This window comes from Callionymus lyra, chromosome 8 (assembly GCF_982586985.1).
Source record: "Callionymus lyra chromosome 8, fCalLyr1.hap1.1, whole genome shotgun sequence".
In the NCBI taxonomy this organism is placed as follows: Eukaryota; Metazoa; Chordata; class Actinopteri; order Syngnathiformes; family Callionymidae; genus Callionymus; species Callionymus lyra.
This window is the reverse complement of record NC_141825.1, coordinates 26,374,948-26,435,895: the sequence shown is the minus strand read 5'-3', so window position 1 is coordinate 26,435,895 and position 60,948 is coordinate 26,374,948. Positions and strand designations below refer to the sequence as shown.

General features: G+C 38.7%; 7 protein-coding genes across 10 annotated transcripts in view; 3 read left to right on the top strand and 4 right to left on the bottom strand.

The window, feature by feature from the left end:
• Positions 1-488: 488 nt before the first annotated feature.
• Positions 489-18,270, top strand: ak7b (adenylate kinase 7b). Its single transcript, XM_087797957.1, has 18 exons — positions 489-1,184; positions 3,289-3,480; positions 3,543-3,651; positions 6,822-6,916; positions 7,256-7,366; positions 7,597-7,680; positions 9,938-10,026; positions 11,034-11,124; positions 11,190-11,267; positions 11,443-11,595; positions 11,660-11,788; positions 11,850-11,955; positions 13,285-13,413; positions 13,491-13,556; positions 13,621-13,818; positions 17,599-17,819; positions 17,891-18,049; positions 18,115-18,270. The coding sequence occupies exons 1-18, from the start codon at positions 1,083-1,085 to the stop codon at positions 18,151-18,153; spliced, it is 2,151 nt and encodes a 716-aa protein (XP_087654083.1). The 5' UTR covers positions 489-1,082; the 3' UTR covers positions 18,154-18,270.
• Positions 18,271-19,052: 782 nt separating this feature from the next.
• Positions 19,053-29,990, bottom strand: LOC148074418 (sorting and assembly machinery component 50 homolog A-like). The gene is made up of 15 exons (XM_087796956.1): positions 29,856-29,990; positions 27,446-27,556; positions 26,830-26,931; positions 26,652-26,739; positions 26,109-26,215; positions 25,861-25,991; positions 23,704-23,791; positions 23,530-23,640; positions 23,400-23,471; positions 23,248-23,334; positions 22,134-22,204; positions 21,465-21,532; positions 21,250-21,396; positions 20,020-20,149; positions 19,053-19,622 (listed from the first exon to the last, which is right to left on the bottom strand). The coding sequence occupies exons 1-15, from the start codon at positions 29,874-29,876 to the stop codon at positions 19,577-19,579; spliced, it is 1,380 nt and encodes a 459-aa protein (XP_087653082.1). The 5' UTR covers positions 29,877-29,990; the 3' UTR covers positions 19,053-19,576.
• A 1,867-nt stretch (positions 29,991-31,857) lies between these two features.
• c8h11orf96 (chromosome 8 C11orf96 homolog) lies at positions 31,858-32,435 on the bottom strand. Its single transcript, XM_087797860.1, has 2 exons — positions 32,319-32,435; positions 31,858-32,244 (listed from the first exon to the last, which is right to left on the bottom strand). The coding sequence occupies exon 2, from the start codon at positions 32,226-32,228 to the stop codon at positions 31,968-31,970; it is 261 nt and encodes an 86-aa protein (XP_087653986.1). The 5' UTR covers positions 32,229-32,244; positions 32,319-32,435; the 3' UTR covers positions 31,858-31,967.
• A 2,737-nt stretch (positions 32,436-35,172) lies between these two features.
• uqcc6 (ubiquinol-cytochrome c reductase complex assembly factor 6) lies at positions 35,173-37,469 on the top strand. The gene is made up of 3 exons (XM_087797826.1): positions 35,173-35,256; positions 35,324-35,450; positions 37,150-37,469. Exons 2-3 carry the CDS (start codon positions 35,343-35,345, stop codon positions 37,243-37,245), a joined length of 204 nt encoding a protein of 67 aa, XP_087653952.1. The 5' UTR covers positions 35,173-35,256; positions 35,324-35,342; the 3' UTR covers positions 37,246-37,469.
• Positions 37,470-37,750: 281 nt separating this feature from the next.
• On the top strand, positions 37,751-45,816 carry LOC148074415 (G/T mismatch-specific thymine DNA glycosylase-like). 4 transcript variants are annotated; one of them, XM_087796756.1, is made up of 10 exons: positions 37,751-37,862; positions 38,038-38,137; positions 39,164-39,504; positions 40,795-40,991; positions 41,057-41,126; positions 42,507-42,642; positions 42,721-42,803; positions 43,989-44,083; positions 44,166-44,337; positions 44,407-45,816. In XM_087796756.1, the coding sequence occupies exons 2-10, from the start codon at positions 38,055-38,057 to the stop codon at positions 44,478-44,480; spliced, it is 1,251 nt and encodes a 416-aa protein (XP_087652882.1). In that variant the 5' UTR covers positions 37,751-37,862; positions 38,038-38,054; the 3' UTR covers positions 44,481-45,816. The 4 variants fall into 4 exon arrangements, with proteins under 4 accessions (XP_087652882.1, XP_087652883.1, XP_087652884.1 ...); XM_087796757.1 differs by having other exon boundaries at positions 37,754-37,862; positions 38,077-38,137; XM_087796758.1 differs by lacking the exon at positions 38,038-38,137 and having other exon boundaries at positions 37,754-37,862.
• A 2,675-nt stretch (positions 45,817-48,491) lies between these two features.
• On the bottom strand, positions 48,492-58,131 carry hsd17b12a (hydroxysteroid (17-beta) dehydrogenase 12a). Its single transcript, XM_087796759.1, has 11 exons — positions 57,838-58,131; positions 53,058-53,104; positions 52,826-52,901; positions 52,638-52,745; positions 52,096-52,160; positions 51,967-52,011; positions 51,703-51,737; positions 50,877-50,958; positions 50,698-50,763; positions 50,452-50,601; positions 48,492-49,272 (listed from the first exon to the last, which is right to left on the bottom strand). The coding sequence occupies exons 1-11, from the start codon at positions 58,007-58,009 to the stop codon at positions 49,135-49,137; spliced, it is 984 nt and encodes a 327-aa protein (XP_087652885.1). The 5' UTR covers positions 58,010-58,131; the 3' UTR covers positions 48,492-49,134.
• A 2,512-nt stretch (positions 58,132-60,643) lies between these two features.
• Positions 60,644-60,948, bottom strand: part of api5 (apoptosis inhibitor 5) — an 8,523-nt gene continuing 8,218 nt past the window's right edge. Inside the window, exon 14 of the mRNA XM_087796754.1 lies at positions 60,644-60,948. This exon is cut by the window's right edge and continues 521 nt beyond it. The gene's annotated coding sequence lies outside the window, so the exon portion shown is untranslated.

The following is a 60,948-nucleotide window of genomic DNA, read 5'->3' as shown; positions in this document are numbered from 1 at the left end:
AAAATTATATCATTTTAGTTTTGTTAAAAGGGAATTATTTCGGAACTCCAACTAACAATTTATATTGCATTGTACTTTATTATTAGTAAAACAGTTTCAGCCAATCAGCGGCTTCGTAACATGTAGCGCGGGCACTTCCGTTTGGGTCGAAGTCACGTGTGTCGTCAGACCAGGAAATGAAAGAACGGAAAGGGATCAGGTTGACGAAGATCGTCTTTTTGTCAATATAAATGTTTTATATGTGGTAAAAAGTATCATACAAACTATCTATTGACGTTTCTTTGACTCATAAAAATATTTTAAAGAGACGTTCGCGTATGCAGCGTGTGACGTCATCACGTAGGAAGTGGGGGGGACAGAAAATGCACCTGAACGACTTTTGTCTCTGTGAGAGAACGTAGTGACGTCATCAAGTTTGCGACGTCACCGCACATGCGCAGCCGGGATACTGTATTCTGCCCCGATCCTGCACTGACAAGAACCTTCACCGTCATTTTTTTTGGACAACTTTGTCTCCAACAATGTCTTCTTCGTGTGCCGGACACCTGGCTGGAGTACTGACGCCTGTCAGCCAATCAGCGAGCATTTCCGCACCGCTTGTCCAATCAGCGACGAGAAGAAATAGCCGGCTTCCTCCAATTGGCTCCGACTTCTCTAGAAATCTACCTGTTTCTGATCTAAACTGATGTTGTACAGTTTATTGTTGTGTGTAGTTTAATGTACTTTAATGTACTTTAATGTAGTTGTGTTATTGCCCTTATGGGCCACCGTACAATCGACTCAAAACTGAAATATTTACTCACATGTCCTTAAAAAGATACGTTATTGTGATTTAATCTTCACACAAACACACTAAAGACAAACAGCAACATATGTTCATTACTGTTGAGGCGGAACGTCTTTGGAAATGTTTGTTTTTAGAAGATAAAAGTCAAACGAGAAGATGAAACATCAAAGCCATTTATTTTACGTCTTATATTTATATACATGAAGCAGAAATGACGCTGCGTTACAATGTAAACGCTACGTTGTTCCACAAATAATGTTTTATTTATAATAATATTTATTTATACTATTTCATAATGTCTTACTTCAACGACCCGCCAAAAGAAACCGTGAAAAAGACACTGAAGCGAGTTTTCATCAATGACGTGGACTTGTACTCTTCCAAATACATTTCTAAGGTAAGATAAACGGATTCATTTTGACGTGTTTATGATCCTACTTAGCATTGTTATTAAATACAAGAATATTGTTGTTATAAAATGACAAATATCCATTTGATAGATAATCCTTTACATGTTATCTTTACTGAAGTTTGATGGTTGAGAAAACAAGTATTTAGCTTCTAACTGTTTATCCTAATTTCACAAGACTTCACTTTTTTGGCGCATGTTTTGGGTCTCTAATAATATATTATTAGTTTATTATATTAATCTAAGTAAAAGGTGAATGGTACATTATTTTCTTTCGTTAGGTAAGTAGTTTTCTTGGTGCGTCTATTATAGTAACAAAATGTAAGTAAGTAATTTATATTTATACAGCGCTTTTCCAGACCAGGGTCACAAAGCGTGTAAACAATCAAAACAATACTCAATAAAATATTAGCTTAAAAAGTCAAGACACATAAGACAAACACAGGAGTCTCAGAGAATCAAGGAAAAGCTCAAATAAAAGTCTTGAAATGTTTCTTGAAGGAGTCAGTAGATCATCAAACACAGATGTTTCTTGAAGGAGTCAGTAGATCATCAAACACAGATGTTTCTTGAAGGAGTCAGTAGATCATCAAACACAGATGTTTCTTGAAGGAGTCAGTAGATCATCAAACACAGATGTTTCTTGAAGGAGTCAGTAGATCATCAAACATAGATGTTTCTTGAAGGAGTCAGTAGATCATCAAACACAGATGTTTCTTGAAGGAGTCAGTAGATCATCAAACACAGATGTTTCTTGAAGGAGTCAGTAGATCATCAAACACAGATGTTTCTTGAAGGAGTCAGTAGATCATCAAACACGGATGTTTCTTGAAGGAGTCAGTAGATCATCAAACACAGATGTGTCTTGAAGGAGTCAGTAGATCATCAAACACAGATGTTTCTTGAAGGAGTCAGTAGATCATCAAACACAGATGTTTCTTGAAGGAGTCAGTAGATCATCAAACACAGATGTTTCTTGAAGGAGTCAGTAGATCATCAAACACAGATGTTTCTTGAAGGAGTCAGTAGATCATCAAACACAGATGTTTCTTGAAGGAGTCAGTAGATCATCAAACACAGATGTTTCTTGAAGGAGTCAGTAGATCATCAAACACAGAGATGGTTCCAAAGCGTAGGAGCAACAGTCTGGAAGGATTTCTCTCCTCTGGTCCGGAAGTTCAGGAACCATCAGTAGATTCTGATCCACAGACCTCAGAGCCCGAGCTGGGGTGTAAGTCTGGATCAGATCACTGATGGAAGGTCTGACCATGAATAGATCTGAAAGTAAGAACCAGAATTTTAAAATGATCCTGAAAGAAACTGGCAGCCAGTGAAGAGTTTGAAGGAGAAATGTGAGTTCTTCTACTAGAGCGGCTCAGGATTCTGGCTGCAGAGTTTTGTATGAACTGCAGGCGAGACACATCCTTCTGGTTTAGACACAAAATAAACTGTTAAAATAGTGTAAACGACACAAACACATGGATTATAAGATCCAGATCATGTACTAGCTATTTACGATATCAATGATAGTTCAAATGATAATAGATGATATGTTACTTACACATTAGTTAGTTCGTGAAGGTCACAGTACAGGTGTGTTTGTTAGTTACAAATGAATCACAGACTGTAAAAATATTGGTTAGAATTTACACCATTTACATTGGTTTGTTATCCAGTTGTATATCAATATGCAGGTAATTTCAAGTAATTAAGTAAGTAATGTAAGTATTAGTTATTTGTAAAGATGGTTCTAGACCAGGGTCACAAACTGCTTTAACAATCAAAACAATACACAGTTAAAATATATACTTTAAATGGCATTTTGAGACTCCTGTGTTTGTCTTATGTCTCTTGATCTTTTAAAGTACTGTATATATTTTAACTGTGTATTATTTTGATTGTTAAAGTTCTTTGTGACCCTGGTCTAGAAATAAATTTATAATTAACCATTACTTACCAACTTACTTACCCCTTGTTAACTGTGAAATCACCTGCATATTGACGTAAAACTGGATAACAAAACAATGTAAATGGTGTAAATTCTAACCAATATTTGTTTGTATTTCCTTAAAAAAAAAAATGTCTGGTGTAGTTTCTGTCCGAACGTCTGATCGGAGGGAATCCAGAAATCTTGGAGGACGATGTGGAAAGAGAGCTAGAGGAGAAAAATGAAGAGGAGAAAGACAAAGGAGCCTCAGGTCCTAATGCAGCTCCGGCTTTCCACGTGGTCGGGACGGTCCAGGACGAGTCCGCCGAAGTCACGTGGCTTAAAGAACAGTATTTTGTAAGTGACGCTTCAAATGTAACAACTTTTTAAATTCAATCCCGTGTTTGTTTCTGTTCCAGCAACAAAGCAGGGAAGACATCCTGCTGAAGATGATGAAGTGTGACGTGATCGTCTATAACATCACACATCATCCAGACCAGGTGGAGGACGCCTCCTGGGCCCTCGCAGGTGAGTAACCACCTGGAAGAGCCCTTCTACAATATATATATATCAATGTATTACTTTGGGAAATAACAAGTATAAGATAAAATACTAGATCGTTGTCTTCATTCCGACAACTCAAGCACAAAGAAGACCAACACAAACAAAAAGTGATTATAGAAAATGCGACTTTCAAAAAGACACATGCTGTGTCTCAAATCGCATACTTGTGTACTCAAAGTTAGTATTTTTATTGCATAAGTGCGTCTCAATTCTTAGTATGTAAATGTAGTGCTCCATACACACTAACTTGACACTAAAACACACACACAACTGAGTATGGATCAATGGACACTTTATACACTAAACGTCTCCATCTTAGTGACGTTTTAAACGGAAGTTACGTCATATATATATATATATATATATATATACAGTGCCTTGCGAAAGTATTCGGCCCCCTTGAACCTTTCAACATTTCGCCACATTTCAGGCTTCAAACATAAAGATATAAAATTTTAATTTTTTGTCATGAATCAACAACAAGTTTGACACAATCGTGAAGTGGAACGAAATTTATTGGATAATTTAAACTTTTTTAACAAATAAAAAACTGAAAAGTGGGGCGTGCAATATTATTCGGCCCCTTTACTTTCAGTGCAGCAAACTCACTCCAGAAGTTCAGTGAGGATCTTTGAATGATCCAATGTTGTCCTAAATGACTGATGATGATAAATAGAATGCACCTGTGTGTAATCAAGTCTCCGTATAAATGCACCTGCTCTTTCATAGTCTCAGGGTTCTGTTTAAAGCGCAGAGAGAACCATGAAGACAAAGGAACACACCAGGCAGGTCCCAGATACTGTTGTGGAGAAGTTTAAAGCCGGATTTGGATACAAAAAGATTTCCCAAGCTTTAAACATCTCAAGGAGCACTGTGCAAGCAATTATATTGAAATGGAAGGAGTATCAGACCACTGCAAATCTACCAAGACCCGGCCGTCCCTCCAAACTTTCATCTCAAACAAGGAGAAGACTGATCAGAGATGCAGCCAAGAGGCCCATGATCACTCTGGATGAACTGCAGATAACTACAGCTGAGGTGGGAGAGTCTGTCCATAGGACAACAATCAGTCGTGCACTGCACAAATCTGGCCTTTATGGAAGAGTGGCAAGAAGAAAGCCATTTCTCAAAGATATCCATAAAAAGTCTTGTTTAAAGTTTGCCACAAGCCACCTGGGAGACACACCAAACATGTGGAAGAAGGTGCTCTGGTCAGATGAAACCAAAATCGAACTTTTTGGCCACAATGCAAAACGATATGTTTGGCGTAAAAGCAACACAGCTCATCACCCTGAACACACCATCCCCACTGTCAAACATGGTGGTGGCAGCATCATGGTTTGGGCCTGCTTTTCTTCAGCAGGGACAGGGAAGATGGCTAAAATTGATGGGAAGATGGATGGAGCCAAATACAGGACCATTCTGGAAGAAAACCTGTTGGAGTCTGCAAAAGACCTGAGACTGGGACGGAGATTTATCTTCCAACAGGACAATGATCCAAAACATAAAGCCAAATCTACAATGGAATGGTTCACAAATAGACGTATCCAGGTGTTAGAATGGCCAAGTCAAAGTCCAGACCTGAATCCAATCGAGAATCTGTGGAAAGAGCTGAAGACTGCTGTTCACAAACGCTCTCCATCCAACCTCACTGAGCTCGAGCTGTTTTGCAAGGAAGAATGGGCAAGAATTCCAGTCTCTCGATGTGCAAAACTGATAGAGACATACCCCAAGAGACTTGCAGCTGTAATTGCAGCAAAAGGTGGCGCTACAAAGTATTAGCGCAAGGGGGCCGAATAATATTGCACGCCCCACTTTTCAGTTTTTTATTTGTTAAAAAAGTTTAAATTATCCAATAAATTTCGTTCCACTTCACGATTGTGTCCCACTTGTTGTTGATTCATGACAAAAAATTAAAATTTTATATCTTTATGTTTGAAGCCTGAAATGTGGCGAAATGTTGAAAGGTTCAAGGGGGCCGAATACTTTCGCAAGGCACTGTATATATACATATATACATACATACATATACTTACAGGTGTATTTTCAGCAGCAGTAGGAGGACGACACGTCTTCGCTGCTGATACCAGCTTAAATATCTCGCGAATATTTCGTTTCTCATATTTTTTCTTTATTTCTTTTTCCGAACTTACAAAACGTGCTGCCAGCAGGTGGCGATAGTGTTCCTACAGCTGGTTGAAATCATCCTTAAATAGTAGTAGAAGAAGAAGCTGTTGTGTCATTTCCTGTTAGTGTGTAGCAGCAGAGTTTGATTTGAGACATACTATCTGTGGAGGATTAGTTACTAGTTAGTACGTACACTATCCTGATGATACTAACTTCTAGTATACTAAGAGAAGTATGTGATTTGAGACACAGCAAATGTTTATGTTAGTGTTTAAAATTGAGATGTATGCAAATAAAAAACAAAAGCCACCATTTTCATTTTGTGGAAGCAGTTTTGGGGATTAGTTTGTTGTTTTAATAGTACAGTCTCTAAAACTCAGGACACGATTACGAAAGGAGCCAAAAAAGTATTGGGCAGAAAGAAAAGATTGGCACCTGAATGTGTGGACACACCAGACAACACTAGAGGCAGGGTTTACTAAGAGCGCACACTACAGATCAAAACAAAATCCACGTGGAAGGGTCAAAATAATACGTTTCCAAATCGCAGTTCAACTAAAAGCGAGTGGAGAACAAATTGAGGGAGATTGAAACACACCTGCTCACTAACATGTCGAAAAGTAGGCAAGGAACTCGATGAAAAATGAACGAGATTTAAGAGAAACATAGTCCAATGTTGACAATCTGGCGCCTGTTGCTGGGGAAGATGTGGTTAAAAGGCAGCTGGTGAGTTTATCAGTTGCAGGCACAGCAACAGGCGTGGTGGTCCAGGACAAACTCAGGAAACAAAGTAAAAAAAACAACACAGAAGTTTCATAATGAAAAAAGGATATGATGGAATGTTTACCAAACTGCCTTTAACAGGAAGTATGAGTGTAGTTGCAATAATTTAGTTTTTTCTTGCTTTAAACCTGACATTGAGAATAAATCTCTCTTAAAACAAGGTCTTAGGTCACAATCTCTTACTGTAAATTTCATTTAACTGATTTGTCTTGATCTGGTCAAAGCTCTCCATCACAACATGGCCGACTTCACGAAAACCAAGACCTTCATCCTCATCTCCACAGTGATGACCTGGGCCATCAGCAAACCTGATCAACACGTATGTTCCCTCGCTGTTCATTTCGCAGACGGAATGGCTTTAGTACGACACTATCATGTCGATCTGAACATATTTTAAAATAAGTGTGTTTACTTAACTAAGAATCGTGGACATTTTTCAAAGAACAATCCAAAATCGATTTCGGGAATCTTGTCTATTGGAAAAACGTTGTCTTTTTTAAAATGGTGGCATCTTTTTACAACTAGTAAATGTTTCAGACAACCTCCAAACCACAACACAACCTTACAAATGTAGGGTGTTGTGATCCGGTGTTAATATGTCCTTGAAAGTGATCTAAACGTGTATGTGTGTGTTCATCTTTTTTCTTTTTCGGAACAGGACGACGAGGACCTTCCTTTCACCGACGCAAATTTCCGGACGAGAAGAGCACATCCCAACTTCCGAAAACACATTGACCTTGAGAAGAAGGTGGTGAAACTGGGCAAAACGGTAAGTTCTGGTTAAGCGTACTTGGTCTTCTAACTAACTTTTCTACAAGATCCATGTCATTGTTCTTCGGTTCCATGCATTTACCATCTGTTGGCAGCTAGACTGTAACCCTTGAACTCTTGCTCACTCATTCATAGAACCTGCAGTACCTCTGGATAACCTGAGGGCTCTTTTGTATTAGTTTCCATCTGTTATTGTTTCAGTCTCTGATCCACTTTCCACTCCTGCAGAACAAGACCATGTTTCCCACGTATGTGGTGGTGTCGGCCCTTCAGTACGGGATGGGAGAACAGATCTTCCATGTGTTCTTCAAGGTCAGAGGTCATTTATTTTAATCTAACGGCTACAATTCTGTTCGTAATTTAACAGCTTCACAAATATGACGACTATATTTTTAACAGGTCCTTGACATGTTTCTCATTATTAACTAGGCCTGCACGATATATCGGAAAAATATAGATATCGTGATATTGGCACGTGTGATACGCATATGGAAAACATGTGAAAATGTATCATTTGTTATTGTATAAATCAAGCATTTCTTAAATACACACTTCGACCAATCAGTGTCACGTTCTGTAAAGTTGTCATTTTGTACTTCTATGTCTCGTTGTTGTTTACGTCTCCGTCCGTCTGTGAACTGTGCGGCGCAGCTTGTTAGGCTCGGTTGCTATGGCGACGCATCTTGGCTCAGTATATACACGGAAGTAATACTAACTTCTGATCTAGTCAAACACTAGTGATCCAGTCACTCGTCTCTTTCAACCTCCTTTGTTAAAGCAACATATTGTAAGAACTTTTCATCTCGTCTCAGTTGTTTTCTTAGAAGATCGTGAACTTCCAAACAAACCTGTCTGTCTTCACCGTATGCTAACGAGCTAAGTTGTTAGCGTCATTTATAAAGTGTTATGTGTGCGTGTACAAGGATTTATTATTGATTTGGTGATATCGCGACACGCCGGCGGCTCCTCTCTGATGTCGCTCAGTTTTAGCGGGAAACCGATGCAAGTCCCGCGAGACTGAGTGTTATGTTGATATTTTTCTAGCGCGGTAATAAACAAAAGTGAAAACAATGCATTGTTTTCCTTCTATAAACCCCAGACCTTCACTTCAGTACTCGACTGCACGCGGCTACATTTTTAGGTGAGATAAAAATATATCGCTAAAACATCGATATCGCAATTCAAGACACCAATATGGAATATCGCACTTATTTCCAATATCGCGCAGCCCTATTATTAACCACACTATGAATATCCCCTTTGTTTTACTCTTTTTATCTTCGTGAACCATTAACCCCTGTCTTATTTCAGGGTCAGAGTGACCCGGAGGCCAGAAGAAAAAAAAAAGGTGTTCCTGGTATCCCTTGTGCTGTCTCTGGGTCACATATGCAGTGGTCGAGGTCGTTCATCTTGACACTGAGAAACACCGGGGATACCAGAAACACTTATCACGACGCGCCGGCGGCTCTTTTGATCCAACTGAGCCCCAAAGGCTGAACAGCTTAGTCAATTGTTTGCTAGAAATCAAACAATGAGTGAAAACACTTTACAGCTAAATGTGGACAAAACTTAAACACTGGTGATTGTTCCTGATGATAAGATTCCAGGGTTGAGTCAGTACTTGGGTGACTTAGGTCAGTCTGTCAAACTGAGCCTGAGAAACCTGGGTGTTGTATTTGATAAAGACATGTCTCTTGTTCAACACTGAAGAAAACTGACCAGAAACTGTTTCCTTCAACTGAGAAAAATCTCTAAACTTAGGAAAATGTTGTCACAACATGATCTGGATCTTATAATCCATGCGTTTGTTTCTTCTCGCCTAGACTATTGTAACTGTTTGTTTTCATGTCTTAACAAGAAGGATCTTCTCGCCTGCAGTTCATACAAAACTCTGCAGCCAGAATTCTGAGCCGCTCTAGTAGAAGAACTCACATTTCTCCGATCCTTCAAACTCTTCACTGGCTTCCAGTTTCTTTCAGGATCAACTTTAAAATTCTGGTTCTTACTTTCAGATCTATTCATGGTCAGACCTTCCTTACATCACTGATCTGATCCAGCCTTACACCCCAGCTCGGGCTCTGAGGTCTGTGGATCAGAATCTACTTATGGTTCCACGCACACGGTTCAGGACCAGAGGAGAGAAATCTTTTCAGGCTGTTGCTCCTAAGCTTTGGAACGATCTTCTCTCTCTTTGCTCTTGATGATCTACTGACTCCTTTAAGAAACATCTTAAGACGTTTCTATTTGTTCAGGCTTTTTCTTGAATTTCTCGAACTCCTGTGTTGTTCTCGGTGTTGTCTTGATCTTTGAAGTATGTACTGTTTTGAGTATTGTTTTGATTGTTTAAGCGCTTTGTGACCCTGGTCTCGAAAAGCGCTATATAAATAAATATTACTTACTTACTTACTTACTTACTTGTTTTCGGGCCTTCGGGTCACCGTGACCCTGAGATAACGTAAGGGTTATTAATAGGCTGGAATTGAGAGTCTGGTTAAAGAATTGTTTCGTGACATGTATTTGATACAAACTGTTGTCATTGTGGTAACAAATGTTTTCTAATTGAGTTCAGATGTCGTGGTTGGGCGAGGAAAAGGAAATTCCTATTTACGGAAGTGGCAACAACTTCATACCAACCATCCACGTCAACGCGCTGGCGAGGTGAGAGGTTTCTTCAAATGATTTCTTCGAAGTGGAAATGTATCATGTTTGGTTCAATCTGGCTCAAGTTTGTTCGGCTAGTTTTATAGTTTTAACCCTTGTTGTTATATCCGGGTCAAGTTGACCCGCAGGCCTGAAAAACAAACGTGTCTGTGTAACCCCTTGTGTTGCTTCTGGGTCAAGGTGACCCGGAGGCCTGAAAATAAATGTGTTTTTGTTACCCCTTGTGTTTCTTCTGGGTCAAACTGACCTGAAGGCCCAAAAACAAATGTGTTTGTGTAACCCCCTGTGTTGCTTCTGGGTCAAAGTGACCTGGAGGCCCGAAAACAAATGTGTTTGTGTAACCCCCTGTGTTGCTTCTGGGTCAAGGTGACCCGGAGGCCTGAAAATAAATGTGTTTTTGTTACCCCTTGTGTTTCTTCTGGGTCAAGGTGACCCGGAGGCCTGAAAACAAATGTGTTTGTGTTACCTCTTGTGTTTCTTCATGGTCAAGTTGACCCAGAGGCCCGAAAAACAAATGTGTTTGTGTTACCCCTTGTGTTTCTTCTGGGTCAAAGTGACCTGGAAGCCCGAAAAACAAATGTGTTTGTGTAACCCCTTGTGTTGCTTCTGGGTCAAACAGGCCTGGAGGCCCGAAAACAAATGTGTTTGTGTAACCCCTTGTGTTGCTTCTGGGTCAAAGTGACCTGGAGGCCCAAAAACAAGTTTGCTTGAGGTTCCCGTTGTGTTGTCTCTAGGCGACCGGGTCACCTTGACCCAGGGGCAACGCAAGGATTAAAAAGGAAACTGTGACCATTTTATAATTCTTCACTGAAGAATGTTTTGAGAAGTTGTACCTTGGAAATGTGTCACTTCCTGCATGATAGACAGAGTCGTAAATCAATCAATCTTGACAGGCAGGTGTTACGCCGTCAGCTCATGTTAGATGTTTGATTCTCATGATGGTTCTGTTCAGAGACTCATCCTCAGATGATACAAACGTTCATCACCTCACTCTGCGTTTCCAGCGTCATCCATAACGTCATCGATTTCCCGCCTCAGCCGTACTACCTTCTCGCCGTGGACGCCGCCAACAACAACATGGAGGAGATCGTGAAGGTCGCTCTCTTCGGATCCACACCCTCGACATCTACTGACGGGTCGACTTCGTTCTTTTTTCACAGTCCGTCTCGACTGTACTCGGACCCGGGAAAATCGTCCAGAGGCCCTTCGAGGACATTTACCTGGACCCGCACTTCAGCGTAAGTAGACCACGTGAATGTTCCTGTTGTCATGGTGACATGTGAAGATGTCGTTAAGATAAAATAAGGAAGAAGTGTTTGGTTTGGTTGGACTTTGTGAAGGATTTCGGCGCCTGTTGCGATTTGAGTCGAGGCTCAGACCCGACGTCTGAAACCTGACGTGTGATCTTGACAGTACATGGAGATCGACTCGCTGCACGTCAACCTTCAGATGGAGGCGGTCCATCTCCGGGAGTTGTTCGACAACATCAACTGGGTGTGCGAGTCCGGGCTGGTGGAGAACATGGAGATCGTGGTGGAGGAGTACCGTCAGACCCGAGGCCTGCTGGTAGGTTCTCGTCGACTCCTCCCAACGTATGGACGGCATCTGAGCGTCTCCTCGTCCTCACCAGCCCATCCGTCTGTGCGCCATCGGACCCCCCGCGGTGGGGAAGACCACCGTGTCCGAGCGCATCTGCGGACACTACCGACTGCATCACGTCACCGTGAAGGAAACCGTCGCCGAAGCTCTCGCGCAACTGGTAAATAAAACCTCCACTTGTGTGAGAGACAGACTCTGATGTTGGACGACGGACTCGGCAGGAGGACGTGGTGCAGAACGCCGACTCGGACGAAGAGAGCGAGGACGCCGCTCTGGAGGAGAAGAAACTTCTGGGTGACCTGAAGGAAGACATGGAGCAGAATGGAGGTGAAGCCATTGGAACACTTTCAACAGAGAGTTGACATGAGCCTTGGTTTCCTCTTGAACCCTTGTGTTACCTGAGGGTCCTCTGACCCAGAGATAACACAAGGGATACCACAAACACATTTGTTTTCCGGCCTTCGGGTCTCCTTGACCCAGAGATAACACAAGGGATACCACAAACACATTTGTTTACAGGTCTTTCGGGTCACCTTGACCCAGAGACGACACAAGGGATACCACAAACACATTTGTTTACAGGTCTTTCGGGTCACCTTGACCCAGAGATAACACAAGGGATACCACAAACACATTTGTTTACAGGTCTTTCAGGTCTCCTTGACCCAGAGACGACACAAGGAATACCACAAACACATTTGTTTACAGGTCTTTCGGGTCACCTTGACCCAGAGATAACACAAGGGATACCACAAACACATTTGTTCACAGGTCTTTCGGGTCACCTTGACCCAGAGATAACACAAGGGATACCACAAACACATTTGTTCACAGGTCTTTCGGGTCACCTTGACCCAGAGATAACACAAGGGATACCACACACACATTTGTTTACAGGTCTTTCAGGTCCCCTTGACCCTGAGACGGCACAAGGGATACCACAAACACATTTGTTTTCCGGCCTTTGGGTCCCCTTGACCCAGAGATAACACAAGGGATACCACACACACATTTGTTTACAGGTCTTTCGGGTCCCCTTGACCCAGAGACGGCACAAGGGATACCACAAACACATTTGTTTTCCGGCCTTTGGGTCCCCTTGACCCAGAGATAACACAAGGGATACCACAAACACATTTGTTCACAGGTCTTTCGGGGCACCTTGACCCAGAGATAACACAAGGGATACCACAAACACGTTTGTTTACAGGTCTTTCGGGTCACCTTGACCCAGAGATAACAAAAGTATGTCCAAACATCAGCTTTAAAAGCTTCTGGACTCACTGTATCCTCCTGTCCTCAGTCATCTGATCTCCCAGACTTTTATTGTTCCTTTAGCTGCAGAGAACGTTAATTGTAAGTGAATAAACAAATCTAAATATTGATTAAATACTCACTAATACATTGATTCATAGAGTAATAAATATGATCAAAAAAAGTTATTAAGTTAAAAACCTTGTTAAAAATGTTTCTTAATGGATACAGTTCTGTAAAGTATCGATACAGTCTCATGAAATACTTATGGTTAAGGTTGAATATATTGTTATTTTCCACTGAGTAACTCATTTAAATATCTGTCGAGATGCTAACATGACATCCCATAATAAGCGTTCTCCTGCATCTCTCCTGATACCATCATGATATCGTGTCCACCAGGGTCGCTGAGTGAACACTTCCTGGTCCGGATGATGAAGGACAAGCTGATGTCGAATCCCTGCAAGAACCAAGGGTTCGTTCTCGACGGGTTCCCCATGACGTTCCCTCAAGCCAGGGAGACCTTCTTTGGTGAGACCCCCTAACACCCCCACAACCCCCCTAGAAAGACAAACTAAACACACTGAACGATGTTCCCCATCCTTCAGCTGAAGACCACGAGTCTGAAGATGAAGCGACTCACATCCTGTCCCAGAGCAAGAACATCATCCCAGGTGAAGGTCCACCACTGAAGACCCTGAGAACTCGGCGTTAAACGTTGTTTCTCTTCCTGGTCAGAGATCGTCTTGTATCTGGAGGCGAGCGACACGTTCCTGAGGGACCGAGTCATCAACCTGTCGGAGAAGGTGGCTCAAGAGCACAACTACGAGGAGGAACGTTTCCTCCAGCGTCTGGCCAAGTACCGGCAGAAGAACATGGAGGACGAGACGGTCGTCAATTACTTCGACGAGCTGGAGATCCCGACTCTGTACCTGAGTGAGTCCACTTTTACTTCTTGAAGAGATCTGAAAGTAAGAAGCAGAATTTTAAAATGATCCTGAAAGAAACTGGCAGAAGAGTTTGAAGGAGAAATGTGAGTTCTTCTACTAGAGCAGCCAGTGAAGAGTTTGAAGGAGAAATGTGAGTTCTTCTACTAGAGCAGCCAGTGAAGAGTTTGAAGGAGAAATGTGAGTTCTTCTACTAGAGCAGTCAGTGAAGAGTTTGAAGGAGAAATGTGAGTTCTTCTACTAGAGCGGCCAGTGAAGAGTTTGAAGGAGAAATGTGAGTTCTTCTACTAGAGCAGCCAGTGAAGAGTTTGAAGGAGAAATGTGAGTTCTTCTACTAGAGCGGCCAGTGAAGAGTTTGAAGGAGAAATGTGAGTTCTTCTACTAGAGCAGCCAGTGAAGAGTTTGAAGGAGAAATGTGAGTTCTTCTACTAGAGCAGCCAGTGAAGAGTTTGAAGGAGAAATGTGAGTTCTTCTACTAGAGCGGCCAGTGAAGAGTTTGAAGGAGAAATGTGAGTTCTTCTACTAGAGCAGCCAGTGAAGAGTTTGAAGGAGAAATGTGAGTTCTTCTACTAGAGCAGCCAGTGAAGAGTTTGAAGGAGAAATGTGAGTTCTTCTACTAGAGCAGTCAGTGAAGAGTTTGAAGGAGAAATGTGAGTTCTTCTACTAGAGCGGCCAGTGAAGAGTTTGAAGGAGAAATGTGAGTTCTTCTACTAGAGCAGCCAGTGAAGAGTTTGAAGGAGAAATGTGAGTTCTTCTACTAGAGCGGCCAGTGAAGAGTTTGAAGGAGAAATGTGAGTTCTTCTACTAGAGCAGCCAGTGAAGAGTTTGAAGGAGAAATGTGAGTTCTTCTACTAGAGCAGCCAGTGAAGAGTTTGAAGGAGAAATGTGAGTTCTTCTACTAGAGCGGCCAGTGAAGAGTTTGAAGGAGAAATGTGAGTTCTTCTACTAGAGCAGCCAGTGAAGAGTTTGAAGGAGAAATGTGAGTTCTTCTACTAGAGCAGTCAGTGAAGAGTTTGAAGGAGAAATGTGAGTTCTTCTACTAGAGCAGCCAGTGAAGAGTTTGAAGGAGAAATGTGAGTTCTTCTACTAGAGCGGCCAGTGAAGAGTTTGAAGGAGAAATGTGAGTTCTTCTACTAGAGCAGCCAGTGAAGAGTTTGAAGGAGAAATGTGAGTTCTTCTACTAGAGCAGCCAGTGAAGAGTTTGAAGGAGAAATGTGAGTTCTTCTACTAGAGCGGCCAGTGAAGAGTTTGAAGGAGAAATGTGAGTTCTTCTACTAGAGCAGCCAGTGAAGAGTTTGAAGGAGAAATGTGAGTTCTTCTACTAGAGCGGCCAGTGAAGAGTTTGAAGGAGAAATGTGAGTTCTTCTACTAGAGCAGCCAGTGAAGAGTTTGAAGGAGAAATGCGAGTTCTTCTACTAGAGCAGCCAGTGAAGAGTTTGAAGGAGAAATGTGAGTTCTCCTACTAGAGCAGCCAGTGAAGAGTTTGAAGGAGAAATGTGAGTTCTTCTACTAGAGCAGCCAGTGAAGAGTTTGAAGGAGAAATGTGAGTTCTTCTACTAGAGCTGCCAGTGAAGAGTTTGAAGGAGAAATGTGAGTTCTTCTACTAGAGCGGCCAGTGAAGAGTTTGAAGGAGAAATGTGAGTTCTTCTACTAGAGCGGCCAGTGAAGAGTTTGAAGGAGAAATGTGAGTTCTTCTACTAGAGCAGCCAGTGAAGAGTTTGAAGGAGAAATGTGAGTTCTTCTACTAGAGCAGCCAGTGAAGAGTTTGAAGGAGAAATGTGAGTTCTTCTACTAGAGCAGCCAGTGAAGAGTTTGAAGGAGAAATGTGAGTTCTTCTACTAGAGCAGCCAGTGAAGAGTTTGAAGGAGAAATGTGAGTTCTTCTACTAGAGCGGCCAGTGAAGAGTTTGAAGGAGAAATGTGAGTTCTTCTACTAGAGCAGCCAGTGAAGAGTTTGAAGGAGAAATGTGAGTTCTTCTACTAGAGCAGCCAGTGAAGAGTTTGAAGGAGAAATGTGAGTTCTTCTACTAGAGCGGCCAGTGAAGAGTTTGAAGGAGAAATGTGAGTTCTTCTACTAGAGCAGCCAGTGAAGAGTTTGAAGGAGAAATGCGAGTTCTTCTACTAGAGCAGCCAGTGAAGAGTTTGAAGGAGAAATGTGAGTTCTCCTACTAGAGCAGCCAGTGAAGAGTTTGAAGGAGAAATGTGAGTTCTTCTACTAGAGCAGCCAGTGAAGAGTTTGAAGGAGAAATGTGAGTTCTTCTACTAGAGCAGCCAGTGAAGAGTTTGAAGGAGAAATGTGAGTTCTTCTACTAGAGCGGCCAGTGAAGAGTTTGAAGGAGAAATGTGAGTTCTTCTACTAGAGCGGCCAGTGAAGAGTTTGAAGGAGAAATGTGAGTTCTTCTACTAGAGCGGCCAGTGAAGAGTTTGAAGGAGAAATGTGAGTTCTTCTACTAGAGCGGCCAGTGAAGAGTTTGAAGGAGAAATGTGAGTTCTTCTACTAGAGCGGCCAGTGAAGAGTTTGAAGGAGAAATGTGAGTTCTTCTACTAGAGCGGCCAGTGAAGAGTTTGAAGGAGAAATGTGAGTTCTTCTACTAGAGCAGCCAGTGAAGAGTTTGAAGGAGAAATGTGAGTTCTTCTACTAGAGCGGCCAGTGAAGAGTTTGAAGGAGAAATGTGAGTTCTTCTACTAGAGCAGCCAGTGAAGAGTTTGAAGGAGAAATGTGAGTTCTTCTACTAGAGCGGCCAGTGAAGAGTTTGAAGGAGAAATGTGAGTTCTTCTACTAGAGCAGCCAGTGAAGAGTTTGAAGGAGAAATGTGAGTTCTTCTACTAGAGCGGCCAGTGAAGAGTTTGAAGGAGAAATGTGAGTTCTTCTACTAGAGCGGCCAGTGAAGAGTTTGAAGGAGAAATGTGAGTTCTTCTACTAGAGCAGCCAGTGAAGAGTTTGAAGGAGAAATGTGAGTTCTTCTACTAGAGCGGCCAGTGAAGAGTTTGAAGGAGAAATGTGAGTTATTCTACTAGAGCAACCAGTGAAGAGTTTGAAGGAGAAATGTGAGTTCTTCTACTAGAGCGGCTCAGAACTCTTTTAAGTAAACCTGCACTTTTACGAATCAACGAGATCGAGTTTCCTGAGAATCCAGAGGTTTTCTGAGAGGATTCGTCTCTAAACTGTTGAAACATGATCTTATAATGTGTTTGTTGTTTACACTGTTGTAACAGTTTATTTAGTGTCTAAACCAGAAGGATAAACAAAAAAACTATTAAAGTTCAACTAATGTGTTGATGTAAGTGTGTCTTAAATAGATGTGTGACTCTATTGTATCATCAGTGTGTGTTTGTACAAAACTCTCTCTTCATTTAAATAAATACACTAGTAAATTAAGCTCCGCCCACTTAAAAAACACTTTCTCTGGGGATGAAATCTTGTCGACCATAACCACACCCACTCTGCTGTGATTGGTCAAACATCAAGGTTTGTCACCGCTCGTCATGAATCCCAGAAGTCTCGGCCACCCAGGGACTCGTTGTATAAACAAAGTGGGGCGTGATTACAGCTGGAGGAGGAGTGAAGCCATATTTACATCACAATGGACTCTCGTAACCTCTTGTTCGCCCAGATTTCAGAGCAACTTTCTAAAGTAATGAGTGTAAAACATGGTCATGATGAGGAACTCACTGCATCTTGGAGAACATTTGAAGTCCATCATTTAAGAACTTTCACCCTAGAACTCATGACCATGAAGATGTTTGTTCACCTGGATCTTCGTCCTCAGCCATCAACAGCGGCTGCGAGAGCGAAGACCACTTCCTGATGCAGAAGATCCTGGACATGGTGGGGTCTCCCAGGAACTACGGTCGCAGCGTCCAGGAGGTGGAGCTGGAGGAGTGGAAGCTGGCCGAGGCCAGGATGAGGAAGGAGAAGCAGCGGCGGGAGGACGAGGCGCACAAGGAGGCGCAGGAGGCCAAGCAGAGAGCGGCGCGCTGGGCCGAGTGGGTGGGTTTGAGCTTCAGAACCGTGGTCTTCGTGGACCTGGACCTGTGTTGTTGACGTGTGGTTGTCCTCAGAGCGCAGTGTTGAAGAAGGTCCGGGCGCAGGAGGAGGATCTTCTGGAGACTCACTCCGTCCCTCTGAGGAACTACCTACTGAAGCACGTGATGCCACAACTGACCCTGGGTCTGATCGAGTGCTGCTCGGACCAGCCTCGGGATCCCGTGGATTTCCTGGTACTACCAGAGAAAACTTACTTTATGAGTTTGAGAAACTTGACCTTGGCTTCTTCTTCTTCCAGGCGGAGTATCTGATCAAGAACAACCCGGTGTCGTACTGATCCGCGTCCTGATGGTTCCTGAGGTTCTTCATCTGAGCCGCACAACTTTTGTCTGATCATCACTAGAGTCCATTGTTATTATTATAGCGACAAACACTTTTGAGAAGGTGAATAAATAAGGCGACCATGTTGTGTCTCAAATCACATACTTGTGTCCTTGAACTTAGTATTTTTAGTGCGTAAGTGCGTCTCAATTCTTAGTATATAAATGTAGTGCTCCATACACACTAGATTGTCACTAAAACACACACAAAACTGAGTATGGATCGATGGACACTTTCTACACTAAACGACTCCATCTTAGTTCAAAGACGCTGCATCGACTGTAGCTGGACGTGCATAACGCGCCGCCATCTTGGTTCAGTGTCATCAGAGGCAGCATTAACAACTACAGTGAAGGAGATACTTCCAGTACTTCTGTATCTTAAAATACTATTAATCACTGAATTCTGTAGCGATTTTTCAAACAGTTTGGTCCAAATTTGTTTCATCTATCAATTCATCATATTCACAATGTTTTTTATAATAATATAAATATATATAATCATGTCTATCTGGTCTGAGGTTTAAAAGAAACAAACCCCATGAAAATATCTTGACGAATGAGAGATTCTTGACTTTTATAGTGTAAACACATCATTCCTCTACAGACATAATGCACTGTAGGAATGAGTGACACTGTACCAAGATGGCCGCCATGTTTACACACCTCTCTAGTGGCAGCAGTCGATGTATATGTATGTCTTTAGTTTCTACCCTAAACGGCCGCAATCTTAGTGACGTTGTCAACAGAATAATATGTTAATATATAAATATATATATAAAATATTTTCATTTTTGTTCATGCAGATTTAGTTAAATACAAATTACAAACCAATCCAATACAAAAGCCATTTATTTTTTATTTCAATTTATTTTGAGGGTAAAATAAAAGGATCTAAAGAGGAAAAGAAAAACAAAAAACTCCTTAAACAAGAAGTGAAATTTAAATTGGTCAAAACTGTTAAATAACACATTTATAATATCTTTATTCACAACGTTGACTGTGTCATCTGTCAAAAGAATTGTTTTAGTGGAAAAAACATCAATGACTTCAACAAATATATGTATTATTTAGATGTTTTTTATACACGGGGAAAAATATTTTCAAGCTCATACTTTCTTAAATGTACAACAAAGAGCAGGAACGCTTCAGAAAACAAGATGGATGACGAGGATTCAATGAAAAGTGAGTAAATCTATCGAACTTTTGATGCCCTTTGGATACTTCTTGTAACCGGCAGGATGTAGTTGGTTGACCTTTGACCCTAGACGAGTCATTATTGTGTTTGAAAAGTCAAACTAAGAGTCTCTTAAACAAGAGTTATTTAGTTTTTCTATCATTACTTTTCTCTTCTTGGACTCGTCGTAACGAGGCGGGATTTCACAAGAAGCGGATTCCTGCTCCGAACTGGATTCCTTCAGATATCCTGGGAAAAGAATATAAATAAACGTGCGTGAGAACCAAAGCGACAGGAATTCAAAACATCTTCACTCAAATGACGTCCATGACGGTAATAAACCGTTCAATCTTCTCCAGAAGGAAGTTATTTGGCGATTGTTGATTTTATAAACATGACTTTTGACCATATTTTTAAAATATACTCCAGTTCTTCCATCAAACCAAGTTGACGTCTATTTGCTAACAGGTCAGAGAAGGGATGACAGACCAGCCAATAGAACTCCTCAAATATGATATTTCTTTATTTACCCGTTTTTGTATCCGTTTTTCTTTAAATAAATCCATGAGAAACATCTCAGAGCTACCTTCTGGACCGTGTAGAACAAACATCAACATCATGCGATGAAGAATGAATCCACGAGTACCTGTCTCCGCTCTGGAAGCCCATAGGAACGCAGTAGTTCAGCTCCAGTCGAGCGATGTTTCCTAAACGTAGAACGATCCCGACTCCGTACGACCAGCGGATGTGTTTGGACAGATTTGACAACCAGTCTCCTGGTGGTAATATATACTTGTTACTACAGTATTACAACACCAGAGTCAAGTACTGGACAATACTACACATATATACTTGTTATTACACTATCACAACACCAGAGTCAAGTACTGGACAATACTACACATATATACTTGTTACTACACTATCACAACACCAGAGTCAAGTACTAGACAATACTACACATATATACTTGTGACTACACTATCACAACACCAGAGTCAAGTACTGGACAATACTTCACATATTTACTTGTTACTACACTATCACAACACCAGAGTCAAGTACTGGACAATACTACACATATATACTTGTTACTACAGTATTACAACACCAGAGTCAAGTACTGGACAATACTACACATATATACTTGTTACTACACTATCACAACACCAGAGTCAAGTACTAGACAATACTACACATATATACTTGTTACTACACTTTCACAACACCAGAGTCAAGTACTGGACAATACTACACATATATACTTGTTACTACACTATCACAACACCAGAGTCAAGTACTGGACAATACTACACATATATACTTGTTACTACAGTATTACAACACCAGAGTCAAGTACTGGACAATACTACACATATATACTTGTTACTACACTATCACAACACCAGAGTCAAGTACTAGACAATACTACACATATATACTTGTGACTACACTATCACAACACCAGAGTCAAGTACTGGACAATACTACACATATTTACTTGTTACTACACTATCACAACACCAGAGTCAAGTACTGGACAATACTACACATATATACTTGTTACTACACTATAACAACACCAGAGTCAAGTACTGGACAATACTACATATATATACTTGTTACTACATTATCACAACACCAGAGTCAAGTACTGGACAATACTACACATATATACTTGTTACTACACTATCACAACACCAGAGTCAAGTACTGGACAATACTACACATATATACTTGTTACTACACTATCACAAAACCAGAGTCAAGTACTGGACAATACTACACATATATACTTGTTACTACACTATCACAACACCAGAGTACACATATATACTTGTTACTACAGTATAACAATGCATCATATATAACTCACCGTTCTTAAGGCTACTAAGGTTCCCTGCGTTGAGGAAGAAGTGGGTTCTAAAGAGGTCTCTGGAGTGAACCCTCAGGAGCGTGAATGGCAGCGGAGTATAAAGATGGAGTCCTCCGGCCCAGTAGGCTTCTCCTCCCAGGTGATCACCTGCCGGACCAGAGTCAAGTATTAGTCTCTAAACCCTCCCATCACGCACCTGTCGTCGAACCCCTCACCGTTACTCTGCCGACCCAGGTTGTACATACTGAACCCCCGGACGCTGGTGGGACCCCCCAGGTAGAACCTGGAGCAATGACCAATGACCAATGAACAAACTGAGGTTTGGAAGGTGACGACACAGGAAGAGAACACATTTAAGAATCAGTTTTTCAACACATTCAAATCTAACTTATATTGAGAGTTTACGTTTACAAAAATAACATCCATAATATCAGAGTAAATATTTTACTTTTGGAAAACTTGTCTTTTTAATCCTTTTAAAGTTTAAATTCTAATTATATCCAATGTCTTCAACCTTTGCATGTTTTTTATATCATAACACAGTCAATGACATTTTTATTTTCAAAAGTTTCATCCATTAAATAGTTACAGTCACACAATAATATTTATATTGAGTATTTTTTATAAGGAAGTATAGATTACGTTTCGATTTTCTAAAGTTTTTAACAAAATAAAAGGCATAAATCCTATTAATTTGTGAAATAATTAATAAATAAAAATCCTAATTTGATTAAATAATATTGTAAGCAACAACTTTGGTAGAAATATTGTTTAAAAAAATAAGTTAACTCGATTTTTTTTGTTTAATAGTTTAAGGAATAAAATACCAAATGTGTGAAACAAGTCACATTATTAGTCCATCAAGAGCTGGAAGAAATACTCGCCTGTCGGCGATGTTGGTTGAATTCTCTCGGATGGGCAGAAGTAATCCTCCCCTCAAGGCCGCGGACAAGACCTGGAAACACAAGAATAAAGGTTTCATTACATGAGTTCCGTGTATTCATCGTCACAACTGTGTTTCCAACTACAATTAGTAGTTCTCTTATTGGACAAATATTTGAAGTTTAATTAAAAGTGGTGTTTTTTCGGTCAAATATCTCCATCTTTATGAAGAACGATGAATGACTTATGTATACCGTAAATACATGTATAAATAAATGTATAAATACGCAACAAAATGTATAAATACATGTATAAATAAATGCTTGGATAAATATCCACATGTCAAACGCAAGATAAATAAATGACTCTAATTTAATTTTTGTCAAAGAAAAGACATATTTTACGTATAAATACACATTTTGTCATTTATACATTTTTTATTTATACATTTTGTCTGCTATTTATTAAGGTATTTATACATTTTAACATTTATTTATATATTTATTCATACATTTTGTCTGCTATTTAAAAAGGTATTTATACTTTTTGACATTTATTTATATATTTATTCATACATTTTGTCTGCTATTTATTAAGGTATTTATACATTTAAACATTTATTTATATATTTATTCATACATTTTGTCTGCTATTTATTAAGGTATTTATACTTTTTGACATTTATTTATATATTTATTTATACATTTTGACATTTTGTCTGCTATTTATTAAAGTATTTATACAGTTTTAAATGTATAAATAGCGGCAAGACGCGTCGCCATAGCAACCGAGCCTAACAAGCTGCACAGTTCACAGACGGACGGAGACGTAAATAACAACGAGACATAGAAGTACAAATTGACAACTTTACAGAACGTGACACTGATTGGTCGAAGTGTGTATTTAAGAAATGCTTGATTTATACAATAAAAAATGATAAATTATCGCATGTTTTCGATGTATATCGCACGTTCCAATACCTCGATATTTTTTGGATAAATCTTGCAGCCTAACTATATAAAATATTGTAAATATCTCGATTATATCCCAGATGCGACTAATCGTCCAGTCCTACTCCATTTGTTAAAAGTATCCAAACATGAAAGCTCTTCTCACACAGTCCCAGTGGAGTGACTTGTTCATCTGGATCTCAAAGTCCTCCTTAAGGAAACTGGCGTCTCCTCCGGTGAAGCCGGCGAGCTCCTGCAGAAAGAGACTCGTATACATGTCGTTCATTAACGAAACAAACGTGCAGAACATCTACACACCTGGTGGATCTTGAGCAGACCTCCTGTGGTCGGGAGGATGGGAGAGTTCCTCGTGTCGATGGCCATCACGTGCTGAGAGAAGACTTGAGGTGGTAACGAGTGACAAGAGAAATGTTGTGACGTTGAATACCGAGAGTGAGGATTTCAAAGAGTGGCCGCTTTCAGAGGAGGACTGACTCCCGCTGAGATCCCTCCACACCGCCTCCCACCTGAGGGTCTGGCTGGTCTTCCACACTGGGAACTAGAATTTAGAAAAAACGTTAAAAAGAGTCAAGAACATAGAAAATAAATGAGGAATAATTACAGTCACTTCGGCTGAAACTCCACGATCTGCTTCCCTTCGTGAACTCCAGGGAAACTGACCCGTGACCTTGTACAGCTGGACCAATATACTGAGAAGAAGAATATTGCAAAGGTCAAAAACAATCTTTCAACATATTAGAAAATAGATATTATTTATTTTTAAAAGTGTGTATAGATTCCAGCTTCCAAACCAACTTGTGTGTTGTGTGAGTTTACTCCGGACACTCCGGTTTCCTCCCACAGTCCAAAAACATACAGAGGTTGATTGAGAACTTTGGAGAAATTGTCCGTAGGTATGAGTGTGTGTGTGAATGGTTGTCCGTCTTTGTGTGTCCTGAGACAGACTGGCGTCCTGTCCAGGGTGTCCCCTGCCTCTCGCCCTATGATACTGGGATAGAATACAGTCTCCCCGCAATAGGGGGGAGACTATGGGACACTGGAGGGATACAGCGATAGAAAATGAATAAATGCATAGATTTGTCCATCAGTTGCAGACGGTTCTTTGGCGTCTGTAGATCTTTATTTTAAAATGTAAAAAATTCTGAAAGTGTTTCCCTCGTCAAATCTTGACAGGTTTCTGATCGACCAATCAGAAGGCGAAAAGGAAATTATGTGCTGACCCCAAAAAACATCTAGACGTCTCTTAAGCCCAGGATAGTGTACGTACTAACTAGTAACTAATCCTCCACAGATAGTATGTCTCAAACATACTTCTCTTAGTATACTAGAAGTTAGTATCATCAGGATAATGTACGTACTAACTAGTAACTAATCCTCCACAGATAGTATGTCTCAAACATACTTCTCTTAGTATACTAGAAGTTAGTATCATCAGGATAGTGTACGTACTAACTAGTAACTAATCCTCCACAGATAGTATGTCTCAAACATACTTCTCTTAGTATACTAGAAGTTAGTATCATCAGGATAGTGTACGTACTAACTAGTAACTAATCCTCCACAGATAGTATGTCTCAAACATACTTCTCTTAGTATACTAGAAGTTAGTATCATCAGGATAGTGTACGTACTAACTAGTAACTAATCCTCCACAGATAGTATGTCTCAAACATACTTCTCTTAGTATACTAGAAGTTAGTATCATCAGGATAATGTACGTACTAACTAGTAACTAATCCTCCACAGATAGTATGTCTCAAACATACTTCTCTTAGTATACTAGAAGTTAGTATCATCAGGATAGTGTACGTACTAACTAGTAACTAATCCTCCACAGATAGTATGTCTCAAATCAAACTCTGCTGCTACACACTAACAGGAAATGACGCGACAGCTTCTTCTTCTACTACTATTTAAGGATGATTTCAACCAGCTGTAGGAACACTATCGCCACCTGCTGGCAGCACGTTTTGCAAGTTTGGAAAAAGAAATAAAGAAAAAATATGAGAATCGAAATATTCGTGAGATATTTAAGCTGGTATCAGCACCGAAGACGTGTTTATCCTTCTACTGCTGCTGAAAATACACCTGTAAGTATATGCCTATATATATATATATATATATATATATATGACGTAACTTCCGTTTAAAACGTCATTAAGATGGAGCCGTTTAGGGTGGTTAGTGTCCATCGATCCATACTCAGTTTTGTGTGTTTTAGTGACAATTTAGTGTGTATGAAGCACTACATTTACATACTGAGAATTGAGACGCACTTATGCACTAAAAATACTAACTTTGAGTACACAAGTATGTGATTTGAGACACAGCACTAGTCTGACGACAAAGGAGGGGGGTTCACGCGTTCAGTCTTCTCTTCTCAGTCGGGCTCAATCTGATTGGTCGAGTGCTAGGTTTAGCTAGCGAATCAGTGCATGACAATGAAATAGAAGTGACTATTGTAAACACTAGAGAAACAACGAGCGTTCACGACTAGTCTCAAAGCATTTACGGTTTTCACTTCTGCATGCGCAGAACGTACACTTTTGCTAACAATCTCTTTGGTGTGTTCCGAGGAATTTTTTCTAGGGACGGTCCCAGACTACGTCAGACCACACAGGACCACCGACGGCGTCAGACGCCTGTCAATCCCGGCAGTGTGTCCAGGCCTTTATGGTGAACATCTTTACTAAAGGCCTCGACCATCAGTCGCTGATATTTCACTATAAATAGTCACGTAATTGTGCTTTTCATTTACTTGCGTTCAAAGTTTCCCAGTTGTGGTTTGAAGAAGGAAACGCCATACGACGTTTCTTTGGTGCCGTAGGAGTATTGGAACGTCAAATCCTCCGCCTGTCCGAAAACATTCGGTAACTTCATGCCCAGAGCCTGCGGAGAAAACCGTGAATTAGAAAAATCACCATTGAATCATTTACAGTTTTTATGATGGATCACATGAATGCGTTCAGAATATGTCGTCAGTTCAAAGATATCTTGTGAGCTCACCATGATCCCTTCATTATTCCACACCCGGGTACTATAGTTGCCCGTGACCCGCCTGAACTCTGTGACCTGAAACTTTACATCAAGGCCGTTCGGAAGAGCATCGTCGCCTGAAACACGACAAGTCATGGAATCAGTAAAATCAATCATAGTGTCGCTTTGTGTGATTTATTATTGACTCATAAATATGTTTACATCACACTTTTAGTTTTTACACTAGTTTTGAGTGTTTGCAGTGAATGTGTTTGTTTACAAGTGTCATTAGAGGAACTAAATAAAGCTTCTTTATTTTAAGGTTTGCTTCGTTTGACTTTATCATAAAAATTACTTCATAACTTTATCTTGAGAATCAAAGAGAAAAAACATTTGAATTTAAAGTTAATCATTTATTGTATTAGACTAAAAAAAAAGCATAAAAAGAGGACATTTAGAAAATAATTGCATAAATAATCGCAATATTAGGGAAAATAATCGCAATTATATATTTTTTAAATAATCGTTCAGCCCTAATATGAACTCATTGATTATTCAAGTCAACTTTCTCACCTGTTGACGTGTCGATCACAACATCGACTTTTCTGAAGATCCCAAGTCGAAGCAGCTTTTGTCTCGCTTGATTTGACTTTTTCATCACCTGAAGACACAGAAACACCATCAACGTAAATTAATTAGAGAACAGCAGAGTTAGATGATGTTCATGAGAAAGATAACAATTCGAACCCACATCTATCAAGTCTTTTGATTGGAAGATGTCGGCGATTTCAAAGGGCAACAACTCATCCTTCGTTCTTTCAACTCCATCTATGTGCACACACTGAACGATGACCTGGAAAACAATAATACAAAGAACATTCAACTGTTCACTTATGATACCATTTAATTTATTGCAAAATAACAGACAGAACATGTGAGTGAGTTTTTTCTTGTCAAAGACATTTCAATCGTCTACATATTGTACTATATTTAAGAATAATATATAAATGTTGTATCTATTTATCTGCTTACTACAATCAAATATTTCAAGATGCAAACCATGGCTAGCTATGATCAAAATTCCACTTTAAAAGGAAATAAAAAATAACATGTTAACATTTTGGTAAAATTCCCTGAATTTAAGCTGATTTATTGTGTTTTTTTTATCTTTTTTGGTGAAAGAATTACACTCAGATACCCGTCTAAAGTGGTATCACAGTTTTATGAAAGTAGTATTGGTTTATCTCCATAGAAAAAGTGATACATTTGTTTTAATCAAATTTAAATAAAATAGATAGTCCACAAGATAAAAGGTTCTGGGGTTTGGCACCAAATTGTCAAGTTTTCCTGATGATTTCTCAACTTACGTCTTTGTTGTCAAGAATGGCTGGTTTTGGTTTCTGCTCGATGTCTGGAGGATGAACGTCGTCAGCATAAAGTCCGAGTTCGGGCCCTTGAGTCGGTAAAGGATCGAGACCCTGCAGGAGAGAAACATGAAGTTATTTAGTTTTCATTAAAGCAGCTCTGTGCGATTTTTAGTGGAGCGACACTAGTGGACTACAGTGGTAGTGTTTAGTCCGACGGGAGACTACATTTCCCATGAGCACTTGCTAAACGTGGCAAAAGTTTCCATGTCCCGGTTTGTATCAGTTGATGAATGTTGTGTTTCCAGACTTCATTGATGAATGAAGGATGAAAAAAATGAGTATTTTTTATGAGAGTATGGCTTTTTAAATAAAAAACAAAAAACATCCCTTATCTTTTGACGTCTTGTTTTGTACCCTCACGCCTTTTATCAACAGGCATCATTATAAACCCGACAGGTAACGTTTTTGTTTAGATTATATGAGGTGAAAAAGTGTTACAGTCACAGAAAATAACTCAGTTTCCTCAATAGTCTCAAAGGAAAATGTTGTCCCAGCTTGATCTGGATCTTATAATGTGTTTGTGTCGTTTACACTATTCTAACAGTTTATTTAGTGTCTAAACCAGAAGGATGTGTCTCGCCTGCAGTTCATACTAAACTCTGCAGCCAGAATTCTGAGCCGCTCTAGTAGAAGAACTCACATTTCTCCTTCAAACTCTTCACTGGCTGCCAGTTTCTTTCAGGATCATTTTAAAATTCTGGTTCTTACTTTCAGATCTATTCATGGTCAGACCTTCCATCAGTGATCTGATCCAGACTTTCACCCCAGCTCGGGCTCTGAGGTCTGTGGATCAGAATCTACTGATGGTTCCTGAACTTCCGGACCAGAGGAGAGAAATCCTTCCAGACTGTTGCTCCTAAGCTTTGAAACCATTTCTGTGTTTGATGATCTACTGACTCCTTCAAGAAACATCTGTGTTTGATGATCTACTGACTCCTTCAAGAACCATCTCTGTGTTTGATGATCTACAGACTCCTTCAAGAAACATCTCTGTGTTTGATGATCTACTGACTCCTTCAAGAAACATCTGTGTTTGATGATCTGCTGACTCCTTCAAGAAACATCTCTGTGTTTGATGATCTACTGACTCCTTCAAGAACCATCTCTGTGTTTGATGATCTACAGACTCCTTCAAGAAACATCTCTGTGTTTGATGATCTACTGACTCCTTCAAGAAACATCTCTGTGTTTGATGATCTACTGACTCCTTCAAGAAACATCTGTGTTTGATAATCTACTGACTCCTTCAAGAAACATCTCTGTGTTTGATGATCTACTGACTCCTTCAAGAAACATCTGTGTTTGATGATCTACTGACTCCTTCAAGAAACATCTGTGTTTGATGATCTACTGACTCCTTCAAGAAACATCTGTGTTTGATGATCTACTGACTCCTTCAAGAAACATCTGTGTTTGATGATCTACTGACTCCTTCAAGAAACATCTGTGTTTGATGATCTACTGACTCCTTCAAGAAACATCTCAAGACACTTTGATTTGAGCTTTTCCTTGATTCTCTGAGACTCCTGTGTTTGTCTTGGTTTTATCTTGACCTTTTAAGTATATTTTTATTGAGTAATGATTTGAATGTTTAAGTTTTGTGACCCTGGTCTGGAAAAGCTCTACAAATATAAATTACTTACTGACAGCCACAGAAAATAACTCAGTTAGTAGTTAATAGTCTAAAAGGATTGACAGTGAGATCAGTTCATGTAGTTCAAGTTCAGTTTTCTTCATAAAGGTTAGATGTTGTGGGCACAACATGTCAGTTAGTAAATAGAGGTAAATAGAGGTAAATAAAGGTACTCTATTGTATTAAATTTGCACTTCTGATGGAACAGAGAACTCAAAAGCATCAACTGTTTACATGTTTATAAATGTGAGTCAACAAGTTTGACTTCATCACTTCATAAACTTGTGTTTATGTGATCAGCAGTTTTGATGCAGAAACACTAATAAAGACTTAAATATTACACTTTTAACTGTGTAACATGTTCTATGTTGAACTTTTCCTCAAGTAGAAACGTTTCAGGAGCACTTTAACTTCAACCATAGTAGTTTTTGTGAGTTTAATGTCGCACTACTTTCTTACACTTCTTTTCTCTTATTAATCCGCCATTAAAACTTGACAACATGTTGAACATTTCAATGAAGTTAATGTTTACTTCTGCGGGATCGTCTGCAAACAGCATCACTATTATACACCGTGTAAGTATTTAAAGATGCGTAACATCAACTGAATAACAGCGACTTTAAAATAATTCAACGTTTCTTTAAAAATAGCAGAGAAAGTTCTGACTTTTATTCTTGTCACTGCGGAAATAACGTGGTCTGTGTCGGCGGTTCTTACCTTAGCATGAACGGTGCCCATGGTTAGATTCACAATAATACGTTTAACGGTAACTAACGACTATAAATGAGGCTAAAATGAAAGAAACTTAACCTACAAGTGACCGACGAGAGGAAACAAAAAAGGAGGTGGGGTTAAACGACGTCACTTCCGGGATCAACGCCTGAATACAACTTTATTGACAAGAGTTTTGGCTGCAAATAATTGCTTTTTATTAAGGTTATCAGCAAAACAAAAATGTCACTTTGTTATTTTAATTATTACTGTACATATTAAAAAGATTATTTATAATTAAACGTTCTATTTTTTGACTGAAAAACGACCCGAGCGGGTGAATTTGAATAAGTGTAATTTATTGCAAAATGTCGATTAATGGAGGTTTTTTTATTTGTGTAGTATTTAGATTTGTACACACTTAATTATTTCATAGTGGAATTGGACAGAACCAACTTAGTCGACAATAGAAGATCAATTTTCATAGTAAATATGTATTTATATATATATATACATATAAGATTATTTTTATTTGAAGTCCTTATTATTTAAGATATTAAGTCCTTATTATTTAAGATATTAAGTCCTTATTTTTATGATATTATCTATTCTATATATATTAGTGTAATTAATCCATTTTATTTAAAATTATTGAGGGTAAATTCTACTCTCTATAGAAGGTACATATATTATATATATTTAAATGTATGGCTGTTTTTTCCTATATATTTAGATTTATATTCACATATTCATCAATTGTTTCTTGTAATATCATTTTTGTTCATGCTAAATATGTATTCCTATATATGCATGTAAGATTTTTATTTTTTATTTTAAGTGCTTATTTTTTAAAGATATTATCTATTATTTATTAAAGTTATTATTACAATTTATTTTATATTTTTGAGGGGGTAAATTCTCCTCTCTGTAGAAGGTACATATATATAAATTGCAAATGTTTTTTTAAACCTACATTTATGGCTGTTTTCCCCATATATTTAGATTTATATTCACATATTCATCAACTGTTTCTTGTAATATAAAATATTTTCATGCTAAATATGTATTCCTATATATACATATTAGATAATATTTAATATTATTGAGGGGGTAAATTCTACTCTCTGTAGAAGGTACATACAGTATATATATTACAAATTGTTGTTTATACCTACATTTATGGCTTTTTTTTCCTACATTTAGATTTATATTCACATATAAATCAATTGTTACTTGTAATATAAAATATTGTGCCGACTTGCACTTGACTGTCACCTCATGAAAATCTTTTCTTTTATTTCTTGTTTATCTTAAATGCTTGTTTGTGTGTGTGTGTGTGTGTGTGTGTGTGTGTGTGTGTGTGTGTGTGTGTGTGTTTCGGGGGGGGGGGGTGTGTGTGTGTGTGTGTGTGTGTGTGTGTGTGTGTGTGTGTGTGTGTGTGTGTGTGTGTGTGGACCAGGCATGTTTTGTTTTGTTTGTGTTTTTCTTTCTTTTTCTTTCTTTTTTTTTGTTGTTTTTATTTTGTGTTTTTTGTTTTAGTTCTTTCTTATCTTTTCTGTTAATTACACAAGCATGTATCTTCACATCTTTTCCCATTTTTTTAATGAATATACTGTATATGTTTGAGTGTGTGTGGATATATATATATATACTTTTATTTTTACAGCTGCAAAAATGTTATTTCCCTTCTTCTGATGGACATTTTCTTCTTTCATATTTTTTATTTCTGTGTATCAAAACATTTACACTGTTGAGCTGTACTGGTTGTTTTATGTAAAAAATCAATAAACAAATATCTTTAAAAAATATATATATATATATTTACGCACAGGTCGAAAAAAAGGGAAATAACTGCAACTATAACTATAATGACATTTATTTATTTAAGGAGGGATGATCAACAGTCTTTTGAAGTAAATCTATGAGTAAACGTTGCAGAAAATAGAGTAAAACTGCACAAAACATTCCATAAACGGTATCATGTTTATTACAGCGTCCTGGTATTTTGAGTTAAAAAACTTGACACCATGGAGAAAAATATATATGCATCACAAAGTTATTTGAAAGGAAGTTTCTTCCTTCAAGTCGTGAACAGTCTTGAGAGCGACAGGTGGCGTCTCACTGGGTGTGAGCTGTGATGGGCGACTGAAGGCTCAGGCTGCTCCTCTGAAGGTTCTCCAGGGACTGCTGGAAGGAGCGCCGCGCCCTCTCCTCCTCCAGAGGTGACCAGCCTTCTTCCTCCACTTCTGCGATCTCGGCAAACGTCACCGGCTGGGTTTTGAAGCGAGCCTTGCGAGGCCGGCGCGAGCAGAACTTGGCCCCGGCCGGGCCCTCGGGTGCGGGAGGCCTCTGGGGGAACGTCTCCACGGCCGAGGTCATGGTTCGAGCGCCGCGGCTGTGGAGACCAGAACCTTCCATGACCATCGGACACACATCAGCCAAGTGGTTAAAAAAAATTGAAGAAATTACTTGTTTCTCCCGTAGAGCAAAGTTTACTCCAGTTTACTCCAGTCTTCAAGTTGATGGATCCCAAGTTCAAACGTGTTTATTTCCCTCCTGAACACAGATATGTTGCGTCTTAAAGAGATGCTGCTGAAGACTGAACGACTGGTCTTTCTTTATAACTTCAACCCCTGAAGTCCCTCCTCCTTCCCTCCTTCCCTCCTTCTCTCCATCATGTGTCTTCTTACTTCTGCATCATTCTAGTTTAGTTAATGGGCTTAGATCAGCGCCGGTTTAATTTGGCGTCGCAAAACTGAAATTGAAAGAAATATACATTGTAACTTAACTATATTTATTCGATGATCAGCACATAAAGCATATTATTATTATTCTTATTATAAATATTATTTATCATCGAAAGGACATTTAATAAATGTATGGGTTCAATGTAACTACCGGTAGTTCTGCATGTGAGCGGGTAGATAAGTAGAGGTTAGAAATAAGTGTCATTTAAGTTATTTAGTTCATATTTTATGGATTGTATTTGCTTTAAGGTTCTAACATTTAAGTGAATATCACTGTTCTTTTAAAGTTATTATTGTTAATTATTCATTCATTACTTAATAAATGTATTTTGTTTCATTTATTGATATATTTTTATTTTAACGATGGAAAGAACTCGGCTCTTTGTGTCGATTCATTGTCTCACTGTGATTTGCAGGATGATGTCATGTCGTTTAAACTTTGAAGAGTCTCGAGAAAACTTTGATATGGTCGTGGTCCCCGGGGAAGAGCTGGACAATGTAGCTTCGGAGAGGTAAGTCTGGGCCTCCCTGCTGAAGCTGCTGCCCCCGCGACCCGGACCTGGATAAGCAGTAATTCAATTGGAATAATGAACAAATGCACTTTAACAAATAAATAAAATGTTCCTCAACAGTTCCTCATTAGTGCTTTTTACCAAGTAATTTTTTTAATGCTACTCAAGTCATTAGTTGAATGACTACTTTTTTCTTTTACTTTAATAATATTAATGTAAACAAAAAGTGTAGAAAAAACAACGTTCAAAAATAACCGTGCAGGACAACACTTGAGGAAAATGAAGTTTCTTTATATAAGAAAAAAAGGATCACTTTCTTGTCTTCGTTCGTTCATTCACTGTAAAACTATTCAGATCATACTCAGTTTCTAACACAAATATTATCGCACATACACTCATTTCTATCAACTCAATTATCAATTTTATTCCTTTTCATCTGTTTTAACTAAGATACCGATAATATTGAATAAGCAGGTTTTAATCAAGGCTGTAAATTAACAATGTAACTAATCAACATAAATCAACTAATGTAAGTCAAAATAAGTTTCAAAAAGTACTATTACTTGAGTAAAATTTGTGGTATTCTACCATTTTTTGGGTTCACAGGAAATTAAAGAATGTTGTGGATGTTGCGTCTTCTTTCAACTTATAACGTACAGTACTTTTAAAATCCTCAGCTGGTACATGTACCGGTCGTGTGAATGTTGTTCGTCTGGACGGAGTCAGAACGAGCGTCTTAACTAATTAAAGGCATCAGACAGATTGACTGCTGATCATAAACCTTCTAAGTAATAAGCAGACCTGGACCCATCCTTGTATTTCTTCTCCTCCTGGCAAGAGCCGAAAAGGCCTCATTAAAAATTAACAGACTTCTCGGGGAGAGGCTCGTGAGATACTCCAGCGTTGACCTTCCTTCAGGTTGTTTATCGCAGCCTTTAATCACACGATCTCTGGTCGACTCTATATCTCCGTAGAAATGACATGTTACTCTAAAGTTGACTGACTTCTTACCTTCTGAGATTATCAAAACAAGTGTTTAAAGGAAAAATATGTTTTGTTTCATCGCCAAAAAGTCACAACTCATCCAGGCATGAACTTCCACGGCAACAATCACAGGTTGTCATGGCGGCTGAAGGCCAGAGCTGTCACTCAAGCGGCTTCTGAATTCCTTCAACATCATGGGGTCCTGTTGTTCCCATCACACATCCAAGTATATATATATACACACAAAAATATATGCTGCATAATAATACAGTTTACACCTCCGCTTGCACTACCTGTGCCTTAACTTTGTTTTTTGTTGATATTCTGATTATTAGTTAATTATTGAAGTATTGTTGATTATTTATTTTCATTTGGTTGATCATTTATTTTTATTTATTATTTATTTTCAATGTCCTTCATTGTCTACTTCATGTTTTGCAACCTGGATCTGAGAGAACTAAACTTGAATGTATTCTGTATGCCTTGATACATGTATATTTGACAATAAAAGAACTTGAACTATATTGCAGTTAGCCAGACCTGTATGGGCTTAAATTGGCATTTAATATTGGCTTAAAAAAAATAATGTTAGAGTAGAAAATTCAAGAGCTAGAGTTTGAAAAATTAATATTGTAATAGAAATACATGAGTTTCTTGAACGTTTTATTTTTATTAAATGTTTTCCAATGCTGCGTGGTTTTCCTACTTCACTATGAAAGAATTACATCCAATATATGTTATGTTTATGTTTTATTTATTTAAGCTGGCACTGTTCTAAACCCATAAACTCCATATACATATATCTTCACATCATAACCGCTGAGTGGCGCCAGCGGGCAAATATAATCAAACGACATATTTGTGCAGAAGAAGAAAACTACCAAAGCTTGTATATATTAGTAAGATATCTTACGCTGAGGTTTATTTAATTTATTATTTTCCAATTTGTATCGCAAGGACATGATTTATTTTTATCAAACTTACAATAAAAGGGAGATTGGACCTAAATTAAATGTAAATTCTAAGTAATCGCGACGGGTATTGCGCATATAGTTCTGTCAGAGTGAGCGCTCTCTCCTGTATAAACCATGCGCATGAGCTCCAGTGACAGTTCAATGACAACAACAGTGTCTTCCCTTCTAACATGTGTTTATTTGTTCTTGTGTAAGTCAAACCTTCGTTTATGTTACAAATTGTTGCTCGTGTTCATTCTGGATCTATCGTCCTCCAGGGTGAGTTGAGTCGTGATCATGCCGGCTGGAGTGTCCTGGTCTCGGTACATCAGGATGTTCGGAGCGTGCGCGCTGTCCATGTTCGCTGGAGCTCAGTTCGTGCACGTGTACTATCAACCAGACCTGGTGAGAATCTTGTCTGATCTTCACTTTTATGTCTTTCTGTTGTCAGGTCGTGAATGAAACCAGTGGCTTTTCATAAGTTTATCAAGTGACTCTTTATTTGTTTTTATTTATCTTTCTTTCGGAGTTGAAGTTTGAAGTACTTTAAATAGCTTTTATTCTGAAAGTACACAATAGAATGTTATGAAACGTCCTGATTCTATTATTCAGGTTAGTCTACTTCAGTCTACATAAGTTTCAGTCATGCCAAACTAGGGGTATTTTCTCTACACACATTTAAAAAGAGCATACATTCTTATAAATAGGAGTATATTTAAAGGGCCTTTATTTTGAAAGTACAGGCTAGAATTTCCGGAGTCTATTATTCAGGTAGTCTACTTCAGTCTACATAGGTTCCAGCCATGCCAAACTAGGGGTATTTTATTTACACACATTTTAAAACTGCATATATTCTTATAAATATGAGTATATTTAAAGAGCCTTTATTCTGAAAGTACACAATAGAATTTCATGAAACTTCCTGAGTCTATTTTTCAGGTAGTCTACTTCAGTCTATATACATTTCAGCCAAGACAAACTCGGGGTATTTTCTCTACACACATTTAATAACAGCAAAAATCCATCATACTAAGAGTATTTAAAATGGCTTTTATTCTGAAAGTATACAATAGAATGTCATGAAACTTCCTGAGTCTATTATTCAGGTAGTCTACTTCAGTCTACATAAGTTTCAGTCATGCCAAACTAGGGGTGTTTTCTCTACACACATTTAAAAACTGCACACATTGAGATTTATAGGAACGTTTTAAAACTTTTAAAATATTGAATATCTTGAATGCAAATTCAGTTTCATTAATGGAAATATTTGGATTCATTCGCGAAAATTAACTATTACTTGTTTCTCTTACTTTTAAGGAGCTTCGTGTGTTTACGGTATGAAAGAGACTGCTGGATAATAACCCCTGAGTTATCATCATAATCTCAGGTTCTACGAATTGATACAAAGCCCTCTAACCTCGTCGCTCAGCAGCCACCTTTCTCCCTGAGTTTTCAGTTGGAGGAAGTGCGGCGGGCCTTGAGGATAAACCAATAGCGAAGCGGTTAGAGGGCGGAGCACCAAATGACGTATAAGCAGTGTATGCGCGCAAAACACATTTATTGCACTCCGACTGGGTGATGGCTTGACTACCGTGTTTTCGTGATCTTGTTTTGTCTTAAAGATGGTTATTGTTTAGAATTGTGTATTTTACATTCTCTTGATTAAAAATTTTAGTTAATAACGGAGACGACGAGGGAAATTAAATCTGTTCAAGTGTTTGCTGTGTTTTAGTGACATTGATAGTCAGTTAAAATAAGATATAATTTATCCAACAGTGGATAAAGGAATAGAAATAAAGTGGATAAATAAACTTAAATGCATACGATTAAGATTAAGATCAAACATACAGTTGACACATTTAAGAAATAACAATACTGTTGTGTTACATTTTATTTTTAAATAATTTATATATATATATATATATATATATATACTGTTTACATATGTAATTAATATTATTTTGCTATAATGGTTTCAGACTCTCTCTAGTTGACACACACACTACGTCATGCTGCTGAAAACAAACTTAACAATATTCAATATAAGTTAGAAACACACATGTATAAAACAGAGACGACTAACGTGTGTTTCTTTTATTTTCAGAGTATACCAGAAGTTCCACCGAAGCCTGGAGAGCTGAAAACGGCGCTGCTGGGCAATGAAGCCAGAGAAAGGACGTTGAAAGATTTAAAGAGCTGAAGGAACAGACTTTAATGAACATGGAGTCAAAAGTCACCTGTTGTTATAATTCAACACCTGTACTGTCGTGATGTGACGTCAAGAAAGAACTTCAGGAGGATTTGGACTTATTTTTGTAACTCTGTCTCACTCCAAAGTGTCAACATGTTTTTTGGTATAATCTAGAGGCGAAGAGATTCATTTGACCAGTAATAGTCAGTTTTCAATAAATGTTAAAAACGCTTTTCATTTGTATCTGAACTGTTTGTATTTTATCCCTCTAAGCCGATGACCATAAAACTATTATTTGAAAAATAACATTACACATGTGTATAGTATCATGGAACACCATGCGAGTTGTATTCATTATTGTTATTGTTTTATTATTATGATTATTATTATTATTGTTATTATTATTATTATTAACATGTCCCTCTCGACTCGCCGTCATGACATGGCGACCTCCCCCTCTAGACGGGCGACTGCGCAGGCGCGCGCATGCGCACGCAGATCGTGTGGCCATCCCGGATCGTCTACCGCTGGACGCTTTTGTGTTGTCGTTTTAAAGCCTCTTTGTTTTGAAATCCTCGCCGATATTCCCGCAGACACTCGGGAAACCCTCGGAAGATGTTCCACAGGTACGCAGAGTCGCGCGCGTGTGACGTGTGTCGTCGTTTCTGAAGCTTCTTCGACGTGTTTTATTCCAAATGAATGGTTTCCTCGCCAGACGCGGCTGCAGCGGAAACAAATGGCAATATTTACACGCGATGTCTGTAACCAGAAACTCCAATATTTCTTATTTCTAATCATCAGAAGTGGACATAGTATCAATGAACTCACATAAACCAACAGGTATGATGGAGGACAACCAGTTCACATCCTTGACGGTTGCCTCGGATTATTTCCAGCAGTGGTGAGTTGGAGCTGAAGACAGACATCAATCCATCTTTCATTCTTTCTTTCTTTCTTGATCCTCCAACAACTGCAGGTTCTTCTGTGAAGACACTAGAAAAACCTCCTTATCTTATGAAATACACATTTATACAAAATTGTTAATTCATTAGGAATGTGAAAAAATACACTTAAATATTCTCTATACTGTCATTTTCTATCCTTCATTTATGTTTTTTTTTTATTTCATGATTTTCTTATTTCTTTTGTGTTTTTTGTATAAAATAAAATAATTCGGTTTATATAAGATTAACATGTATATACTCACAGCCTTTGTTCATTGTTTTGCAAATAAACGTCCAGCTGCTAAATGCTAGCCGTCGTTACGTCCTCCTCGGCTTAAAGAACAATGAAATCCTGCATGATCCCGGCGAGGACTGAGGACGAGAGGATACAGTCAACTCAAGCAGTCTTTAAAGCGGACGTTTGGACCTATTTTGGTTTAAAAACAAAATGAAAGCAGTTACTACTGAGGACGAGAGGATACAGTGACTCCAGCAGCATTTAAAGCTGTTGGACATATTTATATACTCATATACTTTATTGATGACCCGCAACAGAAATTCTCGAGAATACTACAACTATATCCTCGTTCCTACAGTATCATGATACAATATATTGTATATATTGTATCAATGTTGCCGATACACGCTCCTACTGTTAATGTATGAAATAATATCAACTTAAAGTTACTAACACTAGATCATTTATTGTTTAATCTTTTACTGATTTCTGAATGAACACACATCTCATGTTTTCATGCTCATGAACTCTGTTGGTTTATGTTTATTTTCTCTTGGCATGTCATTCATTTGTTACATTTGTATCGTAAAGACTCATTTAAGTTGTCTGAACTCGCAAATGTATTTCCAAAAACATCTTCTGGACCCCAGCATGCAGACTCTGTCATGATTCTTACCTCATTGTCCTCAAAGCCTCAAGTCATGTTACATTTGTTCTCAGTCGTGTTGTGTTTCCCTGTTATTAGGTACCAGTCCAACCAGCAGCATCCTGAGGCTCAGCTGGAGATGTCGTACCAAAGTATGGCTCATTACACCGAGGGACTCCGGGAGGAGCCGGTGATGACGGAGCTGTCGGTTCACCGGGAACCTCCTCAGCACCACGAGCCCTCGTACCAGAGCTGGACCCGCCCGGGCCGCGACGTGAAGCCGGAGTTCCAGGAGAACATCCGGTGGGAGCAGCAGCCACAGCAACATCTGCAGCAGCAACTACAACCTCAGCCCTCGTCCCCGTGTCAGTCGCAGCTTCAGCAGGTCGACGTCAAACCGGTGCCTTCTCTTCCAGCTCACCACCCTTCTCCACCTCCAGGTGAGTGTTTCATCCCGACATGACGTGGAAGTTCAGTTTTCATTAAACAAACTAGTGTAAATAACATTTGTTTGAACGTACAAACGAAACATTGCACATTAGTTTCCGTCCCTCTTAACTAAACTCTCAGTAACGATGACTTGAACATCTCCCGTATCCTCTCGTGCTCAGTAGTGACTGCTTTCATTTGTTTTTAAACCAAAATAGGTCCCTAAAATCAGCTTTAAAAGCTGCTGAAGTCACTGTATCCTCTCGTCCTCAGTAGTAACTGCTTTCATTTGTTTTCTATACCAATATATGTCCAAACATCGGCTTTAAAAGCTGCTGAAGTCACTGTATCCTCTCGTCCTCAGTAGTAACTGCTTTCATTTGTTTTTTATACCAATATATGTCCAAAAATCAGCTTTAAAGGCTGCTGGAGTCACTGTATCCTCTCATGCTCAGTAGTAACTGCTTTCATTTGTTTTAAACCAAAATATGTCCAAAAATCAGCTTTAAAGGCTGCTGGAGTCACTGTATCCTCTCATGCTCAGTAGTAACTGCTTTCATTTGTTTTAAACCAAAATATGTCCAAAAATCAGCTTTAAAAGCTGCTGGAGTCACTGTATCCTATCATGCTCAGTAGTAACTGCTTTCATTTGTTTTTAAACCAAAATATGTCCAAACATCGGCTTTAAATAGCTGCTGGAGTCACTGTATCCTCTCGTGCTCAGTAGTAACTGCCTTCATTTTTTTTAAACCAAAATATGTCCAAACATCAGCTTGAAAAGCTGCTGGAGTCACTGTATCCTCTCGTGCTCAGTAGTAACTGCTTTCATTTGTTTTTAAACCAAAATATGTCCAAAATCGGCTTTAAAAAGCTGCTGGACTCACTGTATCCTCTCGTGCTCAGTCCTCGCTGGGATCATGCAGGATTTCATTGTGTTTTAAGCCGAGGAGGACGTAACGACGGCTAGCATTTAGCAGCCGGAGGTTTATTTGCAAAACAAAAATGAACAAAGGCTGTGAGTTTATAGATGTTAATCATAAAATAACAAATAAAGGATAGAAAATGACAGTATAGAGAATATTTAAGTATATTCACATTTTTTCACATTCCTAATTAATTAACAATTGTAGATAAATGTGTGTTTAATAAGATTCAAGCTCGCGGTGTGTAGAAATGCATCATGGGAGTTCACCATTTTGTTGGTTAAACATGATATTGCGATCATCACCGTACATGCTAACGAAGAATGTTATTATTATTAATCCGTCACTCAGTGTGTGGTTGTCATTGTGTCGCCTCAGCCGAGGTCCCGGTGAAGAAGAAGCGAGGTCGTCCACCCAAACAGAACTCCCACGAGAACTCCAAGCAGCAGGACGGTCCGGAGGAGCTCGCCAAGAAGGCCAAGAGGGCCGCCAACCGCTTCAACGGGATGTCGTTGACGGAGGTCATGGCCAAAACCCTGCCTGACGTCATAACACACAACCTGGATATCCTGATAGTGAGTCGATTTTCTACATCATAATGTCGACGTTTAACTGAACTTTGCCTCTGTTTCCTCCTCAGATTGGTATCAACCCAGGACTACTGTCCGCCTACAAAGGACATCATTATCCGAACCCAGGAAACCATTTCTGTGCGTTTGTATTGAATTTGACTTTCATATTGTGCTGCTGTCTGTAGATGTGGCAAGAAGGTTGCTTGTTCACTTCCAGGTCGAGCCAACTTGTGACCTTTTCTGTGTGTAGTTAGTATGTTCTCCCCGTGTTGTGTGGGTTTACTCCGGACACTCCGGTTTCCTCCCACAGTCCAAAATCATACAGAGGTTGATTGAGAACTTTGGGGAAATTGTCTGTAGGTATGAGTGTGTGTGTGAATGGTTGTCTGTCTTTGTGTGTCCTGAGACAGACTGGCGTCCTGTCCAGTGTGTCCCCTGCCTCTCGCCCTATGAAACTGGGATAGACTCCAGTCTCCCCGCGACCCCCACAAGGGATCAAGCGATAGAAAATGAATGCTGTGGATGATCAGACGTAATTCTGGTTCTTCTTGAAGAGTTAGTATAACCAGGTGTCCCGGAACGTTCTTGCATTGTTGAGCATTTAACGTCTACATTATTTTCACACCGACAGATCAAAACAACTACAAAAAATGTCACGACCTGCAAGCGTTAAAGCGATAGTAAAAAATTGAAACCTCACTTATTTTCTATTCGCCCTCATGTCGACTAAGGGATGGGATTATTTTTCAGAGTAATCCATGTCTTTTTTTTTAGTTACAGATAAAAATTAATATTTCATGCTAATGTAGCGACGATGCTCACTTTTCTTTGTCCAAAATGACCCGTTCAAAAACATCCAAATACCTCCGTACTGCACGTCCCCAACTTCCATCTTGGGTTGAAGCTAGGACTTCAGGAAAAAAAAACAAAGAAGTCTACATCTTGAGTGTGTCGCAGCTTCAATAAGATTTAGAGGTTTGTAGAAAAGGGAGCGCCGGTTGCTACATTAGCATGAATGTGCGTTTACATCAGTAGGTCTAAGAATCCCAGCTTCTAGTCGACATGAGTGCGAGTAGAAAAAGTGTGAAATTTGACGTTTGTCTGAACTATACCTTTAAGTGCATATAGATACATCTCACTAGAACTGCTGAATCAGCAAGAACACTTTCACTACAACAACATGGTCCCCCATAAACCTTCTGTTGTACTCATTCTCACTAGTTTACAGGTTAGTTTGTTGACTAGACTTGACTGAAATTGAATCTCGATATGTCAAGAGACGCACGTTAATATGACTTTGATGTCTCTTTTTCAAATTAAAACACCTGTTATTGTAACAGTTTATTTTCATGTCTAAACCAGAAGGATGTGTCTCGCCTGCAGTTCATACTAAACTCTGCAGCCAGAATTCTGAGCCGCTCTAGTAGAAGAACTCACATTTCTCTCATCCTTAACTCCTTCAAGAAACATCTTAAGTCACTTTTATTCATGCTTTTCCTTTATCCTTCTATGTTTCAGGGAAGTGTTTGTTTCTCTCCGGTCTGACCGACGAGCAGCTCAACTTCCTTTCCGACAAAAGCCTGCCGGACAAGTACAGCATCGGCTTCACGAACATCGTGGAGAGAACGACGCCCGGCAGCAAAGATCTGTCCAAGTATTTACAGAAATCTCATCAGCACAATCGTAATGTGGCGACAGATGAACTTATTCTCTCACTTTTCTGTTGCCCTAGTAAAGAGATTCGAGAAGGAGGACGACTTCTGCTGGAGAAGTTGAAAAAGTATAAGCCGTTGATCGCAGCTTTCAATGGGAAAGGTGTGTTTTATCATGTTGGACATAAATATTCATCAAATTATTGAAATCCTCAAAAGATATTTGGGATAAAATCCCTATTGTCACGGGATAAGTATTACCTGAGGACCTCTGTGTTTTGTAAATGACCTCCTCTGTGTTATTTTAAGTTCTTTCACACGGGATAAGGGACGTCTGTAAAATAGTAATTTTTACTGACATTACCTAGAGATACACATGTAAAAAGCAATTACTGGAAGAGAAAGTTAGTGTAACCAAGCGTTCTTGGTTTAGAGAATATAAAGTGAACAACCTTTTATTTTCTTTCGTTTCTCAACTTGTGCAGACGCTCAACAGTGAGAGCTGCACATAAATGTGCTCCAACATTATTCTTACAGAAGAGACACAGTAGTGTAACCGAGTGTATTCGTGTGGGAAACAACAACAACTTAGTTTGTAGCTGTGCAGCGCGCACGTCTTCTTTACTTTCGTCAACAATAACGAACTCCATCTACTTCCTTTTGAACCCCTTCAAAATAAGAAAGCGGAAGTAAATAACACAATGGCGAGTGTTAGTGACATATGTGGCATTCAGAATTACAAACACAGACATGCAGATTCACACGGGTTTAGTATTATCACCTGACGTCTGTGTTTGGTGAATTACAGAAGGTAATTATTACAATACAAATGACAGACATGACGCATTCGCATGGGATTAAAACTCAAACATTTTCGCAATTATTACAAATTACCAGACGTCCCCAGGTCATACTGTGCGAATCGGACATAAGATGTTTTTTTAATACTAGTCATTTTGGTCACATGACTAAGTAGCCTAAGATATGACATGGTAAAAAAAATGGTGGCCTCGAAATACTTCTGTAATTCATGTCTTACAATTTACTCTCAAATCTTAAAGACGTGTGATCAATCCATGCACTTGTCATTTGTACATAGTTATTTAAGAAATCTTATCGTGTTGATGGATGGATACAATCTAAGCACGAGGAATGAATGAGTCCCTGAGTCTATTAGTGTTGCATCTATCGTAGCTGACCTGTGCCCTTACTTACTTATGTACCTGCGATGGCTTTTTATCCAACTTGTTTTTTTCACCATGTTATTTCCAAAGCTTCACTTACAAACACTACACATGATACTGATGATGATTTTTCTTTTTTGTCTTTTTGTTTTGATGGTTTTTAGGAATTTATGAAATTTTCAGCAAAGAAGTTTTTGGTGTGAAAACCAAGAATCTGGAGTTTGGATTGCAACCCTACAAAATCCCAGACACGGCCACGGTAAAAATTATTATTTATAAACAAATTAAAAATCTTGATTTTTTTAACGAATTGTGTGAAATTTCATTCATTTCTTTTTAAGGTTTGTTATTTGATGCCGTCGTCGAGCCCACGATGCGCTCAGTTCCCGCGCGCACAGGACAAAGTTCACTTCTACATCAAGCTGAAGGAATTACGAGACCAAATAAAAGGAGTGAAGCCCAGCGTGGACGTGAAGGAGACGGAATACTCCTTCGACCTTCACCTGGCTAAAGGTCAAAGATCATTGCTGTTATAATATTGAAATAAAACGAGTCTGACTGTCGTTGTTTCATCTCCTGCAGAGGACGCGAAGAGACTGGCCATCAAAGAGGAGCAGCTGGACCCGGAGTACGAGAGCTGCAGTGCTCGACTCTAGAACAACTGGACGTGTGCGACTCATGGTTTCTGCTGAATATTTGTTTTGTTTTTTATATACGTGTACGGTACTGGGGGTTCTCTGGTTTTATTTATGTTAGGATCAGCATGTTCTGTTTCTGTATCTCTGCATCTCTGCATCGTTCCTTGGATCGTTCCACTCTCGCCACTCCAACAAGTGACGCCCACAGATTTCCTCCCACAGGCCACAAACGTACAGGTGTGAGCGTGTGTACTGAGACAGGGTGGTGGGTTCTACGTCATTTGGTGCTCCGCCCACTAACCACTTCACTATTAGTTAGAGGGCTTCGCACCAATTCGTAGAACCTGAGATTATGGTGATAACTCAGGGGTTTTCCAGGGTGTCCCTCGCACCTGAGTAGCCGGGATTAGACACCAGACCAAATTCAGAAAACAAATGACGTGACCCTCCCTAAAAAAAAAAGGAAATGAGAGGCAGAAAACGAACGAGTGAACGTGAAAGAAGTTGCAGATAAAAGTGGGAATGATTAAATGGGAAGTCGGTCTTGATGTTTATGGTCCATCTTTGAGATTAAACGTCCAACAAATACCTCATTTGCCGCGTGGTCAACGGCCCGATTCTGATCCCGGGAGGACTCGACCGCGGCAACAAACCACCGACTCTCACCCTCTAGCTTCGCTCTGCAGTAAAGCACCTGAACGTCAGAAACTAAAGCATAGAAGATCTTTGGAAGAAAAAAAAAAACTTTTTAAACTATTTTATTTCTCTGTAATGAATGTTTGATAATGAGCTCGTATGCTTTCTATTATTCTTTTAATCGGTGCTAAATGATTTGTTTTGTATCATCAATGTAAGTGTTGCTTCTACATCATGTTAACGGCGACGACACCCGTACGTTATATTTAGGGCGTGTTACCGTCACAGATGTTTAAAAGAGACTCTGCTGTTCATCACTTTGTCATGTTGTCACACTCGTGTGTGTTGAGTTCGATGACGAGAGGTTCGTTTATTTGTACCGGACCAGAGTCAACGCATGAAAGTACGACCTCTGTTCTTAGACCATATATGTTTAAACTGTTCACTGTGAAGATCCACTGAAAGCGACTAAAAAGATGTAGTTCCTGCGCCAGGCCTGTAGGTGGCGACATACGGGATCCTGCCCCACTACACACACACAAAAACACACACACGAGCACAACACAAGCACAAACATGGCGACTGTTTAGGTGCTTTTTCAGATCTGGGGCTGGTCTCCCATCACATGCACTATAAATGCTGACGAGTTATTTCTTTCATTTATTTTTAATGACTCATCTTTGATTTGGGTTTGAAAAAATAAAAAAAAAGCACCAAATGTTTGTTGAGCTTTTCTTTAAGTCGATTTTAGTCTTTTTACAGACGTTCTCCGCAGCTACCGGAAGAATGAAAGCCAGTGAGATCTGGCGATGGCTGAGGACCAGAGGATACAGTCGACTCCAGCAGCTTTTAAAGCTGACGTTTGGACATATTTTGGTTTGAAAACAAATGAAAGCAGTTACTACTGAGGACGAGAGGATACAGTCGACTCCATCAGCTTTTAAAGCTGACGTTTGGACATATTTTGGTTTGAAAACAAATGAAAGCAGTTACTACTGAGGACGAGAGGATACAGTCGACTCCATCAGCTTTTGGTTAGAAAACAAATGAAAGCAGTTACGACTTCGTCAAAAGTCACGTGGTCTGTAAATACTACAACAACAGAGTCAAGTACTGGACAATACTACACATATATATAATTGTTACTACACCATCACAACACCAGAGTCAATTACTGAACAATACTACACATATATACTTGTTACTACACTATCACAACACCAGAGTCAAGTACTGGACAATACTACAAATATATACTTGTTACTACACTATCACAACACCAGAGTCAAGTACTGGACAATACTACACATATATACTTGTTACTACACTATCACAACACCAGAGTCAATTACTGAACAATACTACACATATATACTTGTTACTACACTATCACAACACCAGAGTCAAGTACTGGACAATACTACACATATATACTTGTTACTACACTATCACAACACCAGAGTCAAGTACTAGACAATACTACAAATATATACTTGTTACTACACTATCACAACACCAGAGTCAAGTACTGGACAATACTACACATATATACTTGTTACTACACTATCACAACACCAGAGTCAAGTACTGGACAATACTACACATATATACATATATCTGAATCAACTGCAGGCGAGACAGATCCTTCTTGTTAAGACATGAAAACAAACTGTTACAATAGTCCAGACGAGAAGAAAAAAAACACATGGATTATAAGATCCAGATCATGTTCCGACAACATTTTCCTAAGTTTAGAGATTTTTCTCAGTTGAAGGAAACAGTTTCTGGTCAGTTTTCTTCAGTGTTGAACAAGAGACATGTCTTTATCAAATACAACACCCAGGTTTCTCAGGCTCAGTTTGACAGACTGACTTAAGTCACCCAAGTACTGACTCAACCCTGGAATCTTATCAGGAGCAATCACCAGAGTTTCTGTTTTGTGTGAAGAAACATCAGGAAATCTCTGAATGATTTTGCCGAGGGGAATCAAGTACAGCAAAAACAATAAAGGACCCAGAACAGAACCTTGAGGGACTTATTCAGACCTCATTTTATTGGCAGATACACTAAAACTGCATCCAGAAAGGTAAGATGAGAACCATTCTAACACAGACACAGACTGTCTTCTCAGCAGGATCTGGTGATCAACTGTGTCAAAGGCTGAGGACAGATCCAAAAGAACCAGAACAGTTTACCCGAGTCAGTCGACATCATGATGTCACTGGACACTTTCAATAAAGCTGTCTCCTTAGAGTGATGTTTACGGAAGCCAGACTGAAACTTCTCATGGATGTCGCTCTGATCCAGGAACAACAACACCACCTTCTCCAAGATCTCGGACAAGAAAGGGAGCTTAGAAATAGGCCTGAAATTACTGAGGTCAGTCGGGTCCAAGCCTGTTTTTTTGAGCAGAGGCTCTACAATGGCATGTTTAAATGCATTGGGAAAAACCCCTGTGGAAAGGGAGAGGTTCACCATATTGGTAACCCAGGGGTCAATGACAAATACTTTATAAAAAGCCTACAAGGAAGGACGTCATCTGAGCAAGAGGAGGGTTTCATCTTGTTCACTAGTGCTGAAATATCACCCAAAGATACAGCAGTGAAGGAGGACCAAGAGGAGGAGAGGGGCTCAGAGACAGTAGGGGTTCCAAACAAAGGGGGAGAGATTTTCTCTTTGATCAATTTAATTTTGTCAATGAAAAATCTCAACAATGCATTGCTGTCAGCTTCACAGAAGACAGGCGTGATTTGAGGAGCAGGAGACACGAGAGAATTAATCGTGTCAAACAATACTTTGGGTTTTTTCTCATTTGCTGCTACCAGTTTTCTGATGTAATCAGACCTAGCAGTTTCCACCATCTCATTGTAAGAAGACATGAGATCCCTGAGGTGAAGTTTAGTGGAAAGACAACAATCTAAAAAATATATATATATATATTCAGAAATTTCCCTGAGAGGGTCATCTCAAAGGGATCAATAAAGTGCAGTCCAAGTCTAATCTATTGGATTTACAGCGATTCAATATATTGATTAATATTGTTTGACGTCACCATTATACCAATGTTTTTATATTGAATTTAAAAAGCTACAAATAAAACCTTTGGAATTAAACGGCATTTTATACATATTCAAATTTTATTGTCCAATTTAACAAATTAAACCTTTCAGTATAACTATCATTAAATTAATACAAAGTCAATATATAAAAAATAAAATTCCAATTACTCCCTCCCCCCCAAAAAGCTTAAGACCTTTGAATAAAATTAGATGCATTTCTAATTATTTTCTTTTCATAGAAAATATTAAATTAATCCAACCAGTCAATTTTGCGATGACACTGAACAAATTTTCCAATCCTCAGCATTGACCATGAAAAAAAGATTGTTGTGTATGAAATATTTTATTAACAAATAGAAAACGTAACATTTTAGTGCTGCAACATGAACCGTTTATGAAAGTTAAAAATGTAGCAAATCTTTTTCTCAGGGACATGATTCACATTTAACAACACAGACGAGCTTCTGTGCCGCTTATTTTCTTTTAGGAAACATGACAAGCGTGAGAACAGGTTTGCAAATGTAAAAATACCATAATACTCAGTCAACAGGTCCTTTTCAAATGGTGCGCCCACCTTTGGAACGAGTCGGATTCTTCGGATCTTTTTGAGCATGAAACGCATCCGTTCATGTTTCCGATCCAACAGTGATGTCGATATATTCATAAAAATGTGATGCTTCAGTGGAATATCCCAGACATCTTCGCTTTTAAAACATACGCGGCTCGATGCGTCATTTGGCCAATCGTGCGTTTGCACGAGTCTAAAATAAATAATGCTCCAGAGAACGACGCCCACCACCCAGCAGGAGGTTTACATTTGTACGTCGTCATCTCCTCAATATCGTCACCGTTCAATCCAACAAACCGTCTCAGTCAACGCTCGTCTTTTCGTGCCGAGGTCAATGCGTCTAAAGCCATAACAACAAACAGTCCTTACGGGCAGTTCCGGGGTCGGACGTCGGAAGAGCCACGAACGTCTATTCGTTTTTCAGACCGCCGCCATTTTGTTGCCTCAGTTTACGACGATGCAAGTAACCCGTGCGCTGCAGGCGGTTCATCCTCGCGCCCAAGAAGATGACGATGCTGATCGGCACGAGTTTGGTGGTCACCCATCCCTGAGAGGATGAAAGGAAGAAAATAGTATTAAAGTCTGCACGATTTATTGAAAAAAAATAGATAGAATAGATATAAAGATATCGGATATTAGCACGTGTGATATACATATCAAAAACATGTGATAATTTATCATTTTTATTGTACAAATCAAACTCATTTTAAATGCGCACTTAAACAATCAGTGTCACGTTCTGTAAATTTGTACTTCTATGTCTCGTTGTTGTTTACGTCTCCGTCTGTCCGTGAACTGTGCGACGCAGCTTGTTAGGCTCGGTTGCTATGGCGACGCATCTTGGCTCAGTATATCCAGTGAAGTAATACTAACTTCTGATCTAGTCAAACACTAGTGATCCAGTCACTCGTCTTTCAACCTCCTTTGTTAAAGCAACATATCGTAAGAACTTTTCATCTCGTCTCATTTGTTTTCTTACAAGATCGTGAACTTCCAAACAAACCTGTCCGTCTTCACCGTATGCTAACGAGCTAAGTTGTTAGCGTCATTTATAAAGTGTTGTGTGCGTGTACAAGGAGGTGGATTGATTATTGATTTGGTGATATCACGACGCGCCGGCGGCTCCTCTCTGATGTCGCTCAGTTTCACAGGAAACCGATGCAAGTCCCGCGAGACTGAGCGTTAGAAGAGATATTTTTCTACCATCATGTCGACACTGAAGCGCAGAAATAAACGAAAGGGAAATATCGCATCGTTTTCCTTCTTTAAACCCTGGACCTACACTACAGTACTCGCTGCTGCATGCGGCTACATTTTTAGGTGAAAGGGAAAAAAAAAAAAAAACAATCTCATTAATATCGATATCGCACTTATTTCCAATATGGTGGTCAAGTCACGGTATACGAGTCATTCAAATAGTTTTAAGTCATTTTAGTACAAAATATTAAAGCACCAAAAACTACCCAGAGCTGCTTTAATATCCAAATTATTGAATTTAAAAAAATAAAAAACGTTTCAACATTTGAAACGTATTCAAGTGTTATGACGCAGTTTTCCCGCCAACAAGTTACTTGTATTGAAATCTCACGTCATCATTAATGACGGCGCCAACTACTCGTTATATACTACTTGCTATACATAAAATAATCTAAGATTTAAAAAATTAAAATGACAACTTATGAGTATCTCTGTGGGTTTTAAAGTCCAGCACGTGTTCTGGTCTCACCATGACGGCGTGAGGGAAGTAGCCGTTGGTTTGGCTCTGAAGACCCACGGTGCTGAGCTCGGCCGCGACGTAGCGTTCTGGTGTGGGTTTGTCCAGGGTGGGCTTCCTGATGCGGGTCATTTTAGTGACCACGAAGAACGGCAGCACACTCTGCAGCAGACACAGGACACTTTGTTTACACAAACAATTCACCTGCACAGTTGCAGAACCAACCACTAGGGGGACGCGAGAACCTTTTCAACTCACCTGGATGATGATGCCCTGACGTCGGTATTCTTCCTGAAGACCCCTAGAGAAGAAGTCCACGAAAGCCTGAAACATTTCAGGTGTTCGGTTATTAAAGCTTCAGGCAAACAGCTTTGATTATACAATGTTAAGCATCCAGATTATGGGATGTTTCATTTGCTGCAGTGACGAGAACACACCTTGGTGGCGGAGTAGACCGTCAGGAGGGGCAGAGGGTACATCCCACTGGCCGAGGAGATGTTGAGGATCACACCTTTGGATCTGAAAGAAAGACATTTAAACATCAATTATTGAAGTCATTTTGTGGCACAGAACAGATTCTTGATTATGAATCGTTTTTAAACAATTTAATTGTTGTACGAATATCTTCATCTGCTGTTCATTTGCTACTTTTTTTACTTTCCTCTTAAAAATCATGTTCGACCAGAACATGGCTGTTATTTCCATGGACTGTAAAGTAATCATAAAACCTTTTTTTTTTACGCCCTTTACATTATTCACATCGTATGTTCATTTATGAGTCACATGACTCATATTACCCATGATTCTCTGCTTCAAGTCATCATACGTCATTAATGCTTCAAACCATTTTACTTTAAGAAGCATCTGCAAGTTTTCAAAGCGAATTTATCTTCAATTCTAGGCTTTTAAAAAAAAAAAATACACTTTTATTCTGGTAAAAATACAGATTAATTTTTAAGACATGAAGCTGTTCTGAAACACAACAAGGTGCATCAAAGGTTTTTAAACATTTTTTTAACATGCATTTTACTCTGAAGGTTGTCACTCCTTTATTTAAAAAAAGGTGGAGACTTTTAAAAGCATCTGCCAAGTGTATTTGTGTCCGGTCGCTTTGTTCTTTTAAACTGAGCCAAATACAAAACCTACACGTCAACACCGTCATCCTTCAGCCGCAACACAAACCTGCCACAACTTGACTTAAGCAACACTTGAACCGAACATATTTCACACACAACAGTGTAGTTACGACATGATGGCGCTCACCTTTGAGCCATACCAGGCAACACCAGACGAGTCATCTGGAGACGAAAACGACAGTTAAAATGATGGAGAACATGCAGAGTATAGAGTCAAAAGTGCAGTAAATATACTGTGTTGACCCTAAATAAATACACATTTCTAGAATAAACTATAAATAATGCACACAAGAATGTTCTTGAGAAAATACAAACAGAAATATTGATAGTGAGGAATAAATAAACTATAACGAGTGAGAATAAGATAATATTTCAAAATAAAATCACGTACCTGACACACTGAGGTCATGTTGACGTTGATCATGTTCGTGATGAACTATAAACAAACAAACACGTCGTCAGCTCTGACACAATATTTTTAAATCCCTCATTTTAATATTTCATCACAGGATTAACTTACTTTGTTCAGATCAGGAATGTGAAGGAAGTACTCGGGGTACGGGTAGGAAACGCCCACATTGTTGACTGTGGACATGAAAACATTTATTTAATGTACTTCTGTGGCTCGCCACTGACCAGACCATAATAATACTTGGTTTTATCTCCTTAAAAACTACCTTAAGATTCAGTGTTAGCGAGTGTCGTGTTAAAAGTATGACTTATTGAAGTATGAGGAACGTGATGATGGTTTTATCTACGAGATAATATATCGATCAATCTTGGGATTCAATTAATACAGGTTTTCATTTTTACATGAACAAGTGAATAATATTTAACATAATTTCATGTTCATCACAGCGTACGAGATGAATTAAAACTTTGAATAAATGAAAAAGTACTTACGAAGTTTCTCGATCAAGCAATAAAATTGATAATTTGTATTTCTTCATTATTAAATTATATAATTAAAGATAAAACTATTATTAGCATTTTAGCATAAACTGCCACCCAAGGTAACAATGAAAACATCTGTCAATCATCGTGAATCCGACGCCATCTCACCGAGAACGCCGATCTCCAGAGACTCCAGACCCGCTTCAATCTGGGAGTAAATGTCCGCCTTTCCAAAGTCCACGGCGATGGTCTTGGTCTCCACGTTAAACTGCGTCTCTGCGACGACCAGACGAGTTCAACACAAGAGACCGAATCCAAACTCAAGAGTCGTTTACGACTCGTCACCAAGAACCTACCGAGAGACTTCGCCACGTCGTCCAGTTTCTCCTGCGAGCGACTGATCAACATCATTGAAAATCCCCGACGAGCCAGCTGAAACGAAAACAGACCCGTTTGATCATTTAAACCATTAACAAGTGTAGAGTATTTGATTCAAAGACAGGTTTGACCTTGACCCAGAACCTTACAAAAGACCAACTCTTGTGTGAATCCATGAATAAAGTAACGTTTCCCGAGAATCCGACTCACCTCCTCCGCGTATGATTTTCCGATTCCATCCGTCGCTCCCGTGACGACTGAGGATAAAGAGAAACAGTTGAAGGTCAGTCAATGTTTCCAGAACCAAGTTACAAAGAGAGTGAATGAAGATCTGGATCAAATCCCAGCAAGTGAAGAAGTCAAGGCTACAGAGACAATATTTATTATTAGTTTCTCTACTTTCTTTTTTTCCTCAACCCATCAAACTCTGACTCCAGACTTTCTACATCATTCCTCAAAACCCACCCGTTCAAAATGGCCTACTATTATCCAGAACCAAGTGACAAAGAGAGTGAATGAAGATCTGGGATTTGATCCCAGCACACATACGTTCTTTTTCCCCACTAAACCCATTAGGAACTTTGACTCACGCCTGACTTATAATACACTATGTAAATATTATTTTCCTTTTCAAAGACTCAATTTAATGTATTTCTAAATAAGAAACGCGTCAGATGTTTACCTTATGAATCAAAACACCAGAACAAATAAGCATCAATAGAACCATATATGAAAAAATAAAATAAAAAAGTGTAAGTATTTTACACCCATTAGAGACTCTAATTAACTCTGGTCCAAATGACTGGTTGAGAGAAAAACAGAAAAAAGGCTGAAGTTACTTCACATCATGGGTGCTAAAGACCTGCATACCTCTGCCATGGAGATAATCTAAACCTCAATGCAAATACCAGAGAATGAAATGCACGACAATAATGACCTTCATCCCGTCACCGATTCCATGTTAATATATATAAGTTACTTTTGTTCTTTTACAATTCAAATATATTCAAGTTCCTCATTTCAACAAACTTTAATTAAAGCCAATATTTGAGGAGCTGCATTTCCAAGCAGACAACTATTGAAACACAATAAACTGAAGTCTTAAGGGAACCAACGTTTTCGTATCAAACGCAACATGAGGGAAAGTAATTGTCAAAGTTGACTTATAATTGGTTAAATAATATTTTCAAGTACTTACAATAAACCTTAATAACTTAACTTATTCAAGTCATTAACCCATCTTGTAACAAAGTTACCTAGAGATAACATCGGTTCTAGGAACCCGTGCTCCACCATCTAAACGTTGTTCGTCAGTCGTTTCAAGATAATATCTGAGGATCTGTTATGCAAGTGAACGCTGCAGCTCTGGGACTGAAAGCCTTTGGTTCTGGAGTCACTGTGAAGCTGCTACAAGCATCTCAGCAGAAACTGGCACCTGAAGAAGAGCGTTTGACTCTTGTTTTAACCACAGCAGACGCCAGTCGTCTGTAAAGATGCTCAAGGTCCAGTCCTAGTGCCGCGAAGTGCAACGGTTTCCCTCGTGTCTCCTGCTTATATCAGTTGGATTTAACCTGCGGATGGTTTGGAATATTGACCTGAAACACCTGAGACGACACCTGGAAACATCACCTGCAGCAAAACTAACCATCTTCACTTTAGTTTCCTCCTCGACTTGAAGGATCGTGGATGTTTCCTGTATTCGATTTGGTTTGTGAAAACTAGTAGTTTAGTTTTTCAGTTAATACTTTACAAATCAAATGAATTAATTCAGACTCAGATGTGCAACATAAACAAAATCAAAGTCAATGAGATCAAATTAAAATATTCAGATATAAATAGTTTAAACTCTAGAATGACCAGGTACAAGTATATAAGATGCTTTGGAATGTTTTAATTTAAGTTGCCATTACTTCATTAAAATAGAGCATAAATGATCTTTGTTCTATTTAATTTATGCCGAAACAAATTAGCTTAATTTGACATACAATCTATATCATCAACTGAGGAACAATTATTGAAGCCAACGGGTGAGAAAACAAAGTATACATCAGTTCCTCGAACAAACACGAGTACATTTAAGAAAGCGTTTTTAAAAATATATTTGCCAAGATGACCTACAATAGGAAATACATTTTATTTAGTCAAATATTGGTTGAAAAGTCCAACAAATTGAATGAGCTTGGGAATTTATCCCAAGGTCAACTTGTCTGACCGTCACGTGACCAAACAATTCATTTTCCCGCCTTTTTTTAAACCATCAATGAAGCTTCACGTGAAATCAAACGTTCGCATCAGTTTGACGTAAAGATTCGAATCAGCAGCTGCAGACAAGCCTGAAAATAATGCAGTTCACATGCCAGGCCTGCGTGTGGCGCTGCGACGCGCTCACAACAAACTAGAAGAAATGATGGCTCGTGTGCAGGAATTAGTTTCATTGATAGCAAGAGTTATACTGTGTCTCAAATCGCATACTTCTCTTAGTATACTAGAAGTTAGTATGCATCAGGATAGTGTACGTACTAACTAGTAACTAATCCTCCACAGATAGTATGTCTCAAACCTCATACTTCTCTTAGTATACTAGAAGTTAGTATCATCAGGATAGTGTACGTACTAACTAGTAACTAATCCTCCACAGATAGTATGTCTCAAACATACTTCTCTTAGTATACTAGAAGTTAGTATGCATCAGGATAGTGTACGTACTAACTAGTAACTAATCCTCCACAGATAGTATGTCTCAAATCACATACTTCTCTTAGTATACTAGAAGTTAGTATCATCAGGATAGTGTACGTACTAACTAGTAACTAATCCTCCACAGATAGTATGTCTCAAATCAAACTCTGCTGCTACACACTAACAGGAAATGACGCGACAGCTTCTTCTTCTACTACTATTTAAGGATGATTTCAACCAGCTGTAGGAACACTATCGCCACCTGCTGGCAGCACGTTTGGATCAAGAAAAAATATGAGAAACGAAATGTGAGATATTTAAGCTGGTATCAGCAGTGAAGACGTGTCATCCTTCTACTGTTGGCTGAAAATACACCTGTAAGTATATAAATATATATGCATGTATATATGACGCAACTTCCGTTTACAACGTCACTAAGATGGAGTCGTTTAGTGTAGAAAGTGTCCATCGATTCATACTCAGTTTTGTGTGTGTTTTAGTGTCAATCTAGTGTGTATGGAGCACTACATTTATATACTAAGAATTGAGACGCACTTATGCAATAAAAATACTAAATTTCAGTACACAAGTATGTGATTTGAGACACAGCACTGGAGTCATTTGAAATTCAAGTTTAGGGAAAATTAGTACTTGTGTTTGGAACCTCGTTACTGCACTTTACCAATACAAATATCACGTTTGAAATATAGTTAGTGTTTCTCCACATTTACCTCCAACAACCATTGATGATTATTTACACATCAGTCAACAGATCAACGTCTAGAGGATTCAATCAAAACGCATTTTTAATTAGAAAAAGGCATCTGTGTAGATTCAGCCACTTCCTTTCCAAACAGGAAGTGAAAAAAGTTGTTTTTTTTTACTTTTCACGCATCGTTTCTAATGAAAGTATTTACAGTTGTAGTGAACATTCCGGCGACAGATAAATATGTGAAAAGTGTGACTCAAATCACAAACAGCTAATCTGACAACAGACGCCAGGAATTCTAAGAAAAAAAACAATGTTGCAGATTCTTGAGTTTGATGGAATGTAACGAATGACATTGTTGCGCAAGAGCGACTGTAACACGATGATGACCTTCTTGACGAGAAGATAAATTATGTTTAAAAGTACATTTACAGCCATATTGTGTTGCAGACTAGTCAGGAATCACGTTTAATTTTTATCTTACGTCTATTAAAGTCTAGGATTATGCTCTAAATATTAATACAACTGGGAACATTTGAAATTGAAACATTAATGGACAAAGAAAAATAAATATAAATCAAGTATCTTCTCTTAATATTTCTGATCATTTATATAAAAGTTCTAAACGCCGGAGGTTCAAATCCAAAGATGTCGTTCAAATCCAAACGTGTTCAAACACGTGTTCTGACAAAAGACACATGTTTGACCAAAGAACCTTCACAGAAAATCACAGCAGAATCTAAACTGTCCAAACAGGATCATCGGGTCGAGCCGGTGCTACTCATGCATGATGACTGACACCCTCCCTCCGTCCCATCCTTCCTTCATTCATTCATTCTTCATCCCTTGCTTCCTCCCCTCTCCATCTATCTCTAACCATGACATAACAGACTGAAACCTGTTTAATGTCTCAATGTCACCAGAGGGCGTCATGAAAACCGAAATTAAGAATTTTAAAAACTTTGAATTAAGTCATTTACTAAAAATAAATATTCATATTTGTTGGGAAAAAAAAAGTCAAGTTCCCCCTTTTTTCTTTTTAAACCATCCGAGCATGCGGTGAGCAGAGTCTTCTGGTGACGTCATAACCAGCAAATGTGACGAAATAATGAGTCAGCGTTGATATTTATTTAGAGCATAATCCTAGACTTTAAGAACAATAGACGTAAGAAATAAAACGGGATCATTTGGATTTAAAAAGGGGTTTTACGGTAAATTAAAATCACCCGAATGGTAATATTTAGATTCTACACTTTCATCAGTGATTAATATTAAATATATACAATTCTATCACAATTTAACATTAGGAATGTTACGCAACAAACAAAAAGATTAAATCAAAGATTAATAAGACGATTGGAGAAGCGATTAAAAATAAAATAAAAACCCTGAGATCACGTGGACGTTGAAGAAAAGAAAGTGATTAAAGCTGATCACACCTGAACACACCTGAACACACCTGTGGCTTTTTTCATTCAACGCTTCAAGATCCATTTTAACACTAAAGTTTCAAAGTTTGTTTCTCGTTCACAACATTATCAGAGAAAAATAAACCAAACCTGCAGTTTTTTAAAATAAAGTTTTCAGGTGAACCAGACTCACCTGCCCACCTGCCCAGCTTCGGCGAGAGCAGCTGCCCGTTCCCCAGGACCCAGACCCTGAACCCGGACAGGAGCCTGTAGAGGAGCCACAGGACCAGCGAGGCCACCGTCAGAGACCCGACCCAGAACAGAGGGGTCTCGAGCGCGCGCAGACTCTCTCGGACCTGGTTCATGGCTCGTGCGGAACAAGAGGATCTCAAGGTCACAGGTTAAAGTGCTCTGGCGTCAGACAGGTGCGCTGCTCACCTGTGGCTGACAGACCCACCTTTATATCGCGTCAACGGCGCTGATTGGCGGCTGGTGACGTCAGTCCGCGAGGCCACGCCCACAAACCGGTTTACCTGCGAGAAGGTGTTGGAACCACTTTAGATGGAAACACAAGCGTTGAGTCCAGAACAGGTTTGTTGGTTTCACTGACGATTGTTGAGAACCGTGACGGTTTCAGAAGGGATTCCCAACATGTGGCGCCACTGAGGAGGTGGATCTGTTGATCATCCAATCAAAATATAGAAATATAGAATCAAAAAAAGATTTATTTGATTGAAGTTGTCTTTTTGTTGCAGGGCCACTGTTTTAATGATTCAATCACAAAATAAGTGTTTTATTTTAAGTCTTTTTTCACTTTAATCAAAAAGAAAACACTGCAAAACCTTTTTCACTTCAATCAAAAAAGTTACATAAATCAAAAAAATAAAATACTTCAAGAATATTATCACTTCACTTAAAAAAATGTTTTGAAAGGAACTTTTTTTAATCGAATTTAATTTTTGATTATATCTTTTATTATATTTTATTGAAAACTTTTCTTTATATTTTTTTTCTGATTGAATTAACTTTATTTTGATTGAATAAACCTTTTTTTTTTATTGAATCATTTTGTTTTTTATTGAAAACTTTTTTTTAATTGAATAATAAAGAATGAAATCTACCTTCATACTTCACCCGTTCATTTCAGAATATATATATATATATATATATATATATATATATATATTTTATTGGCAGTTTCATAAACACAACATAGGAATACTTTGTAATGACAGTACGGTATACAACTTCAATATAAATATAATTTATATTCGTACGTGTGATTTTAATATAGTTTAAAATAATATACACATTATTAAAATACATTTTAAGTCTGGAACAAAGGGACTGAAGCTCATACAAAAAATACAAAGAAAACATGAAAAGTTAGTACTTGTACTAGTAAGGCTTCATAGTTTTATTGGATTGACGCAGAATCAATTTGGTCCAAATAACAGCTTCTTTAAGAGTTTTTTTTATGTCCAAGTTATTAAAAAATGTGTAGATGGAATAAATCCAAATGAAGTACAAAAGTACTCACACTTTGGCTTCTAAGTAGATGGAATAAGTACAAGAACGTATATAAACAGTAAAACTAATTCCACATAGCTTTAAAAATGATATTTTTGACTTTTTTTCTTGCGTCAAGAACTGTTGAAGTTCTTTGAGTTTATCTGGATTTAAGAAGGTTTTAAAGCGTCTTCACATGAACGGTTCAGAACAGACAAGAAAACCAAAACTTGATCGAACACTGAATCAACATCTACGAGTGTATTCATGATGATTTTATTTGATTGAAGGCTTGAGTTAAAAACAAAGCCACATAAACTGGCTCCTTGGCAGAGGTATGGGTTGTAACAGTGCTGTTAAAGTTGACCTGATTAAAGGTTTAGTCGTCGGTCACTCGCACACAAACACAACACGTTGGTTCTTCCAGTAAAATACTCTCCAGATCACATGAAACGTAAAGATTTTAGTTGTTTTTTGCAACATTTCTGACACAAAACCAACTTCTAATGAGTCGCTGTGAGTACAAAGAAGTCGAGGGTCAAGGGTCGAGCCAGTTTCTGTAAACATCCCAGAACATACAAGAAAAGGAGGCAAACACAAATCCTCTCTAGTGAAACTGAAACATTGATGGTTTTTACATGAGAGGAAGTGAAAAGGTACAAAAGCCTCAATGTTACAGATTTATAAACTGATTTGTGTCGACGTGTGACTCAATATGAAATAAATCACCAGAATTTATCAATCAAGAAATAAATAATCAGACCTTTAGCCAAAGATGGAGCTTTGGTTTAAACTCAGAGACTATATATCCATCTATATCTATATAGATATATATAGATATAGATTTAAATATATAGATAGATATATAATATATATAGATATATAGATGTAGATATATATAATATATATATATATATATTATATATATGTTATATATATCTATGGATATAGATATCTATATATAGATATATATATATAGATATAGAGGACAAATACATGTCTCTAGTTCAACACTGAACAAAACTGACCACAAACTGTTTCAAGTGAGAAAAATCTATAAACTTAAATGTCACAACACGATCTGGATCTTATAATCTATGTGTTTGTGTCGTTGACACTATTGTAACAGTTTATTTAGTGTCTAAACCAGAAGGATGTGTCTCGTCTGCAGTTCATACTAAACTCTGTAGCCAGAATTCTGAGCCGCTCTAGTAGAAGAACTCACATTTCTCCTTCAAACTCTTCACTGCAAGTTTCTACCTCCATACCTCCTTCGCTACAAGACTGACAGACACTTCATTCAGAATCAGATCTAACTTTTATTATCACCTTCATGACCTCTGGGTTTGACTGGAAAAATCTTCAAAATAGGCCAAATATGGATCAGAAAATTAAAAAACATTAAGATAAAAATTCTTACTATAAATACTAAATAGTTGAAGACGTTTCTAATCGCGATATGTAAAAGAACTACAGTCGAAAATGTGAAATACTTTTTAAAAACCGTTTATTTAGAAGCAATTTTCCATTGAAACTATGAGCCGATTAATCCTGAAAACATTTCTTTTAATTCAAGTTGTAAATACATAAAGAAAATAAAACACATAATCAGTAAAGCTGATCTAATATAACTATAAAACACTTGAATACGTCATATTTTCAAGAATTTCTCGGTTGAAATGCTAGTTTTTCACAAATCATTAATTTAGATCCAAACAATCAACGGCGAACACGGAGCTTCGATGTCCAGATGCCTTTCAATTTTGTTCTGTCCAGAGACGAGATCCTCGTGTCG

Bases quoted from the DNA above. Each gene is read 5' to 3' on its own strand.
- LOC148074415 (XM_087796756.1), top strand. From the start codon at position 38,055: ATGAACTCACATAAACCAACAGGTATGATGGAGGACAACCAGTTCACA. The intron at 42,643-42,720 runs GTATTTACAGAA...CTGTTGCCCTAG, and splicing joins GGCAGCAAAGATCTGTCCAA to TAAAGAGATTCGAGAAGGAG. The intron at 44,084-44,165 runs GTAAAAATTATT...TTTCTTTTTAAG, and splicing joins AAATCCCAGACACGGCCACG to GTTTGTTATTTGATGCCGTC.
- ak7b (XM_087797957.1), top strand. From the start codon at position 1,083: ATGTCTTACTTCAACGACCCGCCAAAAGAAACCGTGAAAAAGACACTG. The intron at 13,414-13,490 runs GTGAGACCCCCT...CCCATCCTTCAG, and splicing joins AGCCAGGGAGACCTTCTTTG to CTGAAGACCACGAGTCTGAA. The intron at 13,819-17,598 runs GTGAGTCCACTT...CTTCGTCCTCAG, and splicing joins GATCCCGACTCTGTACCTGA to CCATCAACAGCGGCTGCGAG.
- c8h11orf96 (XM_087797860.1), bottom strand. From the start codon at position 32,228: ATGACCTCGGCCGTGGAGACGTTCCCCCAGAGGCCTCCCGCACCCGAG.
- uqcc6 (XM_087797826.1), top strand. From the start codon at position 35,343: ATGCCGGCTGGAGTGTCCTGGTCTCGGTACATCAGGATGTTCGGAGCG. The intron at 35,451-37,149 runs GTGAGAATCTTG...TTTTATTTTCAG, and splicing joins TGTACTATCAACCAGACCTG to AGTATACCAGAAGTTCCACC.
- hsd17b12a (XM_087796759.1), bottom strand. From the start codon at position 58,009: ATGAACCAGGTCCGAGAGAGTCTGCGCGCGCTCGAGACCCCTCTGTTC. The intron at 50,602-50,697 runs GTGAGTTGAAAA...TGTCTGCTGCAG, and splicing joins GTCAGGGCATCATCATCCAG to AGTGTGCTGCCGTTCTTCGT. The intron at 49,273-50,451 runs GTGAGACCAGAA...TCATCCTCTCAG, and splicing joins ACTTCCCTCACGCCGTCATG to GGATGGGTGACCACCAAACT.
- LOC148074418 (XM_087796956.1), bottom strand. From the start codon at position 29,876: ATGGGCACCGTTCATGCTAAG. The intron at 26,740-26,829 runs GTGGGTTCGAAT...CTGTGTCTTCAG, and splicing joins AATCAAAAGACTTGATAGAT to GTGATGAAAAAGTCAAATCA. The intron at 25,992-26,108 runs GTGAGCTCACAA...TTTTCTCCGCAG, and splicing joins GGAATAATGAAGGGATCATG to GCTCTGGGCATGAAGTTACC.